The 72,089-nt window shown below is 33.5% G+C and overlaps 2 protein-coding genes across 2 annotated transcripts; both read right to left on the reverse strand.

Annotated features, from left to right (window-relative positions):
• Positions 1–13,539: 13,539 nt before the first annotated feature.
• Positions 13,540–14,604, reverse strand: LOC133031289 (uncharacterized). Its single transcript, XM_061104768.1, has one exon. It carries the CDS (start codon positions 14,602–14,604, stop codon positions 13,540–13,542), a length of 1,065 nt encoding a protein of 354 aa, XP_060960751.1.
• Positions 14,605–31,273: 16,669 nt separating this feature from the next.
• LOC115722058 (protein CURLY FLAG LEAF 1) lies at positions 31,274–32,679 on the reverse strand. The gene is made up of 2 exons (XM_030651174.2): positions 32,063–32,679; positions 31,274–31,967 (listed from the first exon to the last, which is right to left on the reverse strand). Exons 1-2 carry the CDS (start codon positions 32,318–32,320, stop codon positions 31,554–31,556), a joined length of 672 nt encoding a protein of 223 aa, XP_030507034.2. The 5' UTR covers positions 32,321–32,679; the 3' UTR covers positions 31,274–31,553.
• Positions 32,680–72,089: the final 39,410 nt, after the last annotated feature.

Below are 72,089 nucleotides of genomic sequence, written 5' to 3' on the forward strand. Positions count from 1 at the left end.
TTTTCAAATTTAAATTTAATTAAATATCAAAAATTAAGTTGTAACCACTTAATTTTAAAATATTCCATTTTAAGTTAATATTCGAAAAGATATTAACTTAAAAAATATCTAAAGAATCTTAATAACCAATGCCTAAAATTCCTCAACTTAATTTTGAAATTTGAAATTCAAAAGATATTCAGATTTAAGTTGGTTAGTTGTAGATAACTAAATATCAACTTAAATAAGAATATTTAATGAAAAATTTAAATTAAGTTCCAGAAAGAATCTAGATGGTTATAATTCTATGTTTAATTAAATACAAGAAAATACATATAGTTTAGCTTAGAATAAAAAATTCTTTAAACTATAATTTTCTTAAATTAATTTCAAAATAAATGAAATTAATTATGTTGCTAATCAATTTTTATTAGGTTAAACTAGTGTAATTAACCTAGTACAGTTGTTCAAATCGGGCAAATGGGCCTTCACAATTGGGGTGGTTCATGTGAGGGGGTGCTGGGTTCAGTATGTCGTACCCACTTCTATGGCTCGCAACTCTCACACAAGGCCCAAAAGAGAGGAATTTAACCTTAATAAGAACAACTGTTATTAATTGAATAGGCCCAAAAACTAAATGGGCCTAAATAAATTCTATCAATAACTATGATAATTTATTTTAGCAACATTAACCTATATGCATCTATAATAAAATTAAACACATAGGCTCACACAGGCACACTTTGGATGGGTCCTATCATGTTGCTAGGTCATACACAGATGAAAGAAGATTGTAAATTATACCTGTTACAAATTATTATCTTGACCAAGGAAGCCATCAGATCATTAGATCTGGCAAAAAGTAACCATGGCTATTTGCAATCAAGTAATAATAGGTTTTAAAAAACTTACAAACAAGCTAAAACACATACTCCTGCAACAGGGTTAGCTGGATAGTTGGATGTAGGATTTATTTAATTTTAAATTAAATAATTAATTTCGAAATATTATTAAAAAAGATTTTTGAAAAAAAAAATAATAAAAAAATTTAAAAAATTTCGAAAATTAATTAAATATTTAAATTTAAAATTAAACCTACAATTTTGAAAAATTAGGTTTGAACCAACCTAAATATCATTTCAAAATTTGCTAACTACTTTTAAATTTTAAATGTTATTTTATAAATAAAAATTAAATAAAAAATTAGAAAAGATAAATAAATATCTTTTTCAAATTTTAAATGTAATTTAAATAAATAAAATAACAAAATTTAAAAAATTAGCAAAATATCTTACATCTATTTAAAATTACATGATTATAAATATCTTATTTTAAATTTAAATAAGGTCAAAATATCTAAAAAGATTTAAAAAAAATCTTAAAAGATAAGATATTATAAAAAAAATATCTTAAAAGATAAGATATTTTTAAAATATCTTAAAAGATATTATAAATATCTTAAAAGATATTATAAATATCTTATAAAATATGACCTTAAATTTAAAAAAAATATAATCAAATTTAAAAATAAGATAGATTTTTAAGCAAAAAGATAAATACTAATTCTATTCAAATTCAAATTACACTAATATCTTGAATTAAATTAAAAAAAATTAAATTAATTCAAAATGATAATTAGAATTGAATTAGGAATAGTAATAGTATATATACAAAACCATACAAAAAATTGGAAGTTAATTCCATGAAAAAGTATGAAAAATTGAAGAAAAAAGAAAAAATTCGAAACTGTACGGACAGTTCTGCGATCGCAGGAAAATATCAGCAGAGTCCCGATTTTGTGAAATCTTCAAAAAATCATAACTAATTCAAATAAAATCCAAATTGAGTTCTGTAAAAGGCTAACTTGCTTAATTTTTTCCATACTATCCAATAAAAATAATTCCAGAAACGAAATCACAATTATGTTTCACGAAAATTTTACAATCATCAATCAATCATCAAATAACACTCAATACAGCATGATACCATCCAAAGAACATACAAACAATCGTTTTAAAGTCCAAATTTCTTGCAAGTAAATCAATTACCATGGCTCTGAGGCCAGTTGTTGGATATTATTTTACCATGATCTTAGATCTACTCACAAGTATGTTTATTAACATCCTAAATAAGAACTTTCTAAAACGATAAATTAAACACATATAAAGTTTAAGAAACCTTACATTGGGTGCAGCGGAATAATATGACTCCTTCCGTTCAGATATCTAGCCCTTGATTCCTTTCTGTAGCAGAGCATTATCAATATCTGAACCTGGATCTCTTTCTCTGAATCTTTGATGCTGAAACTCCTTCTGTTGAATGTCTTTCTTCACGATCTTCCTCACTATGATTAAGGTATCACTTGATGTGTGTGGGCACTACTCATACACTAAGGATTTCGAAATTCTAAGGAATAAGAGAGAGAGTGGTCAGCTAAAGATAGGGAGAGAGAAGGCTCAGTTTTTTTCTGATTCAGAAAGTCTGAAGAAAAGTGTTATTTTTTCTGAAGCCTTCACTATATATTTATAGCATTCCACTAGGGTTAGATTTGAATTATATGGCATTAAAATAATGAAAAAATCAATTTAAAACAGCTACATAGGTGGCCGGCCATACACTTAGTGGATTGGGCCTTGGGCTTTGCAATTTTGCAATTTTAACACCTTTTGTATCTGATTTTCTCAAAAATGCCAATTTCCTAATTCAATCATTTAAATGCCAATTATAACTATTTAATAACTATAAATAATTATTAAATAATATTGTCATTTATCATATTTATTAATTGAACCATACAAAGTTTCATAATTAACAAATATGCCCCTATAAACTCTTTCTTTACAATTTCGCCCTTACTTAGTGAAAAATTCACAAATAGACATAGTCTAATTCGTGAATTATAATTGATTAATCAAAACCAATTACATGAGTCTTACAAGCAATATTATCTCAACTAGTGGGGGGACCATGGGTCTATATAACCGAGCTTCCAATAAGTAGATCAAGAATTTAGCACTAAAATTCACTAACTTATTAATTCTTCGTTGAATCCACGCATAGAACTTAGAATTGCACTCTCAGTATATAGAATGCTCTATATGTTCCACCATATAGACACATCATTAGTTATCCATTGTTATAATCCTAATGTGATCAATGATCCTCTATATGAATGATCTACACTGTAAAGGGATTAAATTACCGTTACACCCTACAATGTATTTATTCCTTAAAACACTTGACCCCGTATAAATGATATTTCAGCTTATGTGAAATGAGTACTCCACCATTTATGTTCATTTGGTCAAGCTCGAAGGAGATCATCCTTTGCTTACTATTTGCCAGATAGAAGCTATAGATTCCATGTTTATGATAGCGCTCCCACTCAATTGCACTACCGTGTTCCCAAAAAGTACGTATCACCCTGACCAAAAGGTAGGCTTAACTAACAATTCAAGGAACACGAATAGCCTTTCAAGATTGAGCCTAATCATAACAGGATTAAGATCATTTGATCTAGGATCAACTAGGCGATATTGACTTGAATAGATTTTACGGTAAGTTTAATTAAATCTAAGTCAAAGTTCAATATCGGTCCCTTCCGATGCATACTCCATGCATCCAACCTGAGCTTTACTTTAACCAATGTTCTGGAAAGAACATAGCACTTCTCCAAATGCAAGTAAACTCTGTTGTAGATTATCATATCAGTAAAACCCTGTGTCTGATAAATCTAGGAAACTTTATTCACATAGTCATGTTTACTTTCCAATGTGTTGACGGCACAATAAACAGGATCAAGTATGTGAAAAGGGTTTCAGATGAATTTATACATTATTTACATATAATCATGAAATAAATCATGTGAACCATGCAACATTAAATGTTATTTCTGATCTATATTAATAAGTAAATCTGATTATATTGAAATGAGTTTTATTTAGGGCATAAAACCCAACAGTCCTCCCTCACATGAACTACCCCGATTGTGAAGGCTCATTTTCCTTATTTAAATAATTATATTAGTTAATTATATTAGTCTAACCTAATTAAAATTGAATTAGCAACATAATTAGCTTTAAAATATATGAAATTTATTTTTCATTTTAATATTTTAAAGTTAATTTTAAAAAAACACTTAGTTAATGATATATTCTAGATAGTTATTTCTAGTGCTAATTACATTTTCTAATATTTAATTAGGAAAATATTTTAAGTTGTAAATTAATTATTTATTTTAATTAATTTTGGACCAACTTAATTATAGAATATTTTTCATAGTATTGAATTAGAATTAATAATTAAGTTTCTTATATACTTGATTATTTAATTCTTGTATTTAATACATTTAATTAAATTGAAAATTAAATATTTAAGTTGATTTCATTCTTAATACTTAAATATTATTATTTTCATGATATTTAATTAAATATAAAATTATTTTAAGTTTGAAATTTTATTTTTCAGAACAGCTTAAATTTGAATAATTTTCAAAATATATTTCATTTTATTTTATTATTTTTTTTTATATTTTGAAATTGCATTTCTTAAATGCAAAAAATTTCGAATTTTATTTGAAAAATAGATTAAAGTTGAAAATTATTTATTTTAATTTTAGACCAACTTAAATCAATGATTTTTTCATTTAATGATTAATTAAAATAAATGAACTAAAATATATTATAATAAGAAAATAAATTAATTAGTCAATGAAAGTCTAGACAGATATTATCTGTTTTGATTGAAGTATTTTTCTAGTGTATTTAATTAAATAGAAAATTAATATTTAAGTTGATTTTCATCATGATACTTAAATATTTGAATTTTTCTTAATATTTAATTAAATATGAAAATTATATTATTGTTGAAAATTAATTTTGGACCAACATAGAATTAGAATAATTTTTCAAGGTTTATTTTATTTTATTTTAAAGCATTTTTTTGAAAATTGTATTCTTATATACTTTTTTTTTTTCGAAATGCAATCTATATTTATGGAAAATTAAATTTGAGTTGTAAATTAATTTAAATTAATTTTGATACAACTTAAATTGAATAATTTTCTAAATATTTATTGGCAATTATTACTAAGATGGAAAATAATTCATTTTATTTTTTCAATTCCATCTAAGTATAATTTTATAAATATTAAATAAAATTTATACTTAGAATTTTTCATTCTAAATTGAAAATTTTAATTAAATAAATATATATTTAAAGTAAATTGATTAAAATAAATATTAGAAGAAAATTCATTTTAAATAATGAGCTTTATTATTATAAGGACATTCGATCTCCACTGTTGATTCAACATAATTATTATTTTAGTGAGTAATCCTCCCTAATGGAGGAACGTTCATTAGCAATTTAATGTCGTAAAATCTCGAAAGATAAGTACTATTTGTAAGTGTTTATTTTAGTATGGATGAACCTAATGGTGGCGACTTTAATAGGGTTTGCAAAAGTATGAAACGATAGTGGAAGCTCATAAGATAGAATCGCCTTGATTCTCGCCTAAACGGGATAACACTATATTCTTATCTTGATCGAATAAAAGGTTGCTAGAATGTTTATCATTTTAGATGAGCTGACAACTCTATTCAATGGATGGTATCTTTGACTCTCGCCTAAACGGGACACTGATATCAGTTTGTTGAAAACCTTGGAAATTATTTAGGATTGTATGTTTTAGTATTTTCGCTTGTCATTCCTACAACTATATGTTTAATAATTTCTGAATTGTGTGTGAATTTATATTGAACCATGTTATTTTCTGTTATTAGTTGTAGTTTAAATTTTGAATCTTCATTGTTGGTCTAACTTGGCTTGTTGTTTTAATGGGACAAATCCCTAATGGATTGTCATCCATTAGACAAACATAATAGTGTTAGATCTCGATAGATAAATATTGTAAATGAAACATCTAGTTGTTCATCAATTGATGACACCTTAGACAAGTATTTAAAATATGAAACAAGAAGTTTACAAAAAGAAGAATAACTTTGACTCTTGCTAATCAGGACATCGTTGGATTCTTATTTTAAATTCGAAATTATCCTTTATTCCTCTTAGCTTATTCATTGCGAATTAGCTTAAATAATATATCATTGGATGAATGGTTTATAAATCATATAATGTCATTCTATATTTTCTCTTAAGAAATTGAATGACGCATCTGATTATATTTCCGACATTCTATCCCGAAATGATATAAATCCTCAATCTTAGAATCTCCTACTTGTATATGTTTACTTTAGGCAAATCAGACTTAGAGTTAGATTCGTAGTGGTGGTCCAAGAAATAAGAATACTCATGTATATTTGGTACAAATTTAAGTCTTTGACTTTGAACTTTAGATTCCAAATAGAAATTTTATATTTCTATTTCCAGAATACAATACAGTTACACTTTCACAAGTGTTTAATATCCATTTTCTGTCAATGGATTCAAACTATATATTAAAGTATGAAATATGAGTTTAGTATTCTGTGACTAGGATCCACTTGGACTATTCTAAGAACTCTTTGATGTAACTAAACCTAAGTCACCAAAAGATCACAACCACATTTTAGTATATATGGCATTCGTATCTTATTCATAGTGGTTTTGCCAAGATCATTCTCTGTAAAGAGTCAATATGCCTATATCCACTGAAAGTATAATCATCTCATTCGCAGATGGATGTACATTCAGGGGTGGATATGAGTTTTTCGTTATATTCTTAAGATGATCACTCTAGATTTTACCTTAAGCACAGAAATTTGAAATGTATGAAAAATTTCATGAATTTCTAGCAATGGTGAAAAACCATTAAGGTAAGTGGTTAAAGATCTTGCGAACTGATAGGGGTGGAGAAATATTTGGTACATATGCAGTTCAAAGATCATTAAATTAATTTTTGAATCATATCCAAACTTACCTCCCCAGAAATTCGATTTGCATAATGATGATTAGTTACTAGTCGCTGCCTAAGTCCTTCTAGGGATATACCCTAGTGAAAGAAAAATTTTAGAATGATGGAATGGTTGAGTCTTTAGTGTAAACCATTACAAGATTCATGGATAACCTAATCAAAATCATAAGAAAAGCTAGAACTGTTAACCAAGGTTTTCATGTTTGTTAGCTATTTTAAGTGATTAGGGGTGGACCATCCCATAGTCATTAGATATTTTACAAATACTACTTTTCTAATAAAAATTACTAAGTCTGAAAACAAAGTAGCAAAGTAGAGGAGATATTTTTTTCTTGATTTCAAAAGTGTTATATCATCTTATTCGATACAAGATGATCCCACTGCCTCTGTTGTTTTGACACAACAGAAGAGATCAATACCATTTAGTGTTCTTTGACAAAGGTCACGGTATTTTGTCATAGTGGGAGGGTTTCAAGGAACTCACCCTATTATGACTTGGAAGACACCAGTGAATAAAATCCATTGTGAGTTTAAACAAGTAATGGATTGTCAAAATAAGAAACTAAGAAGAAAAGCCAAGAGAACTATGGTTAAAACCATTCATATGGAACAACCAAAAGTTTTCTATTACAAGGACATGAAAGGAAATTTCGTTAATAAGTCTATTCAATGGACTTAACAAAACTTCCTGTTCCTAGTATTAAAGGTTTGAGTTTATCTAAACCTATGGCTTGTGGTATACCTGGTTAATTACTTACTCTAATGCAAGCAACTTACTTTAGTAAGATGCTAAAGCATTTTCTTTTCTAATGGCAATCTATAGAAGCTTCTCGACTTCTAGACATAGATTTTATTTATCTAAGGAAAAGTCTCAACTATTCCAGAATAGATAAAGCCATGAAGAAATTTCTTAAATCAACAGTGAGAGGTCTCAGATATGCTTTAGTATGCCTTAGACCAGACACCTGCTGTTGAGTGGGAGTAATGAGTAGGTATCAGATTAATCCAGGAAAGGAACATTAGAAGACAATCAAGTAAATCTTAAGATTAAGAAGAGGAACTATATGTTAGTCGATAAGGGTGTATTTAATACTCTTAGACTACACCAAGTCAGATTTCTAGACTTGCCTTAGTGCTATAAAGTCTGGTGATGAGATGGTGATTACTCTGGGGGTGGACTAGTAATTTTGGAGAAGTGTAAAAACCTATCTGAAGTCTCTAAGTCTACCAGAGAGAGACTGAATGTTAAAGTTGCAGGAAAGGTACTTATTCAGTCTAAGGAAAGTTCTATACATTTTTGGCATTTGTTCCAACATTTAATTAACTAATAGTGTTACTTCCTGACTAACACAAAAGTAGTTGCCAAAAAGTAAAGAATCCAGTATCCCTAGAGAGTAGACATATAGAGAGGAATTTCACAATATCAAGTATTTTGATTAAGGAAATGTAATGGTGGAGGAAAAGTTGTGTTGAATACAACCTGTCAGATCCTATTACGGAGAGTATACTACATATACACTTGATTTGTATATCAAGGTGTTGAGATTATTTGAAATGCACTTTTTGTTTTATATTAGTGCAAGTGGGAGTTTGCTGGGTTTTGTGCCCTAAATAAAACCCATTTCAATATAATAAAATTTACTAGTTAATAAAGATCAGAAATAACATTTTATGTTGCATGGTTCACATGATTTATTTCATGATTATATATACAATGTATAAATTCTATTAAGTCCAGAACATATGTATTTGTTAATGATTATAGTGTTGTCAGCACAGTGGAATATAATCTTGATTATATGTTCGAAAGTTTATTCCCTGATTTGTCAGTTCACTGGATTTAGACTGGCATGATAATCAGCGATAGGTATACTTACACCTTGGATAAGTGTCATGTTCTTTCCAGGGCATTGGTAAAGTTTACCAGTATCGGATGTATGGAGTATACATTGGAAGAGACCGATATTGAACTTTGATTAGATATGTTAAATTTACTGTAGTATTTATTCAATTCAGTATCACCTAGTTGATCCTAGATCAAATGATCTTAATCCTGATATGGTTAGGTTCGATCTCAAGAGTATTATACATGTTCTTTGATTTGTTAGTTAAGCCTACTTTTAGGTCAGGGTGATACGTACATTTTCGAAACATGATAGTGCAATTGAGTGGGAGCGCTAAACATAGATAATTAATCTATAGCTTCTATAGGTATTTAGAAGTGAAACGATGATTTCCTTCGAGCTGGCTAAATAGAGATAAATGATAGAACGTTCATTTTAGTGACCATATTTTTTTTTTTGAAACAAAGATTGCAACTTTCATTAAAGCAAATCAGCTAACAAAATAGCTTCCAAACCAGAAGGGACAGACCCCCTACTGGAAATACGATCAGGACATGAACCAGAAGAACGAGCTAACCAGTTAGCCACTTGGTTCCCAGATCGTTTAACAAACTGAACTGAAATAACAAAACTAGAAAAGGATCGTATAAGAGAAATAAAATCTGAAACAATAAGCCCAAGAGGAGACAGAATATGGCTATTGCTATTAATAGCATTAACCAACACAAGACAATCCGACTCCAACATTACCGCTGTAGGACAAAAGCCCTCAACAGTCCTGCTATCTTCCCAACAGGATTTAATCCAACTCAAAGCCTCCTTCATGGACAGCGCCTCAGCAACAACAGGGTCAATATCTCCTCGGTGTTTGACAGCTGCCGCAGCAACACACAGCCCAGCATGATCCCTGGCAATCCAACCCAATCCATGACTCCTTTCTCCAGAAAACAGAGCAGCATCACAATTAACCTTCAACTCTCCCAAAGATGGTTTAATCCAGTGCTCAACACTAGCACGAGGCTGACCAGAAGAAGACGAAGCTCCTCCATTGATACTTTGAGCAAATTTCCAAAGCTCAAGGTGAGTAATTGCAGATGAAACAACTCTTTCCACAGAAATAGCCTTATCATTCCAGACTAAGTCATTGCGGGCCCCCCAAACACTCCAAAGAATCATTGCCAACTTCTCAATATTCTCAGTCAAATGAGAATTACAGAAACCTTCAAACCAGGCACCAAAATCCTCCTCCCAATTATTAAAAACCAGCCCCAAACCGCGCTCCACACAAGCTTTGGTAAAAGAGCAGCCGACCATGATATGGAAAGTGGTTTCGGGTTCAAAATTACACAAAGAACAAACACTATAAACATGAACCCGCTTAGTTTGAAGAGAGACTAGAGTTGGAAGACAATCGGTAAGAGCTCTCCAAAGCAAATTCTTAACTTTAGGAGGAAGTTTCAAGTACCAAAACTTTCTCCAAAAGCCAGAATTATCCTGCGCATTCCATCTTCCAGCTCGCACTTGCAAAGCACGATAGGCACTTCTTACTGAATAGCCACCAAATTTCTCAAACGACCAATACCAAGTATCAATTTCTGGCAATGCAGGCAGAGGGATTTTACAAATAAGCTCCACATCTCTGGATTCAAAAATGTCTTCTAAGAGCTCCATATCCCAACACATCCGATCAGGCTGAAGAAGACTAGAAACCGAACAACTCTGAAGAGCCTCATGAGAAGAAATCACATAAGGATTATCCTCAGAAGGGAGCCACGGCTGATGAAGAACAGAAATTGAGGCACCAGATCCCACTCTCCATCTAGCTCCCATTTTGACCACATCCTGAGCTTCAAATAAACTCCGCCACGCATAACTCGGATTAGCTCCCAACTCAGCATCAAGAAAAGAAACATGAGGATAGTATCTAGCTTGAAAAACACGAGCCACCAGTGAAGTCGGATTAGTTAATAGCCGCCAACCTTGTTTACCCAACATGGATAAATTAAAGTCCCTCAGATTCCTAAAGCCCAATCCACCTCTATGTTTATGAAGACACAACTTATCCCAGTTTTTCCAATGAATACCACCTCCTTGAGAAGCCTTAGAGTGCCACCAGAATCTTCCCATGAGGCGATCAATGTCTTTGCAAATTTCAAGGGGAACCAAAAAGACACTCATGGTGTAAGAAGGTAAGGATTGGATCACAGACTTCAATAAAATCTCCTTTCCCGCTCTCGACAGAAGTTTACTATCCCAATTCTGAATACGCTTCCTAACCTTCTCTTTCAAAAAACCAAAAGCCGCATTCTTATTCCGACCTACCATGCTTGGCAGACCCAGATAAAAGCTATTCTCATCAGCAGCATGCATATGAAGGGTGAACAAAATACCAGAGCGAACACTATCAAGCGTGTTGGAGCTAAAAAATACAGAAGACTTATTAAGATTTACTTTCTGACCCGAAGCCTCCTTAAACTTATGCAACAACTCCAAGACACGTTGAGCCTCATCCATAGTAGCCGAGCAATAAAGAAAACTATCATCAGCAAACAACATGTGAGTGACATAAGGGGTTCTACGAGCCACACGACACCCATGGATCCACTTCTTTTCTTCATAAAGCTGAATTAGTGCTGAGAGACCCTCTGCGCAGATGATGAAAAGATATGGTGAAATTGGATCCCCCTGACGAATCCCTCTAGTTGGAACAATCGGCCCAAGAACCTCTCCCCCATGAACAATGTTGTAAGAAATAGTATGCAGACACTCCATTATCATCAAAACCCAGCCAGGGAGAAACCCATGCGAAGCAAGATAGAATGCAAAAAAGACCACTCCATTCTATCGTAAGCCTTGCTCATATCCAACTTAAGAGCTATACAACCGTGTTTACCCTGCTGTTTACGTCTCAAGTAGTGGAGGATCTCAAACGAGACCAAAACATTGTCCGTGATGAGACGACCCGAAATGAAAGCACTCTGAAACTCAGAAATCACCTTAGACAGTAAACCCTTGAGACGGTTAGCCAAAACTTTAGAAATAACTTTGTAAAGCACATTACACAGAGCAATGGGTCTCAAATCTCCCATAACTACAGGCGTTTTCTTCTTCGGAATAAGCACAAGATTGGTAGCATTAAGATCTTTAGGCATCACCTTATTCCGGAAGAAATTCTGAACAAGTCGAACCACATCATGACCCACAATATGCCAACACTTCTGATAAAACGCAGGTGTCATCCCATCAGGACCCGAAGACTTATCAGGGTACATTTGAAACACCGCTGAGCGAACTTCCTCTTCCAAGACCGGTTGAAGCAACTTAGCATTATCGTCATCACTAATCGAAGGTTGAATTTTATCCAACACATCACTACCATGAGACCCCAAAGAATGGAAAATATCAGTGAAATAATTAACCATTACCTGAGGTAAACCAGACTCCCACTTAACCCAATCGCCCGCCTCATTCTGCAGTTGATGAATGAAATTATTTTTGCTACGAGAACTAGCTGCAACATGGAAATATTTTGTGTTTCTGTCCCCTTCCTTCAACCAAAGTTGCTTAGACCGCTGACGCCAAAAAATTTCTTTTTGATGATAAATCTCAGCAAGTTGCTTCTTTGCAGCACGGTACTCAACCAGGGACGACTCATCAGAACAATTCTTCAAAGTACCAATCCTTCTTTTGCAGCTTTGAATCCTCTCTTTAAAATTACCCGTCAAATCATGTCCCCAAGTTGCCAGAGGTTCCTGAACAGCCACAATCTTATCCACAATGTCGTTAGAATTACAACCACCCCATTGTTCCTGAATGATGGAAAAACAATTTTCTTCACGAAGCCAAGCATTCTCAAAACGGAAAGCTTTACTAGCCCGAGAAGGAACCCGAAAAGAAGGATCAAGAAGCAAAGGGCAGTGATCAGACGTGGTGAACAGAAGATTAATCAACCGAGAATTTGGAAATAAATCGATCCACCCCAAACTGGCAAGAGCTCTATCCAACCGGACCTCAATAAAATTATCAGTATCCCTACCCTTCTCCCAAGTAAACGGATGACCAAATAACTCCAAGTCCACTAAATCACAATCGGCAACAGCTTGTTGAAAACCTTCAAGAAGCGAGTTAGGATACGGATTCCCACCACGCTTATCAACTTGACTCAAAACATTATTCAGATCACCAATAATACACCAAGGAAGAGTCGATTCTGCTTTCAAAGTTCGCATAAGATTCCAAGTGTTCCTTCTAAGAGCCCGGTTTGGTTCCCCATAAATACCCGTAAGCCGCCAATCAAACAAATCATTGTGATGAACAATCAAATCAATATGGTTTTGAGAGAAACCACTAACCTCAGCTTCAGATTGCTCTTTCCACAACATAGCTAAACCACCACTCCTACCTTGCGCATCCACCGAGAACATACCTTCATACCCAAGTTGAGAAGAAAGTAATTCCAACCGAGGTTTTAAACTTAAAGTTTCACAAAGAAAAATAAAAGTGGGTTTCTTTTGATAAATCATATCTTTAAGGAATTGAAACGTCCCTGGGTTCCCAAGCCCATGGCAATTCCAGCTCAATATACTCATGATGATTGGCGAACCCGATCGAACGAGCCCGCCAATAAATCGTTTTTTGATTGAGCCCCATTCTCCTGGCCCAAAATCATGTTATTAATCTCCAAAGGCCCATTCGGCCCACTAAGAAGTTCTTGGCCCAACCTTTTCCTTTTAGTTTCAAGGAAAATCATTCCTTCCTCATCAATATCACAATCGGCTGCCACCTCATTAAATCCATTACTTCCTAATATATCTCCCCATCAATTACATCACTATTCACGGCATTAATTCCCATGAATCTTGCATGGCCACCAACCACATCCCTATTCCCATGCATCAATCTTTGACCCTCCATTTGTGGAATTTCTCTTTGCTGTTCACTCCGAAAATCATGGGCATTTAATCTCCTATCTCCTCTCGGCTGGAAAACCTCACCACCTTGCTGGACATGCCCCGACGTACCAGAACTCCCAACACCACCAGAGGCCGACGCACCAAAATTCCCAGCCCCTCCAGACGCCAATCGGAGCCACTTAGATCCCATAGCGTATTGTGTTCTCCGAGGGACCGCCTTCATGAACGAACCATATGGTTTGACAATAGAAGCAATAGGTTGGATAAATAACCTAGAGCAATATTGATCGGTGTGGCCTATAACTCCACAAATAAAACAAAAAGTCGGCACAAATTCATAACAAAAATTTATCCAAAACCACTCACCACCGGTTAGCTGCAACTTCATCCGCCGTTTTAATGGCTTCTCGATATCGATCCGAACCTGCACCCTGAGATATTCCCTCCAAACACCATTGAAGTTATTCTCATCGGTTTTAACAAAGCTTCCGATATAGTTCGCAGCGTCCGAAACCACCCTTTCCGTCTTAAAACCCGCCTGAATATCATGCAATTGAACCCATATTTCGAGGTGATGCAGCCGCAACGCCCTTGGAATGTCCCCAGTTTTCAATCTCTCAGAGATTAACGGAGCATTTTTGAACGTCCATGGACTACGATCAATGACCCGCTGAATATCTATCTCATGATAGAATTGAAAAATAAATCTATTTGCTCCCAAATCTTTCACATACATACCCATACCTGGCTTCCATAGAACCGCCATCAAGTTTTCCATCGCCATGAAGTCGATCGGAGAGTCCGTAAGAAATCGACCAACTATGCTCCACCGAGTATCGACCTCGGCATCATCAACCAACGGCCTATCGTATTGAACTGCTGGCTCCTCCTCCTCCTCGAGTGGGATGATCGACAAGCTACCACCAAGATCCTCAAAGCCATACTCTGCTGCCATCGTAAACGCCATCTCAACCAGTCCTCGCACCACCGTAAAAAACCAGACAAAACTCAACAAAACAAAACAAAATCAAAGAGACAACCTCACCATGTCAAAAGACAAGACTATATGGAATCCTAATTAATTATAGATAGAAAGACTTGATGGTTTATATTTAGAAGTGGTACTCAAATTCAAAGAGAGAAAACCAACTGCTTCAATTCGATTCAGAGTTGATAGGAAAATGTGTTAAAATACATTGAAAGGGTGTAACAGTAATTTTATGCCTATGCAATGTAGATCATCTATAAATGATCATTGATTATTGGGATTATAACAATGGATAATTTATAGTATATCTATATCGTGGAACATAAAGAGTGTTCTATATGACTGAGAGTGCAATTCCAAGTTCTATGCGTGGATGCAACAAGGAATTAATAAGTAAGTGAATTTACTTGGTAAATTCTTAGTCTGCTTATTGAAAGCTCGGTTATATAGGCCCATGGTCCCCATACTAGTTGAGACCATACTTCTTGTAAGACTCAGTTAATTGATTTTAATTAATCAATTATAATTCTAAAATTAGACTATGTCTAGTTTATGAATTTTCACTAAGCAAGGGAAAAATTGTGAAGAAAAGAGATTCTAGATTTTATTCATTAATTAAGAGACTTTATTAGTCTAATTAATAAATATATTAAATGACAATATTATTTAATAATTAATTTTTAGTTATTAAATAATTGGAATTGACATTTAACTAGTTAAATTGGAACATTAGCGTTTTCGAGAAAATGGGATGGGAAAATGACAAAATGGCAAAATTGCAAAGTGGGCCACACTTAGTGTAATTTACCATTTATTTTTTTTTTATTATTTTAATGCTAATTAATTCTAACTTAAACCTAGGTGGTTACCTATAAATAGATAGTGATGGCTTAAGAGAAAAGATTGATGATACATCACATTCGTTCTGTAAAATTTTAAGCCTTCTTTCTCTATAGGATGAAATTACCATTCCTTCTCTTTTCTTCTTCAAACTATTCAGCCTTGAGTGATAGAGTGAGTGCCCACACACATCAAGTGGCATCTCAATCATAGTGTGTAAGACTGTAAAGAATCCAATCAACAAGAAGGAGAATCGGTCTCAAGAACGAGAGAAAGAGATCCAAGTTCAGATCTTGATAATGCTCTGCTACAGAAAGGAAGCAAGGGCTAGAGATCTGAACGGAAGGAGTCATTATATTCCGCTGCACCCAATGTAAGGTTTTCTTAAACCCTTATGTGTTTATGTCATTGTGTTAGAATTCATATTAGGATGTTAATGAAACATACTTGTTAGTAAATCTAGATTCTGGTAAAATATTTCCAATAATTGCTTGCAAGAATAATATCATCAACATACACTAATAGAAATATGCAATTTCCATTGAAGTGTTTGATGAATAATGAGTGATCTGTTATAGAATGATGAAAACCTTCATCAACCAAAGCACTAGAAAACTCGGCAAATCATTGCCTACAAGCTTGCTTTAAACAATAAAGTGACTTCTGCAATTTGCAAACAAGATTGTGTGGTAGCTCCCCTTTTGGCTTATATCCTTGAGGTAAAGACATGTAAACATCTTCTTTTAAGTCTCCATGTAAGAAAGGATTGTTTACATCCAATTGATGTAGGTACCAACCTTTCATAGCAGCCAAAGCAAGAACTAATTTCACAGTAACCAACTTAGTTAATGGTGCAAATGTATCAGTATAGTCTATCCCCTCCTGTTGGTTGTACCCCTTGGCAACCAACCTAGCTTTAAATCATTCAACAATGCCATCAGCATTAAATTTTATCTTGTAAACCCACCTTGAGCCAATAACATGTTGATCTTCAGGTAAAGAAACAACAATCCAAGTGTTGTTTTCCTCAAGTGCATCAATTTCAAAATCCATGACATTATCCCATTCTAGAATGCCATGAGCTTGGCTGAAAAATTCAGGTTCAAAGTGACTTGAAATGGCCAAGGAAACTGCTCGAAAAGCTGGTGACAACCTGCTGTAATTGATAACTTGAGACAAAGGATAAGGAGTAATAAAAGAGCCATGAAAAGATAAAGCAGTAGGGTTAGTGGCCAAAAATCAATGATAATCATTTAGGTATGAAGGTTTTTTTATGTGTCTCCCTCACTTACTTTGATTAGAAGAGGGTACATATATAGAATCAAGGGTAGACATAGGTAAAACCTTATTGGATGGAGCAGATTGTGTTGTATGCAATGGTTCAGAATGCAATTGTGCAGTGCACAAGTGGTCTGTATGCAAGTGATCAGTATGCAATTGCTGGTAAGCAGGATCACCGTGAACATTAGAGAAATTCTTTCATATGGAGTAGCTATTACTCCTGTTTTAACAAAAGGAAAAATCTACTCGTAGAAGTAAACATCTCTTGAATTAAAGACATTGTTTGTGTTTAAGTCAAGAAACCTATATGCCTTCATGCCAGTAGGGTATTCAAGGAAGATTCATGGAGCTGATCTCAGAGTAAACTTAGACCTAGATTGACTTAAGGTTGAGGCATAAGCCAAACAACCAAAACCTTTCAAATGTTCATATGCAGGTGGCTTAGAATAGAGAATATGAAAATGAGACTTGTTCTTTCGATTGGATGTTGGTGTCCTATTAATAAGGTACGCGGCATTTGACACACACTCTCCCCAATAAACTAAAGGAACATAGGATTTAAAAAGAAGTGTTCTAGCCACATTGAGTAAATGTTGTTGTTTTCTCTCAATAATAGAACTTTGTTGATGTCTTTGGACACAGGAGTGATAATGTATAATCCCAAGTTCACTAAACAAGGTTTTGAACTGTAGCTCTTTTGCATTATCAGACCTTACCCCTTTGACAGTTTTGTTATATTGATTTTGAACTTGCCTTATGAATTGGGGAAGGACAATTTGGGCTTCAGACTAGTGTCTAATGAGATGTATCCAAGTGTATCTTGAACAATCATCTACAATAGTAATAAAATTCTTGAAACCCTCAGTATGGTATTAAAAGGCCCCCATATGTCAATATGGATAAGATCAAAGTAATTTTCATCAATATTATGATTAGATGCAAAAGGTAACTTCCTTTATTTAGCGTAGTGACAGATAGAGCAATAAAAAAGAGAATTAGAATTAGAATAAAAATTCAAGGCTTTATTCAAAGGATAACTAAGAATTTTACCAATGCTAGTGAAGTGTGATAACTAAGAATTCTCTCTCTCTCTCTCTCTCTCTCTCTCTCTCTCTCTCTCTCTCTCTCTCTCTCTCTCTCTCTCTCTCTCTCTCTCTCTCTCTCTCTCTCTCTCTCCATGTATCTCCTCCATCTTCGTTGCGTCTGTACGCGATCGATCCTCCGTCCTCCGTCGCGTTGCTTATCTCCTCTATCTTCTCAATGTATATATATTTACTTATTTCTATATTTATATATATTTATTATTTTTTGTTAAATCTAAATATATATAGGGTGACTACTCAATGCTTATATTGTTATTATAACCATCATGGTTATATTTTTCTTATCTGTAATAGCATGTTACCAATAGCTAAACATTCTTTTTTTAGAATTAATTAATTATAATTAACTATTTTCTTAAAATAATTAATTAAGTATTTATCAAAACCTCTTTTAGCAATTAATATTTATAAATAATTTTGTATATAGATTCCTACTATAATTATTTTAACAGTTAAACCATTTAATTATAACATTTACAATTAACTTTATTTTTTCACAAAAAAAATTAGTCTTTTTTTTAAACAAATTAAAATTCTCTTCTTGTACAATAAATTTTTAAATAATTAATTATTTTTAAATGATATTAAATTATTTTCTTACAACTAGAAGAACTAAATATGAGTTTTTCTATTCGAGTTTGAGGTTGTTTCGTTTTCTTGGAGAGCTCAGCTTTGTTTTTTGACTCTAGTTTGGTTTTTTGAGTAAATAACTCCTTATAAAAAAAAGGATGGAGGAGTTCATCCATTTTTTTTTAGAAAATACATTCAACCTATATATTTTACTTTTTACCTTTTAAATATTTAATTAAAAAAAACTAAATAATTAACTGTTGTAATTTTAATTAAAGTTATAGGTATAATAAAATTTTAATTATGAGATTATATATGTATAATTTTAAATTATAAAGAGTTTTGATATAAAAATTTTAATAATTTAAGGGCAAAAAAAGTGCTAAAAGGTCTTTATTTAATAATAAATTACCAAAAATCAATAATTATAATTAATTTAATTTTAAATTCTGATAAGAAAATAAAATATTAAGTAATTATTAGGTTATAAGTTAATTAATATTTATTTTTAAATTAATCATAACTATTCAATAGTAATGTAATGGCTAAAAAAAATGTAACCATGATGGTTACATATTTAATGTAATCATTCAAACCTTCTCCATGTATAAATATATTTAAATAGGATAAATACCATTTTGGACCCTCTGTTTTGTAAAAGTTACCAACTGGACCCTGTGTTTTGTTAAATGACAAAATGGACCCTGTATTTTCTAAAATAGTACAAATAGGACCCTAAATTGATTTTTTCTCAAAATAAAGTTTAATTATAATTCGATCTAAAAGTGCTATGACAAAACTGTTTACATTTTTTGTATCTATTCGTATTAAGCATTGTCTTCAAGTTGGTTGTATTAAAAAAAAAGTTGTCAAAAATTAAGCTCAGGGTCCTATTTTTACTATTTTAGAAAATGCAGGGTCCATTTTGTCATTCAACAAAAAACAGGGTCCAATCTGTAACTTTTGTAAAACACAGAGTCCAAAATGGTATTTACCCTATATATATTTATATACATATATTGTTTAGCTGAATATATATATTTAAATTTAATGTGTTTAATTTAAAATTAGTTGTGAATATATAAATTTAATGTGTAAATATTTGATGTGGTTTAAGAAAATTAATGTATATTAAAGTTAGTTATTATTGTAAAAAATATGACGAGTAAAAAATATTTAGAAAAATATGTTAAAATATAAAAGATTTAAGTTCAGGTAAAACGTTTATTTATTTTATTTGTTATTGTAAAAGTGAATTAGTTGTTTTAATTTAGTTTAGGTAAAATTAAAAATTATTATTAGTAAAATATATTATTGTATAAATTTAGGTAAATAAATATTTTATTATAAGTTTATGATTATTTTTAGGGAAAAAAGTTTATTATAAGTTTAATTTTAATTAATTTGATTTAATTATTTAATTAATTGTGTGTTGTTAATTATTTGTTGGTGTTTATCGGTGTTGATAGCATTTGAAAAATTTTGAGGTGCTATATTAGACTTGGTAATCTATTTATTTTTTCTTTCAATATTTAACAATATTAGAAAAAATTGAAGTGTTTCGCATGGTTAACTTCAATTATTTTTAGCTATTAGTGTGATGTTGTTTGAGTAAGCTTTCAATTTAATATTTTAAATATTTTATAGGTATCGGGTTCTTTATGTTGATTGAAGAGCGCACAAATAACTATCTTTATTGGAGAAAAATATAATCACTAAAACTTAAAAAATCTTTATTTAGTGGAGTTTGAATATCTTAGATATTCATCTGTAGTGAAGTAGGTTGTAATATCCCAGAAAATATAATTATATTTTAATTGGTCATATTTTATTAAATATGTGATTAAGTGGGCATTAGAGTAGGATTATAATCTTACATAAACTAATTATGAGTTGATTAGGTAAATATGAGTAAATAAAGCGTAATTTATTAATTACGGAGATTATGTTAAAATATGTGGGTATCGTAGATACCATAATTCGAATAATATATATATATTCGAGCCTAACAATTGTGGAACTTGACGGGAAGGTCAGCAATGTCATGACAATAAAAGATGAAATTGAATTGGATTTTATATCGGACTAGTTTAGAGTTTTGAGTTATCGGTTTAGTAGATAAGTTAGAAAAAAATACCAAAATACCCCTAGGGTTTGCATAAGGGGCAAAATGGACATTTTGAGGATAAATATGTACTTTTTTTGTCATATGTAGTTTGGTGGCTGATTATTACTAGGTTATTTAGTTAAAAAAATATATACAATAAACATAATAAACAAAATAGGAAAAGGTGGGAATTAGAAGGAAATAAAAGGATTATCACCTTAAGCTTATCCCTCATTTTCTTTTTCTCTTTCGTGGCCATGAATACCAGCAACAACAAGGGAATCTTTCTCATTAATTTGGCTGAATTAACAGGGTTTAGAGGTGGTGTAGTCTTGAGGTAAGATTTGGAGACTTTTATCTTTGAATTTCTTAAGTTTATAGAATGTATGGGTGATTTTCTTTGAGAATTCAAAGCTGTATATTTAACCTGAGTCTAGGGTTGTTTTAAGCTTTGATATTGAAGGATTATTTAGATTCTTTTAGCTTAGATTAATGGTTGTTCAGTTTGGGTTGGATTAGATGAAGTTTGAAAAGGTTTTAATTTACTTGAGAATGTAATTTTGAGCAAATGGATGAGTTGATGTTAATTGATGCTTGGATTATGTTGAGTATATATTTTTGGTTTAATCTAGAGCAATTAGGCAGGTGTGGTTGCATTTGTAGTTGTAGTTTGAGTTGAGTGAGTTAGAGTTTAAGAACTCAAAACTCTTTCAATAATGGTGAAGTTGTGATTGTAAGTTAATTGTTGGTTTTGAGTGTTGAGATATGTTGTATACATGTTATAGAGCTGTTCTGTGAAGTTTGGGAATAATTGTTTAGGTTTGGAGCAAGTTTTGGGACTTTGAAGATCTCAATTTTTTGAGTTTCTGGTGTGGTGAACCAGAATTCCGGATGGTCCAGAGCTGCACCAACCGGAATTTCGGATGGTCAATTTCAAGGAATCGCCAATTTTCGTATTTTAGCCATAACTTTTCACTCGGGTGTCCGTTTTAGACATTCTATATACCGTTTCGAAGCTTATGAAGAGCTATACAATATGAGACATAGAATAGAGCCAAAATATGTATTTTAATTTAGGGTTTTTTCACCATAAGTTTCGGTTAAAAACCCTAGGTTATTTTATGGGGGGTTTTGGACAGTATTTTGGAATAAACCCTTATTGAGTTACCTTTGCCGTGACATAGGACCTAAAATTTTCAAACATCGTTACACTCAGGTCGCCCCACATACTTGACTTTGGACTTGAGGTAAGAAATGTATTAAGCAATATTTATGGTTAATGATATAATTGTTACGGTCTCGATTATGATCGAGATCCCAATATGTATTTGTTGTGACTTGATAGTAATCGAGGTAATGGTGAGAAAAGATTATTGTCGTTTGTGAATTGTTTCTGAATAAGGGAAGAACACGGTTATCACTGTTGTTGTGAATGAATTAAGATACAGTTATTATCCTTATGAGTAATTACTCTTGAAACCGCAGATAGGTTTCTTACTTATCGTTTGCTTTACTGGGCAACAATAGTGACATACGAAGCTCGTGGATAACGAGTGGTGAGGATTGGTAACGGTCATTACCGTCATGAGTAATTATTCTTGAAACCGCGGATAGGTTTCTTACTTATCATTTGTTGTATTGGGCAACGATAGTGACATATGTAGCTCGTGGTTAACGAGTGGTAAGGGTACTTTATAAAGTACCAGGATTGTGTGATTACGATATTTTGAAATGAACTAAGCATGTTATTAGGTGATGAGTTGTAATCAATACATTTTGTTATAGTCTGACTGAATGAATATTTGATTAGTGTAATTATAAAGGTATTCACGGTAAGATGCTATGTTATCTTTATATTGTATAATATACGGTTAGTATAGACGTTAATACTATATATGCAGGCTGAGTAGATAATGAAAAACGAGTATGTATGCTATGATATGATAGGAATATTTGTGTTTTTATTGGTTTTGATTAATAGCTTTTCTTGTTGAGTCATTATGACTCACGGGTGCTTCATGGTGCAGGTAAAAGGTTAAAAGTTGTGTTCAACCATGAGCAAGAGGTCTTCCAACAGTGTACATATCAGCTGTGGTGTCTTGGCTTCCGGGAAGCGGGATCGACTTCTTTTCTTTTATGTTTGGAAACGTAACTTTATTTTTGGTAATAATGATTTTGAAATTTGTTATATAGAAATTTTATTAGCAGGGGATCCCCAAATTACGACAGTATTTTTAAAGAAAGTTTTTATTTTAATTTTAATTATAGATTTTAATTAAACCACACTTTTCCTAAACTAATAGGTTAGTGATAATAAGATTGTAAAAGTACACACGTGGCGTCCCTGAGATTCAGGGCGTCACATAGGTTTCAGCGATTAATTGTATAGCAATCGAATGGGTGGAATATGCATGTTAGATGAGTTTGAATACCTTAAATATTCAACCGTAGGTTTTGCGAATACATATGTATTGCGGTCCAATGGATGGATAATTTTTGTATGTTAATATTTTTTGTTATTTTGTATTATTTTATATGTTTTATCTATTATTTTTTTCATATTTAAAATTTTTGAGAACGTCTAATTACATCCGTTAGACTGCCAAAATTTTGGTAGAATTAGGATAAATTTCACTAAAAATGCATAAATTTCACTAAAAATTATATATGTGTGGTAATTAATTTAACTAACTATTTACTACACATATTCAAACAAACAACTAAATAATTTTTTTTAGAAGTTTTCGAATGGATATAGAAATTGGATGAGTACAAATAGATTATCAACGTAGTATAATCAAGGGGTTGACCATTTCTTGGACATTTGTCAGAAGTAAGCCAAATATGTGAGAACGTGAAGCAAATGGACATTACTAAGATAAAGGAGCCGATCAGACTTTGATGAACAACTTTAAGAACATAAATAATACAATTGAGATCGAACCTAACCATCTCAGAATTAAGATCTATAGACCTAAGATCAACCAATGATATTGACTTAGAAATATATAACAGTAAGTTTATGATAGCTTATCCAAGATCAATATCAGTCTAATCTAATATATACTTCATACATCTGATATTGGTATACTTTGCCAATGCCCTAGAAAGGACATAACACTTATCCAAGGTATAAGTATACTTTATGAACGATTACCATGTCAGTCTAAATCCAGTGTACTGAAAAATCATGGGAGTTAAACTTTTGAGCATATAATCATGATTATATTTCATTGTGTTGACAACAATATAATCATGAATAAGTATATGTTTTAGACTTAATAGAATTTATACATTAAACATATAATCATGAAATAAATCATGTGAACCATGCAACATAAAATAATTTCTGATCTTTTATTAATTATTAAATCTGATTATATCAAAATAGGTTTCATTTAAGGCACAAAATTCAACACCACTCTCCCCATACTTATTTCTCTTGTGCTCAGAAGGCCACTCCTTTCTCATTACTCATAAAGCTCAATAGTCTAACCCTCGTAAACATTCCCTTGGTATTGAAATTGCACGCACTACCCCAATAATTTCACACCTATTCTTCGCTGACGACAACCTACTCTTCAATGCAGCTCCCCAATCGCTACGACTACAATCAAGGATGTCCTACATGATTACAGCCTAGCTTCTGTCCAAATGGTCAATTAAAGAAAGTCTTCTCTCTGTTTCTCACCCAACACCAACGATCGAGGACATACAAAACCACATCACCTCTCTCCTTGGCATTCCAATTCAGGACTCAATTGAGAAATATCTAGGCTTGCCCTAAACCTTTGGTCGATCAAAAAAAGAGGCCTTCAATTACATTAAGGATCGGGTCTAGTCTGATTTGAACAAATGGAATTCAAAACACTTCTCCAAAGGGGGAAAAGAAGTTCTCTTGAAATTAGTAGTCCTAGCCATACCCTCTTATGCCATGGTTTGCTTCAAACTCCTAGCTTTCTTTCATTCCAAGCTTGAGTCTATGATGGATCGCTTTTAGTGGGGAGGAACTGAACATCATTGTAAAACCTATTGGAAAAAATGGTCCTCCCTTAGCTATTCCAAGTTCCATGGCGGTCTTAGTTTATGTTCAATGAAAGTTTTCAACCAGGCGATGTTGGCCAAATAAGCTTAGCGATCACTTCAGGCTCCTCATTCCCTAGTTGCAACCTTATTAAAATCTCGATATTTTCCCCACACAACCTTCCTAGAATTTGCTAAAGGTCATAGGCCTTCTCTTGTTTGGATTAATATCTCTTCGGGGAAGGAACTTCTCATGTCAGGTCTTTGAAAATCAGTGGGTGATTGTTCTACATTCTCAATCTTTAATTAATGACGCTTGAATCCCAGGATATGGCAAGTTGACCTACCTGAAACACATCTGAGATGGCAGTATGGTAGTACCAGACTTTATAACCCGTACTAAAGAATGGAACATTCCAAAAATCCATAATATCTTCCCTACTGACATCAACCAAGCCATTATCTGTTGGAAATATTTTACCAGGATCTAGATTTACTACCATGTATGTTTCATTAACATCCTAATATGAATTCTAAAATAATGAAATAAACACATATAAAATTTAGGAAACCTTGCATTGGGTGCAGCAAAATCTAATGACTCCTTCCGTTCAGATCTCTAGCCCTTGATTCCTTTCTGTAGCAGAGCATCACCAAGATCTGAACCTGGATCTCTTTCTCTCCTTCCTTGATGCTGATTTTCCTTCTTGTTGGTTGGATTCTTCACAATCTTCCACACTATGATTGAGATACAACTTGATGTGTGTGGGCACTCACTCATTCACTCAAGGTTCGAAAAATAGAAGAAGAAAAGAGAGGAAGAGGGTGGCGGCTATGTATAGAATAGGAGGCTCAACTTTCATCTGACAAAGTTCAGTGTGAATGTGAGCCATCACTATCTATTTATCGGTAACCACCTAGGTTTAGGTTAGATTTATTTGGCATTAAAATAATGAAAAAAAATAAATGGTAAATTTCATTAAGTGTGGCCGGCCATAGATAGGATAATGGGTCCCACATGCAATTTTGCCATTTTGTCATTTTTCCATCCTATTTTCTCAAAAATACCAATTTTCCAATTTAACCACTTAAATGCCAATTCTAATTATTTAATAACTAAAAAAATAATTATTAAATAATATTGTCATTTAATGTATTTATTAATTAGACATATAAAGTCTCTTAATTAACAAATAAAACCTAGAATCTGTTTTCTTCACAATTTTGCCCTTGCTTAGTGAAAATTCATAAACTAGACATAGTCTAACTTTAGAATTATAATTGATTAATTAAAATAAATTAACTGAGTCTTACAAGCAGTATGGTCTCAACTAGTATGGGGACCATGGGCCTATATAACCGAGCTTCCAATAAGCCAAACTGAATTTACCAAGTAAATTCCCTAACTTATTAGTTCCTTATTGAATCCACTCCTAGATCTTGTAATTGCACTCTTAGTCATAAAGAACGCTCTATATGTTCCACGATATAGATACGCTATTAGTTATCTATTGTTATAATCCAAATTTGATCAATGATCCTCTAATAGATGATCTGCATGTATAGGGACTAAATTACCGTTACACCCTTCAATGTATTTTTATCCTTAAAACACTTAGCTCCGTATAAATGATATTTCAGCGAAGTGAAATGAGATCTCAACCATTTATCTCTATTTAGCCAAGATCGAAGGATATCATCGTTTCACTTTTAAATTCCTATAGAAGTTATAGATTCCATATCTATGTTAGCGCTCCCACTCAATTATACTATCATGTTCACCCTGACCCAAAAGTAGGCTTAACTAACAAATCAAAGAACATGTATAATACTCTTGAGATCGAACCTAACCATATCAGGATTAAGATCATTTGATCTAGGATCAACAGGTGATATTGAATTGAATAGATATTACGGTAAATTTTAACATATCTAATCAAAGTTCAATATCGGTCCCTTCCGATGTATACTCCATACATCCGATACTGGTTAACTTTGCAAATACCCTAAAAAGGACATAACACTTATCCAAGGTGTAAGAATTAATACCTATCGCTGATTATCATGCCAGTCTAAATCCAGTGAACTGACAAGTCAGGGAATAAATTTTTGAACATATAATCAAGATTATATTCCATTGTGCTGACAACACTATAATCATTAACAAATACATATGTTCTGGACTTAATAGAATTTATACATTATATATATAATCATGAAATAAATCATGTGAACCATGCAACATAAAATGTTATTTCTGATCTTTATTAACTAGTAAATCTAATTATATTGAAATGGGTTTTATTTAGGGCACAAAACCCAACATTATCACCATCCCGCTAACCACCTTCCCTACATCTGACACCCATTACTAGTCCCTTACCCCACACAGAGCTTACACTATTAACTCGGGTATCACAAAGCACACAACTTAATCCACAAACTTGACCCGACACCCTTGAACATGATAGCAACCCAAAAATAGTGGAAGATGATGTGGACTCAACAACTTCTCCTAAAATCTAACACTTTCTTTGGCAATCTTACAATGATATTCTTACAACTAGCCATATAATTTGCACAAAAGGAAGTCTTTGTCTTCACCAAGCTGTTGTCATTACAACCGCTAGTATGAGACCCAAGTACGTGCTCTTTAATTTTCAGTTGTTCAACTATCCAGTAGGTATGCAAATTAACAAAATTTTCTACATTTATACCTAATCATGCCTCTCTAACTTGTGTGGACTTACTTCACTTGGCTTCTAGCACCTTCACAACTAGCCCGTTCTAATTTTTTGCTTGCTTGGTTTGGAAAATATAGCATTATAGGAACAAACATCTACATCACCACTCCATTCTCGTGCCCGTCAAAATAATTCAGTGGACTGAAGACTACTTGGCATTACTAAAATATCAACAACCCTCGTAAAGTTGTGTTTCATACTTCACCACGGGAGCCATCATACCATGAGATAGCGACATCGTCCCTATCAACTAAAGCTTACTATGGACACTGCTCAAGATGAACAAAATTACAAAATAGGTTTCAGTATGGCTTCAAAACAACCACAGCGAAGTACTTTTGACTATGGCAACACCATGGTGGGGTCTCCACTCACCTTTGATAATGGAAGCCCACACACTCCAGCATGCTCTTCCTTGGTGTAGAAACCATTCCATTCAGCCAGATTCTATTGAATCGACTATAAAATCCTTGTTCACTATATTTGTAACAATGCTTCTCATAATCTCCATTTGAAATTGTTTGCAACGGAGATTCAAAGCTTACTATCTTTTCTCTCTAAAGCTACTGTCACCTATATTCCTTGAGGGGCTAATGAAGTCGCTCATCGTATAGCTATAAGTATGCTTTAGACTTAGATCATGAAGCTTTGTGGAAAGGAACTAGATTTCCTCTTTAGTTTTGTATCCTAAACTTTGATTTCTTATTTTAATGGATACAATTTATTAAAAAAAAAATAATTTGGACTCTTTACTTTTCAAAAGAATATTCTGAGTTCTATTTTCATTAAATTAAAATTTAATAATAATTTGGCTTAGAGATACTATGATTAGAATAGTTACAATTTTTGTATCTATTCGAGTTAAAAATTGACTTTAGATTGATTACATTAAAAAAAATTAACAAAAAATGAGTTCAAGGTGTTTTTTGTACTATTTTTAAAAAATAGAGGGTGTAATTTTTCATTTAAATGAAGAATATGAAGGGTAAATTTCTCAAAAATAGAATCTAAAATAATATTAACCCAAAAATAAGAAAAATAAAATAAAAATGATAATAGGTTAAATAATACTCATTGAATACACTCACTACACCAAAATATAGAATTGGTGACATTTGGATTGGTAACATTTGTAAAAAATGTCATAATAATATCATTTAAGTAACATTTGATAGGAAATGTCACTTTAAAGAGAAGACTTGACATTTTAATTAATAACATTTTATTAAAATGTAACTATCTATATACTTTAGTGACATTTGATTAAAAATGCCATTAGTTTTTTCATATTTAACTTTAGTAACATTTAAAAAATATCACTAAAATATATTAATACTAACATTTGTAAAAAGGACACAAAATATTAAATTTAATGACATTTTAAAATGTCACTTAAAATAAAAAAAAAAAATAGTTACTGAAAATATTTAGTAGCAATTTTAATTTGTCAATAATAATTGTAAATAATAAATTAAAATTTAAACTGCTAACAAAAAAGTATATTAAAAAAACCCACGTATGCTCTCATATCCCTTGATTTTCTCTCCTACATCTCACAACTACTCACCACTATACTCATATAGTCATATTACTCACCACACTCATTCAATTATCCTCAAAATATTCATTAAAATATTGTAACCATTTCAGGCCAAGGTCCAAAAAAAAAAAAGCCATTAATTCCAAGCCAGCCACCATTGTTTCCAGAGTTTAAAATATAAAACCAATCCCATTGCTTTCAAATTTCTCTTATTGTCCAAAGGTCTTTTTACTATATCTTCATCTCTTCTTTCATGATCTTCACAAATAAAGTAAGTTATGCAATTTAATTCTTCATATAACTATTATTTATGTAATGCTTTTTCATATGTAATGCCTTTTCATTGTTTTCCGTTTTTTTACCTATAGAAATCATAATTATTCATTTCTTATGAGATTACAAGGAAGGTGTTTTTTTAGTTAGATATTGTGATGAAAGAAAACACAATGTATGTATGTTATTTGTCTTTTAACAAGTTTCATCTTCCTTAATTGTTTATTCACCAATATTTTACTAATTCAATTCGTATTATACTTTGCGTTTTACAGGTAGAAGTATAAGAAGAGTCAGAGAAAATGAACAACAAAGACTAAGACATATAATCATTACAGCAAATTAATTCATAAAAACAAAAATTAAATCTTAACAATTTGAACTTGTGTATGTAAAGCTGTAAATTATATATTTCTTTTTGGTTGGTGTTTGTTTCCATTTCCTTGTAATAAAAGTTTCACCATATGTTGTTTATAAATAATACTGTTGTAATTTTATTGTTGTTTAAGAAATATTTAGACTTTATTTTGAGACATGCTTGTATAATTTATAGTATTTATTATAATTTCTTTTTTGTTATTATAATATATTTATTTATAATAAGTTAAATTGGTATTAATATTAATAAAATCATAACATTTTAAATAGTATACGATTAATAACAAAATTAATAATGTGTATATATTTTTTAAAAATAATAATTTAATGATATTTTTATAAATGCGAGTACTATAATTGTGTCACAATTTTAAAATGACATTAAAATTATTTTTAAAATAAAAAAAATTATAATTTAATAACATTTTTATAAATGTTAGTAATATAATTTAGTAACAATTTTAAAATGTCACTAAAATTATTTTAAATATAACAAATAAATATATTAAATATTTACTAGTGACATTTTCAATTGTCACTAAAGTGAACTATTTAGTGACACTTTACTTTACCTCACATGAGCATATCTTACATTTCTTACAATTGTTACAAAAGCTATAAATGTTACTAAAATTGTATAATTGTGACATTTTTAAGTGTTATTAAATGTTGTTTTTGGTGTAGTGACTATAGGATCCGTTTGGTACGCATGACTAGACTGACACTACCAAAAATTTTACTTTTAGTCACAACAAAACTTGTGACTAAAAGTAAAAAATTGTGATTAATTATAAATTATTATTCTTATGTTGTGACTAAAAGGTCCGTGGCTAAATGTATTAGTGACAAAAATTACAAATTTTTGTGACTAAATGTATTTTTAGTCACAATACTTGTTATAACTAAAATTAAATTAGTGGCAACTTCTAACTAAATAAATACTATATTTTAGTCACAAGTAACATTTTGTTGTGACTAAAAGTCACATTTAGTCACGAAAAATATTATAATGTGACTACAAAGTTGTCACTAAAAGTATTTGTAGTGTGGATTAGACTGGAAATGATTGGGCTGGATTAGACGAGATTGGATTATGTTAAAAGTAATCCTGTGTTTGGGTTAAAAATAGACTGGACTATTTTATTTATTTTCTATAAAAAAAAAAACTTAAATTAAAATAAAAATAAATAATAAATAATTAAAATATATAGTACTTGTACCTATAATTTGAAATAGTACATAAATTATTTAGTATGGTGAGCCTCAATTAAATCAACAAATTTTGTTACTATGACCAAAATGCTGTCATATAAATTTCAAATTCAAATTATAATATTATAATTTATTGTTGATATGCTGATAGTTGTTTAATTGTGTTGCCCAAATTTATTCGGAAATTGGTGATGATTAATAGTCCTACCTACCTACTCAGGCTAGACACAGTGCCGGACGTCGGGTTTTTCACACGAATGGCTGCATAACATGCAATGCATATCACTCTATTATAATTTGAGGTAATTAATATTATTCTGATATCTTTCAACTAATAAAATGTAAAAATTAATCTATTTGGAAACGTATTGATTGTTTTACACAGGGTCGTTGGATGTTAGATGTCACAATTATCATAAATAAATAAAATTAGATACACATATATTTATTATGTACGTACATATATATATAATATTGGAAATCATAATTACTTGTACTATAAGATCCCAACGAAACGAAGATGCATATCTAACAACTAAATTACATCGCCATACATACATATATATTTACTTACTCAATGTAGTTGGATCCATATATAACAACAATAACGTGCATACATATATAATTATTCTCATCAGAAAACCGATCAAACATATAATTGATACACATAGACGTCATAACTTGATTTTTCTGATCTAATTTCTCATGCTTAATTTTGCAGTACTACTACCACCACTTCATTCATGGTAATTAATTTGATCATTATCTTCCTATTTTACACATTAATTCTCTAATGACATACATATAATATAATGACATGATCATAATTAAATATTTATTAATAGTTAATTGAGGAGGCTTAAAGTGTTCAAAGACTTAACGGAAGCGACTTTGGACGGCGCCGGAGAACCGTTGTGGTGGCTGACGGAAGGGAGTGAGTGGACATACTTGCAATTAGGGCATGAAGGAGAAGACTTAGAGAGTATAACAAGAAGATGACAATTGAGACAAGCCAAAGCAACCATGTTGTTGTTGTTGTTGTTGTTAGTGCTCCCACCCACAGAGGAACTTTGTCTCTTCATGAACATCTGATCAGAGAACCCATTTAACGTCCTGTTATGATGATGATGATCCTGATCAGAGAGAGATGACATGTTGAGCTCTAGGTCTAGCGCCGCGGCTGCCGCTTGTTCCATCGGAATCGGCCAGTTCCAGCTCTTTCTCAGCGTTTTTCTGTTCAAGTAATACATTTTTCCCGACTGCCAAACACCCCCACAAAAAAAATATATATTAATTAATTGTATTTTTCTATATAAAGAAAAAAAGAAAATGATAGCGTGAGAGTTTTAATTACTTCGAGATCGAGACACTGCTCCCAATCCAAAGGTAGAGGATCTTTCAGTTGAAGATCAACGCTGAGTGGTTGTTGATGATGATGATGATCAATATTATTATTAGTAGTATTCATGAGAAAATGATGATGATCTTGAAAGAGCTTCCTTTTTCTTGAAGCGCTGCTATGATCTGATTCCAACGACAAACCAATATTGTTGTTGCCGTTTTTATGAACAAAAGCCTGCGTTGGAGCCAACGACAACTCTGGAAATTCCATCCACCTATCTATGTATATAGTTATGTTTACAAACTCGTAAAACTATATAATATAAATATTGATATTAATTGAAATGAATGTAGGACTTGGCTGGGGTTGAGGTTGAGATTGTATTATGTAGTAGAGAAAATCTCGAGCTAGGTAGTGTTGGGAAATGAAATAGAGAGAATTATAGTAGAAGGAGGAGGAGGAGGAGTAATATTAGTTTGAAGGTACTTATGAAGGTTCTTTAATTGGGTTGATCGAAGGCATTTAAATGGAGGAGCAGTAGCTAGGCCAAGCATTTAAGGTGAGAAGTAGATATCACTTTAATGCCTCCCAAATCCTCCTACTTCTCCTTTCTTCATACACGCATTTAAGACCAATCTCTACACATGACCAACCTCAGTATCGATTCCACCCTCCAACTCCATCACAATACAAATTACTAATTATTGTTCTTGTTGTTGTTGTTGCCTTCCTAGCTACTTAATTAATTCAATTCTCCTAAAATTCTGTACTTTAATTAATATTTTCCATTTAATTATCAGTTTCCACAAATAATTGACTAATTAATTTATCAAATATAACATATATATTTTTCTATTTTCAGTAATATTATTTCTTTCGATTTATTGCTAATAACTATGTAAGGTGTGACATTTATGTTATTTGACGGGATTTATTTATATATATTTTTTGAATAATATATATATAATATATATCTGGGTGAACAACAAAAAAAATTACTATATTTAATTAGTAACAACATTTTAGTAAAAATATAAATTTAATCTGACTAAATGTGAGTAACAACAAGTTGCTTGTGACTAGAATATAATATTCAGATATAAGTTTTTATTAATTTAATTTTAGTCATAACAGATATTGTGACTAAAAATATATTTAGTCACAAAAAATTGTAATTTTTTTTACTAATATTTTTAAGCACGGACATTTTAACAACAACATAAGAATAATGATTTATAATTAATTAATCACAACATTTTTAGTTTTAGTCACAAGTTTTCTTATGACTAAAAGTAAGACTTTTGTAGTGAATGGGTATGTTATTTAAAAAATTTGAATTTTTACGCTTAATTTTTAAATAAAATTTAAAAAAATATATATTTTTATATTACATGGGTTGAGTTATTCGATTGGTTGAGCAAAATAAAAAAGAATGTTATTGAGAAAAAAAAAAGATAAAACAAAAAGTTAATTAAGTTTAATTTAGATATTTTTTTATATAAATATATTTTTGATTTAGTGTAAAAAAAATAATTTTTGATATTTTTTAATTAAGTATCTAAATTATACATAAATATATTTTTTAATTTGTTGTTGGATGAAAATCTAATAGCTAGTTTAACATTTTTAATATATAAATTGGTAAAATCCTTTTATTCTGTATATATTAAATGTGCAAAACTTCAAGATGGAGAAATTCTACCATTATTATTTATTAATATATAAATATATATTTCTGTAGTTTTAATAATTATTACAAAAAATTTTACTTTTGTCACAACAAAATTTATGATTAAAAGTGAAAAAGTTGTGGCTAATTATAAATTATTATTCTTATGTTGTGACTAAAAGGTCCGTGACAAAAAGTATTAGTCACAAAAATTACAATTTATTGTGACTAAATGTATTTTTAGTCACAATACATGTTGTGATTAAAACTAAATTAGCGACAACTTGTATCTAAAAACTATGTATAGTCACAAGTAATATTTTGTTGTGACTAAAAGTCACATTTAGTCACAAAAAAATTATATTGTGACTAAAAAATTATCACTAAAGGTAGCAGTTTTTTGTAGTGATTTATAATATAGAACGTTGTTAATTTGTATTAGTAACTTACGATTTACCATATCACAACAAAATATACTATACAATTTTACCTCAAATACATGCATAAAACAGTAGACAATATGTATACATATAAATATTTAGGGCTCCTAGCTAATTAATACTAATTATGTTAATTTAACATGCAGTAACATTTCGATGTCATTATTTATATATATATATGCTCAGCTCTTGAGATCGATCTTGAGAGCTATTTTTATATATATGATGATAATATTATTTATATATAATATGTACGTACTTGTATAGTACCATGCACGCATTATTCAGTTCTCTTACTTCGCTTGAGAAACTTGCACGTATAAATTATACGTATAGAGAGAACCTATATTATATATATGTGTCCCTTTCTCTGGATATACTGAGACAACTCGCATCCGTTTTTTATAAATTATTGACCACCAAACGTACGTGTTATAGCATTGTAACAATTTGAGTGAGCCATAAAATTTATTAATTTTACTAACTAAAAAAAATAGTTCGAGAGCATATTAGTTATATATATGTTTATTTATATTGATATATATATATTTATATGTTTGGTTTCACGTTCATTTGCTTAACTTTCCCCTACGATTTTCATAGTAGAGCAAGCTTCTCAACGGATCGATTATAATTGATTCATACAGTTTCATATAAGTAAGTATGGAAATTTAGATGATATATTAACTTTTGTTATTTTTTTACAAAAATACTGTTAGGTGGTATTTTTTACTTTTTTATTGTGTTTTTTATAAGTTTTATACTGTAGTATACTGTGTTATGTTTTTTACTGGTGTTCTACTAGTATTTTTTAGTTGTTCTATTATTATTTTCAATTGTTCTGTTTTGTGTTTTACTGGTGTTTTATAAAAACACAATATTTTTAAAAACTAAGAGTATCTTTGTAAAAGTTAATTCAAATTTTATACAAAATATATATTTACGTGATATTATTATAATTAGAATTAAGAACAATATGAATTTACTTCATGGGCTAGATATACTTAAAACAAATTTACGGAAATTGCTTGCCTAACAACCAAACATACTGTTATTGTTTGAATATATTGATCTATGATTGTCGTCACATATTGATCATCTTTATTGTTTTTATTCTCATATTCAAATCAACCTATTAAATATTAACTAATTAGCCCTATATATCAATGTCATCAAAAGAATAATGCAAAAATACTAAGTCAATTTTGTCTTCTTCTACTTTTTATTTTATTTAATTTACTTTTGTTTAGCTCAATTTCATTTTTTTATATATCTCTCACATTTTTTCCCTTAAAAATTTTCTTTAAGTAGATTTTGTCCTTTTTATGTATTTGTTTTTTTTTTTTTTTTACATTTATTATTACAATAGTTTAATTTATTTTAAAAAGATAATACTTAAGGTCTAGTCGTATTGAGTCCTTTTAATAAATGAAAAATAATTACACAAAGAGGAAATTACACTTAGTATGAGATTTTAAAAGTTCTTATGATAAATATAGCACATTTAAGTTTGGCAAATTTATATGGTATTTTTTTGCTTTTAGGTTTTTTTAAGTATTTGATATACCATATATATGTAATTAGGTTTCTAAATCCCATATTTAATATTTTTATTTGTTTAGGAAGTTTTATTTGTCATTAATGCCGAAAAAGTCGCTGGAGTTTGCTGCTGGTGCCGGAAAAGTCGCTGGAGTAGCAGTCGGTGCCGGAATAGTCGCCGGAGCAGCGGTCGGTGCCGGAAAAGTCGTCGGAGTTGCTGCCGGTGCCGGAAAATTCGTCGAAATTGGCATTGTCGCCGGAAAAATCACTGAAAAATCACCAAGAAACCGGTTTCTTGAAGTCTAAGAAACTGGTTTCTTGGTGATTTTTCCGTTAACAATGCCGATTCTGACGCAAGCAGTTACTACGACGACTTTTTCGGCACCGACAGTAAACTTCAGAAAATTCATCAGAATTGGCATAGTCGCTGGAAAAATTACCAAGAAACTGGTTTCTGATTTCTTGATGAAGAAACTAGTTTTTTGGTAATTTTTCCGGTAATTTTTCTCACGACAATGGCAATTCTGACGAATTTTCTAGCGTTGGTAGCAACTCTGACGGCTATACACCGGCAGCTACTCCGGTGACTTTTTCAGTACCGATAGTAAACTCTGGGAAATTCATCAGAATTGGCATTGTCGCCAGAAAAATTATCGGAAAAATCACCAAGAAAATAGTTTTTTTTCTTCATCAAGAAACCAATTTCTTGATGAAGAAACCAGTTTCTTGGTAATTTTTTTTGTATTTTTTTCTCTATTTGGTTGATTGATGAAACTAGTTTTAATTATTTTCAGTGTATATCATTTTTATTTTGTTTTCATAATCTTTATTATTGTTGTGTAATAAAATTAGCTCCTTGAAGAAGAAACCACTTTCTTGGTGAAGAAACCACTTTTGTGATGGAAAAACCACTATCTTGGTGATTTTTCTAATAATTTTGTTGGCGACAATGCCAATTCTGACGACTTTTTTTACGCCGGCAATAACTCCGGTGATTTTTCCAACACCAGGAACTACTCCGATAACTTTTTCGGCACCAACATCAAACTCCAGAATAGTCACCGGTAAAATTACCGGAAAAACCACTAAGAAACCGGTTTCTTCATCAAGATGCCAGTTTCTTGGTGATTTTTCCAGCGACAATGCTGATTCTGACGATTTTTTCGGCGCCGGCAACAACTCCGGTGACTTTTCCGGCACCTGCGGCTACTCCGATGACTTTTTCGGTACCGACAGTAAACTCCGGTGACTTTTCCAGCACGAGTGACAACTTCGGCAATCACTATAGTTTTATTTTTTAAAAATATAAATATGAAGGGAATTTTAATATTTTTTATGGTAATTTCATTAAGTTTTTATTTTTTATGAATTTTAAATTCAGATTTCTTTTTAATGTTTTCTATGGTTTTTTTAGGTAAAAAATCATATTTGTAGTTTGATTGGTTAGAAAATGCCATATTTAGTGGCATTTACTTTTTATGCCATATTTATCATAACCTTAATAATTTTTCCCATATTTTTGAAAATAGCCCTTACAGAAAACACAATGTATTGTAAAAATTTTATATTTTTATGTTTGATTTTTTACTTTTTACATAAAGTATTCTATAAAAACAATATGAAAATAAAAAAAAAAAATTAAATAAAAGTAACAGATTAATAACATTTAAACAACAACAAAAAAATAACTTACAAACAATAAAAATCCAATTGCTTTAAAAAAAGAAAAAATCAATAACAAATTAACAAAAGTGCAGCGTAAAAATACATCAAAAGACCGTATTTTTTATAAATAAAATCATAAAAATGTCTAAAATTCGTATAACTGTATCTTTGTGTATTTTTTTTTTTTTTTTGTGTTTGTGGAATAATCACAAAAAATAAAGTTAAGAAAATATTTTCGGGCTATTTGTTTTCTCAAAAAAAAAATATTTTCAATAAAAAAATATGTAGGTCGTTTATTAATTTAGATCATTATTGTATTGATTTTATAAAGATGAAATAACATTTTAGTTTTTGAAATAATAAATATCTTTAAGGCCAATTTATGATTTATATTTAAGAAATTAAATAGTAGACTATTGTAATTTTTGTACCAATGTTGATTACGACTTTCCCTCTTTTGAGCTCTTTTAGCGTTATGATTTCAGATGAGCTCTGAGGCATGGCAGGTCGCGGTTGGCTACACAAAGTGTAATGCCCTAACGATTAGGCACGCTATAAAAACTAATATTAAAACCTTAATCTCGCTAAATTGAGATTACTAGAAAGATAAGAGCGAAAAAATTTAAACTTAATTGTAATGCAATGAAAACTTGTAATAATTTTAAACTTTACAAACAACCAAAAGATAACATGTTTTGGGATCCCACAAAACTTTTCACAAAATATTACAAGTTGGTTCATATGCCTGCCTAAGCGGAAAAATCCGAGATTACATAATACAATCACTGGTAGACCCAACCCGCTTGGTCCAGTGTGGCCCGAACATGTACAAACACCGCCAAGCTCTCGAACTCATGGCTGATTACAGACAGATTTACCCTTTCCTGCACAGTAGAGCACCTGTGAGCTAAGCTCAGTAAAACAGTATAAGTATCAATAAACGCAATAAACATTTTGCATACATAACAATGCCATTATACTTATTGTCTATTTGACATAGACCTGTGTGTTACGCTCACACACCTATTTATGTCTATGTGGCATAGACACACGTGTTACGCTCACACGTCTAATTATAATAAGGCCTTAGAACGGTTCATCTCGATTCTAATCATCGAGTCAAACCAAATTATACCTTGAATGCATAATTCTTTACATCAATATATGTAAAATATGGCATAGCATTTAAAATCATATAATCACTAGGGTAATAACCCTAGGACATATAACCGCTCAGTTTAACGTAATAACCCTAATCCTAGCTCTCAATTAATCACAATTATAATATCCATCATGATCGCTACCGCGCTTAACTCTACGTGCTAACTACTATCTTACCTGATGTCCCGTATACGTGGAGATTCCAAATCCCCAGGTGCTCCTTACCAAGTGTCGGTAATCCTAGTAACAATTTTTGAGATTCACAATTAGGGTTAGTCTTTAAATGCACTTTCACATATTTATAATATTGGCATTCAAATATAGATAAACATACAGAGCTTGGAACGAGCTTTCCAACGATATTTGGAACATCCAAAACGGTGTTCGGATAAAAAAGTAACGCATAAAATAAGATCAACATTCAACCTGCCTAGAAATCACCAGGCGGGCCACGGCACATCCCAAGCGAGCCGCGGCACCTGGGTTGAAAAACCCAAGATTTCCATGGGGGCGGGCTGCAGCACCTGGGTTCCCAACCTAGAAAACCCCATTTCGTCCAACACAAAATAAAGTGTTGTGAAAATTGTGTACGCAAGTATACGCAGTTAAACAAGTAATAAAGTGATAAGTAAGATCGTCTCCATAGGGATTGCAAACAAAGTTTGATGTAAAACCAACTAATTACAACTTAAAGTAAGAGGAAATAACATGAAAATGGTTGAGCAATGATTCAAAATTAAAATGACAGTAATTAAACTTGCTAAATTTAATAATACTGTTACTAGAAAAATTGCTTGCAAGGAAAAAATTATAATTTGGTAAAATTGGGTTGAATAGCTAATTCCTTCTAGTCAGGTTTTTTCTCCAGGTGTTACAGCATTGGTTCAGCATTACTCCAGCATTTTGCACAGAGATAACATGAATTCCTCTAGGCTTGTGGGCATTTTCCAAAATTCACAAATTAAAGTGTAACACTTAGCTCAATATATTCCTATATCAAACCAGCTAGTAGAACACTATTCAAACATCAATTCTTAAGTTATGCAAGGTAAATGAAATATTCCTATTCCACTTACAAAGAAAAACCTAAATCTAGGTTTTCACTTACTCCATTTAAGTTGAACCACTAGATCTAGCCCTTTCGGAACAAGATCTAGGTTAGCAAATTGTTATTAATGGCTAAGAAGCAACAATCAAATAAAATGAAACTCACGTGAATGAACAAAGGCCAAAATGCTAAAGTAAGCTTAAAAATTAATCATACCCAACATAGAAGTTCATAGCCATTCAAGCCTCAAAAGTCTAGATCATATTCAAATCAAAAACTAAAATCCAATCTAAAATTGTATCTTCCATAGCTGCTGCCCTTGTTACAACTTATCAAGTTTTTAATGACTATGTACAATTAACAAGAAAAGAGAAAGAGAAAGCAAACTATTAAGAGAGGGTAAAAAAAAAAAATCAAACACTAAAGCTTGGTCCCCTTTTCTTCCTCCTCTGCTGTACTTTTTCTGCATTTACTTCCCCTTCCAAAAATTGCAGCTCATTACGTGATAGAGAAGAAGATGGTGTACTTAGTTTTTTTTCTTCTTTTAGTTGTTGGGTCCCTAGGGTAAAAAAATCACACGCTAAAATTAGAAGCCCGATTCTTTTTGCCCTTTGGCCCACTAGGTTTAGTCCTCCCTTTACAAAGCTTCCAGCTGGTCTCATTTTAGTGACAAATACACTCCTGCTGATGTGGACAGCTAAATCTCGTGTTCCCACATCAATGCCAGAATGCTGAATTCGTTTCAGCATTACTTCAACATTCTGCCCCAATTTCAGCTTTGATTCCCACTTCTTCCTTGCTTCCTTTTCTTTTTCTATCAATTTAATTCTTCATTTTTCAACAACAAACATGAAAAATTAATTAGAAAAACACACCTAACAATATCAATTTTTACAAGACTTAAAAGTTAGCTACTAAATAGAAAATGAAACTAAGACTAACTAAAATTAAGCAAACAAACACATTTTCACTACTCTTCTCACAATACTTTTAGTTTAAAAGCATAAAAAATAACTCTATACCATAGAGTTATCACCAAGCCAAAATCAAACCCAAAACCAAACAAAACAGGCTTAAAAATTCAGTCCAATTTCTTACAGATTATAATTACCATCAATAAGAAAATAACAACACAAAATCAAACCCTTAAAATCATCAATGTATGCATTCAAGGTCAAATTCACAACCATCAACATAAGTTCAAAAACTTTGAGCAAAATTCAACATAATTTCAAAAAAAAAAGCTTGAACACCAAGTCCGAATCCTAAAGCTTGAAAACAATAATATTCAAAACCTAAAATCACATTTCAACACAAACACAACCCTAAAATCACCTCCAAAACATACCAAGAGCAATTCACTCCAATTTACCAACACCATCATGCAGCAAACAACACACTTAATCCAATTTCCATACACATATATTCATGAGCATAATCCAAAGCAAAACATGCATTTCATGCTTCAACAAATTCAGAATTTATTAATAAAAGAACTTAAGGTGTTACCCAAGTAAGTATGCCTTCAAAATGCACAAATTTACTACAAGATCACCTTCAATCCCAAGCCAAAAATCCAAAACAATAAAATGCTTGAAGATGATGAGAAAGGAGAGGGAGAGAGGGTCGGTTAGGGCTAGGAAACAAATCAGAAAATGAATTTCTATATTGCCGAAAATCCATTTTTGTTGAAAATAAATTAAATGGTCAAATGACAAAAATGCCCCTAGGGCCAATACTTCACATAAGCATGCAATCAAGGGATAAATTTTCATTCATCATATTCCACACCTAAATAAATTTTTAGATTATTCAATTACTAATAAAATGCCAAAATAAAATCCCAAAAATATATTTTGACCCCGAACTTGGTTCGGCCCGAAATACCCAATTGTGACTATATCGTGTCAACTTGTCAGGAAACACCTACAGAAGGACAAAACAAATATACTATATAATAATATATTCCATGAGCACGCTATAATATTAAAATTACAGTATTACCCTTCTCAGGTCAAAATTACTAAAATGCCCCTAGCTCACCAACGAGGTCTTAACATGTCATTTATCAATATAATTCACATATTAAATTATATAATAATATAATTCCACATTATTACACATTTAAATAATTAGGGTTTGCTAATCCGATTCCAAAATCTTAGGTATTATAATTATCCCCCTTATAGAAATTTTGTCCCAAAATTTACTTGAACAACTTCGAATATTTCTGCTGCATATCCATCTCGTGTTCCCAGGTGTTAACGCGGATTTTCGTTAACCAAATTTGAGCCTAACCGTGATAATCTCACACACAAAAAAATAAAAGTTATAAAATAAAAAGTATGAACACAGAAGGTTTTTACATGGTTTTGCAGTTAAAATTCTGCATAGTCCACAAGTCAATCTTATTTAGATTTTTGATTGTTTGCTCAAGGCCTCTTTCATATGAGTTTTTTCGTCCCCCTTTTGATCTTGCTTGCCATTATTTATAATTACATAGTGGGCAGTTAATTACAAAGTTGACTGTAATCTTTTTACAACGATCATCCCCTAGAATCATGAGATTTGATTACAAGTCACGCTAAGTAAATGCGGTTTTATTTAAATTTCACACAGCTGTGAATATTCTGCTTTTGTTGGGCCAAAATGAACGCGTATTGAAGATATATGGTAAGCCTTATCTCATTGGGATGCCTCGTTGGGAATGGAGCTGAGTTAACTTTGATGGTGAGATGGAGCTCGTCATATGTCTTTCGAAGGTTGATATTACTTTTACTTTAATTATGAAAACTATAATTTTTGGTGTTGAGATGATCTTTCTCGTGTGCATGCCATCTTACAGCGAGATAGACACCTCGCTATCTGTCACCTTGATCCACCCCTCTGTTTATACTAAGTTTGTATACTGTGTAATATATGCTAAGTATTTCTATTGTTATTATATCTCCTCCACGCGACGAGGTTAATGCCTCATCATGCACACTTTCATTTACATGGTTTCTCTTCGAGACACAAGTCAACAGTTAGTACATTTTTATTTCGCATAAGACTGTTCAGTCAGTCGAGTTATAAACATACTTTGTTAATTATGTTTTTAACGAGTTATTCCACGTCAAGTGTAATTACGATTGCATGTTTGAGTTCTTCATTCTTCCCAGTTCGACACGTGTCTTCTTCTGATGTGCTTGCCAAATTTCGGGTATAACAATTGCCCCTCAAAAAGTTCTTTTTTTTTTAATAAAGAGAGCTGTTTAATTATTACAAAGGGTATTTTTGTCATGATCCTCTTTCTGAAAAGACGCATGTCCTCTAATTTTGGCAGTTGTGCAATTTCGAGGTACATCAACATTAAATGACCATCTTTACCACTTTTGTTTTGAATTATGTCCGTAGGATCAAACCTTTCTCTTATCTGACAAAGCCAATACCATGAGTGTAAAGTAAGAAAAAAGGAACCACCTTTGCATTACTTCCTCCATTTTAGAAAGTTAGAGAAACCCTTAAGCTTCTTCGCCAAGAATCACTATTGAGTCTATCTGAGGACTTGCATGCCATCTCTGTCCTTGACATTTTTTCAACGAGTTTCCTCTGACTTCATCTTTTCACAGCGATCCTCGCTACGTTTAAAGATTTACGGATAGAGTAACCAGTCATTGCCCCAAGCCCTAACTCCAAACAGTAAGTTGCTTTCTTCCTTAACATGCTTGCTACATTTCCTTAAATTGCTACTTAGTTTGTTTGTATCGTTGTCATCTTATTTGGTTTTGGTAGTTTTTAGGGTGAAACTAGTATTTGGGTTCATACTAGGGTTCAGGCAATATGTAGGTTATTTTAGGACCTCCAACTCATCACCTTTAGGTTTGATAAAATTCTCTCCAGGGATTGGGACTACTTTTTTGCCTGCAGCAATGTCCCACTCTGGTTCAGGAATTTATCGTCCAAAAGTTTTAGAATTTTAGTTTCCTACAAAATCAACCATCCCATATAAACCCAATCCCTCAAAACCCACTTCCAAATTAGAGTTGAACGATGCTAGGGTTAACGAACACGAAGTGAGAACCCACCAGGAAGATATTGCTAGGTGCTACAGGCATTTCTTAAAAGAAATCTCTGAAGGCAAATGCCGATTCTTGCGAGAAGCAGAATGGTCTAAACCTTTCAGCGTGTCCTTTATTCCTGTGGTAAAGCCTTTGTTTTCACCCAATGTCACAATTGCTTTTGAACCAGCTGACTTGGATTTTGAAATAATGTGTAACGCCCTAACTATTAGGCACGTTACCCAAGATACTTAAGAAACCCCAATCCCCTAAATGTAATAAGATTAGCGCAGAAATTAAACTTTAAATATAAATGGAATGAAAAATAAACTTGTAATAATTTAAACTTTACAAATAAAAGTTCCATGTATCGGGATTCGAAAAAAATATTTTACAAAATACTATTACAAGTCCGTTTCCACTAGCCGACCTAAGCGGCAAAATAGAGTCAAAAAATTCATCACTGGTAGACCCCAACCCGCTTGGTCTAATGTGGCCCGATCATGTACATACACCGTCCAGCTCCCATACTCATGGCTGATCAGTAACAGATTTACCCTTTCCTACACAGTAGAGCACCCGTGAGCCAAGCCCAGCAAGACAATATAACATATCAATAAACATATTTATCATACTATATAAACATTAATGCCATTCTCATATGTCTGTATGTTACGCTCACATGCCTATTTATGTCTATGTAACATAGACCTACGTATTGCGCTCACACGTCTAAATATAATAAGGCCTTAGAACGGTTTATGTCGGTTCTAGTTACTAATTCTAACCCAATTATGACTTGAACACATTGTTGGGTTTTATGCCCTAAATAAAACTCATTTCAATATAATCAGATTTACTTATTAATATAGATCAGAAATAACATTTAATGTTGCATGGTTCACATGATTTATTTCATGATTATATGTACATAATGTATGAATTTGTCTGAAACCCTTTTCACATACTTGATCATGTTTATTGTGCTGTCAACACATTGGAAAGTAAACATGACTATGTGAATAAAGTTTCCTAGACTTATCAGACACAGGGTTTTACTGATATGATAATCTACAACAGAGTTTACTTGTATTTGGAGAAGTGCTATGTTCTTTCCAGAGCATTGGTTAAAGTAAAGCTCAGGTTGGATCCATGGAGTATGCATCGGAAGGGGCCGATATTGAACTTTGACTTAGATTTATTAAACTTACCGTAATATCTATTCAAGTCAATATCGCCTAGTTGATCCTAGATCAAATGATCTTAATCCTGATATGATTAGGCTCAATCTTGAAAGGCTATTCGTGTTCTTTGATTTGTTAGTTAAGCCTACTTTTAGGTCAGGGTGATACGTACATTTTGGGAACACGGTAGTGCAATTGAGTGGGAGCGCTAACATAAACATGGAATCTATAGCTTCTATCTGGCGAATAGTAAGCAACGGATGATCTCCTTCAAGCTTGACCAAACGAACATAAATGGTGGAGTACTCATTTCACATAAGCTCAAATATCATTTATACGGGGTCAAGTGTTTTAAGGATAAAATACATAGTAGGGTGTTACGGTAATCTAATCCCTTTACAGTGTAGATCATTCATATAGAGGATCATTGATCAAATTAGGATTATAACAATGGATAACTAATGATGTGTCTATATTGTTGACCAAAAGTCAATCACTCACTTATTTTGATGATAAACAAATATTTGATTATTATTTGTTACTAATCTTTTCTTGACCATTTTGCAAGCAAATTCACAAAGTATCAATATTTGCTCGGTAAAGTCAAACATAATCAAAGAAGTGGATTCAACAAGTATATCAACTACTTCATACTTCATAAGATCAAAATTTTTATCAAGAGATCAAGAATTCAAGACCCTATCCAAAAGAGGACTTCAAAAACTAAAAGTCAAAAGTCAACCCGAAAGTCAAAGTCAAAGTCAACTCTCGGGAAACAGTCAACTTTGGATCAAAACATGCAAATCAAGTTAGGAAGCTCATCTACATCAAGACTACAAACAATCAAATGGTATAAATTTATTTTAGTCTTGTTAAAGTGATTTGCATAGTATACTAGGGTTTATAAGTACAAGTTTTGGCCCACTCACTAACTTGTGCAACAAGTTTTCTCACACGATAGTCCAAATTTTTTTTTGATTGAATTTCTAAATCACATTTTGTTTAACTAAGAGAACAAAATTGGAATTTTTGAAATCGGATAATCGAGTAAAGAGTTATGCGCGTTTTAGTGCCGAAAAATGCAAGTTTTGAACCTGCCTGATTTTCGGCCTACCTATTGAAAATAGGTAGTCCGTTTTTTGCAGATAGGTAGTCCGTTTTAAAATAGGTAGTCTGTTTTTCCCAGGATTCTTTTTGAAAAATGTGCTAACGACTATAAAGGGCTAGTTTTTGTTCCTACACTATATAAACTTGTTTTTCACTCAAAAATTAAGGTTGGTTGAGCTTCTATTCATCATATAACATCATTCTAAGTGTTCTAAACTAAAGAGTTATCATCTTTTCATAAACACACCAACCACACACACTTGAGCCAAACTTGTTCTTTTCTTCTCTAGTGTGCTTGCAATTCTCTCTAGGATTTTACATTTTTTTCCATCTTATTATAGAGAGTTTGCTTTGTATTTCAAAATTACATATTCATTGTATTGAGAGGTGAGGTTGGCACCGGTAGAAAAACAACTCGGTTGTAGGTGAGGTTGACACTGGTTTTGTAAACAACTCGAGAAAAGTGAAATTGGCACTTCAACAATCCGGCGAGGTTGATAGTCCTTGGAAGAAAACTATTGTGAGAGGTTTGGGAAAAACCTTGGTGAAAAATTCTCCGGTTGTAAGGGTTAGTCAAGCCCGTTAACTTGGCTCGATATTGGAACTCAAAGCTAGGTCCATAGCTTTGAAGACCAAGGACGTAGGTGGCATAGTTCTACCGAACCTTGTAAAAATCGAGAGTTTGCATTTTCTAATCCTTAAACTCTTTACTTTACAAATTTGATTATTTGTCATAATATATTTCTTGCCATATTACTTGCTTTTATTTGATTAAGTGGCTAATTGCTTAATTTTGTGTTAAAAGTTTTAATTTACCGAAATTAGTATAAATTTCCAATTCACCCCCCCCCCCCCTCTTGGAAACATATCTTGGGCTAACATATATGGTGGAACATATAGAGCATTCTATATACTGAGAGTGCAATTCTAAGTTCTATGCGTGGATTCAACGAAGAATTAATAAGTTAGTAAATTTTAGTAATAAATTCTTGATCTACTTATTGGAAGCTCGGTTACATAGACCCATGGTTCCCGCACTAGTTGAGATAATATTGCTGGTAAGACTCATGTAATTGGTTTTGATTAATCAATTATAATTCTCAAATTAGACTATGTCTATTTATGAATTTTTCACTAAGTAAGGGTGAAATTGTAAAGAAAGAGTTTATATGGGCATATTTGTTAATTATGATACTTTGTATGGTTCAATTAATAAATATGATAAATGACAATATTATTTAATAATTATTTATAGTTATTAAATAGTTAGAATTGGCATTTAAATGGTTGAATTTGAAAATTGGCGTTTTTGAGAAAATCAGATGCAGAAAAGATAAAACTGCAAAATTGCAAAAAGTGAGGCCCAAATCCACTATGTAGGGCCGGCCACTTTTGTAGGGTTTTTCCCTCTGATATTTTCATTATTTTAATGCCAAATAATTCAAACCTAACCCTAGTGGAATGCTATAAATAGATAGTGAAGGCTTCAGGAAATTTACACTTAAATTTTCTATTTTTCCTTCAGAAAAAAACTGAGCCTCTCTCTCTCCCTATCTCTGGCCGAACCCACTCTCTTTCTTCTTCCTTCAATTTCAAAATACTTAGTGTATGAGTAGTGCCCACACACATCAAGTGATACCTCAATCATAGTGAGGAAGATCGTGAAGAAAGACTTTTAGCAAGAAGGAGTTTCAGCATCAAAGATTCAGAGAAAGAGATCCAGGTTCAGATATTGATAATGCTCTGCTACAGAAAGGAACCAAGGGCTAGATATCTGAACGGAAGGAGTCATTATATTCCGCTGCACCCAATGTAAGGTTTCCTAAACTTTATATGTGTTTATTTCATCGTTTTAGAAGTTCATATTTAGGGTGTTAATAAACATACTTGTGAGTAGATCTAAGATCCTGGTAAAATAAATTTCCAACACACATAACTCTGAATCTCTATATACTCATCTATTTAACATGGCATAACATTTACACAACATATATTGCTAGGGTAATAACCCTAGGCTGTTAAACCGCTCATGTTAGGGTAATAACCTTAGTCTCGGTTACTAATTACTCACATATATCATTTCCATTATAAGCACCACCGCACATAACTCTACGTGCTAACTAATGTCTTACCTGATGTCTCGCAATAATAGAGATTCCAAATCCCTGGGTGCTCCTGACCAAGTGCCAGTAATCCTAGTCACAATTCCGAGATTTATACAAATAGGGTTAACCCCTGATTTCACATTCATAAAGTATATACATGGCATTAAAAAATATAGATAATCATATAGAGCTCAGAACGAGCTTTCCAATGATATATAGAACTCCTACAACGGACTTCGAATCACAAAGTTATGAATTTTCAAAGTTAACACTTTAATCTGCCCAGAAACACGATGGTTGACCGCAGCATGCAAAAGTCGTGCTGCAACACCTAGGAACAATTCCCAGGTTTCACCAACAGGGTCGGGCCGTGACATGCAAAAGCCATGCCGCGGCATCAGGGTTCCAAACCCAGAAAACCAGCAACATGAACTTCAAAAAACAGCCCTCAAACACACCCAATTCAACCCAAAACTTAATCAAAACCTCCAAACCAACAAATAGATTTTAATCATCATATAGGGAGCTTAAAAACACCCTTTCAAGCATTAGAATCCAACAAATATAACCCTAAAATTCAGATTAAGCAATAATGAATTCAAAGCTCCACACTTGAGCATGATTCACCAAGAATCTAACATCAAAAGCTTCAACATCTTCTCAATAAATCACAACTTCAATAATAGCAAAAAACACAATTATGAATTAACTAAAAATACAATAAAAAATTCACAAATTACATCAAGAACGCTAGATAAACATCCTTCACCAAATTTTCCTACTCAAACAAGCATGAAGTATCAAGATCACACCAATATCAAATTCATGCATACAAAGATATCTAAAGCTTTAAAATCACAATTTCATTTTCAGTTTCAACAAGAATTCTAAATTAAAAACAGTAGGAACAATACCTCAAGTCCCTTGCACACACAAGCACCAAGAATCAACCAAAAATTAAAGCTTCCCAAAGCAATTTCTTCAATTTAGGAATAGGTTGAAGAGAGAGAGAGGTTCGGGTTTGGAGAAAAAGAAACCAGAAAATTCCTTTTCAATTACTCAAAATTCCATTCTTTAATCAAATATAATTTAAAGGTCAAAATGACCAATTTACCCCTAGGCTATAAAGCACACGCATACACATACAAGGCCATTTAAACCATTTCATGCATAACACATACTCAAATAACTTTCAGATTATCCACACATAAATATAATGCCAATAATTAATCTCATGGAGGGCTAATTACTGGAATTGATTGTATCAATAGACACCGCAGTAAAACTCAGTAAATATAATTCTATAATTGTTAAGAGTTCAATTCTATATTATTAGTGGAGTAATAATGGAATTAATAAACAATGATTATTTGGTTGATGAGACTCAATAAATAATTTAGTTTATTGGAGCTTAGAATTATTAGTCCATGATCCCCAAATTACCACCTTAAAACACTATCAAGGGATAAAGAGTAGTATAATATCGTTCGAAAAAATCTATTTTAAATTAGTTAAATAGTAATTATTTATTTTTTGTAATAAATAAATAATTTTTCAAATTAATTAAATAGGAAAAAGACAAAAAAATAGTACAAACTTTGTCAAGATAAGATTTGTTAAGACAAAAATTGTGATGACAAAAGACAACATCTTTGTCCTAAACAAGACAAGGTAGATGCCTAGCATAAAGCCTGTCCCTATGGAGTTTGTCTTTTTGAGTTAATTAATTCAATTAGGTATATATTTGAATTTAAAAAGTTGTTAAGATATTCTCTCTCAAGTAGTTGAGAAATTCTCTCATAAATATCACTAACAAAATTTGGTTATAGATATTTATTTATTTAAATAATTAAATATGATTTAATTAAAGGATTTTTAACTACTATAAATAAAAGTCTGATTTGAGAATTCAAAACACTTCTTTGACATTATAATTTTTGAAATTAAGAGAGAAAAAGAAAAGAATTTTTTCTCTCATTTGTTCTTACTCATGTGCTGAGAACTCAAGATCAACTCTATACACTTTATCCTAATAGCTCACAGTATTTCTTGTGTGTGGTGGATCAATTTAGAAGACACTAGTGTGAGTTCAAATTGCATCATCGGGATTAAGAGATATAATATGCGAGAAGTTTTAAGGATACCCGAATAGTCTTCAAGAGGTATATTCTAAACTTATTATTTTTATATTTTGATTTAATGTACACACATCTAGAGATCTATTAAGATATGGTACAATGGTAATTAGTAGCACAAAACCCTTCTGTTGCGTATATAATTTCGTACCATAAAAACCAATAAATCTAAGATTCCACGGGCATGGAACGCGGACCACCTATGTTGATACTATCACTAAACAGGGGGTGTTCGAATCCTTTTTATTTTTTTGCATTTTATTTTTATTATTTTTTCCACGTGTGCCTCAGGACAGGAAATAAGTAAATAAAAACAGAAGAAGCTTTCACATAAATAGTAAGTCTTTTTGTAATTCTTTCGTTGTATTTTAAAAAGTGACCAAGAGTCCAGACTCTCAAATCACTTGGGGGTAGCATGTATTAAGTATCTCTTCAAAATTACAAAATATGAATTATTAATAAGTATGGGAGTAGAAAGCATCGCCTGAAACTGAAGCCTCAAGGAATCAGAAGTAAGTTGCTATCTTACAATATTTAAATTTAATAAATTCATTAAGTCAATCCATTTAGATTGAACAATCACAAGGAAGTTCAAGCTTCAAAAATAGTTAAGCCAAGGTTAATTAATTACAAAAAAGTTCAAGCTTCAAGAAAAAAATTGAAAACCAAGAAGACCAAACTTTTGGAACCAGAACCTCAGGGATCCAGAAGTAATTGATGTTTGTTAAATTTTGAGAAACATAAGTTGTCAAAATTATAAGGTCCAGGCCATTGGAACAAGGATCCCAAGAAATTCAAAAGTAAACAATTTATTAAAGAATTAAAAGTCTAAGTACAAAAGTTGAAATCCTATGGCCCGTGCCGTTAAAATTAAAACCTCAAGGAATTCAGAAGTAGACTGACTTAGCAAAAGGAAATTCATTTAAGCTATGATATACTAAATGAGATAAAAAGTAGAATGATAAAATCAGTCTAAGCCTCCAGAAGGTTGAATATTTACATACGAAAAAAGGCCCCCGCTGTAAGAGCACAATAAATTATTTTTGCGAAGGTAAAAAAGAGGAACCTAGTCCACCAAAAATAAAGTTCAAAATAAACAAGAGAATGATTCTACTATTTTTTCTTTGGAGAGTTGATCTGACCTTGCAATTTCCAAGATTTTCTTGAGGAATTCATCTTTCTCTTCCCTAATAATATCCTAACTTTATCAACCAATTGCAAAGTTGACGGAGAGTGACTATTAGGGAATGTGAAAGTTCTTCTCAATCTCTGCCTTGGTTTCGAATAGCTTCTCCTCCACCTGTTTCTTCTCCCCTTCTAGTTTCTTTAGCTCTGCCTTTGCATTTTCCTCATAGTTTTGAAGATCGAGCTTTGCCTGAATAAGCTTGGTAGAGAAGTCGGCCTCCACTACCGCCAGTATGTTCTTAACTTTAGTCTTGGCACCCTCTGCTTGAGATTGAAGAGTGGTCTGATGCAAAACACTCTTTTCTGGGTTATGAATTTTGATGATGTTCTCATTAGTTACTCCAACTCTTAATGTTTATCCTTGACATCTTTCACTTGAGACTCTAGCGTGTTAAACCTAGACTGAGATGTTGTATATTTCTCCTTGTAATCATCTCCATGTTTTTGCTCCTTCCTAGCCTCTTCCTTTTAACTTGCCACAACATTATTGAGGGACGCCTTGACCTTTTCTTGGACTAGAGGTTTTACCAAATCATTAGCCTGAGATTTGTCTTCGTAGCCAAGGTTGTCCTTCTTCTGGTCAGACATGGCTCGCTCCCTCCTAAGATTCTCCAGCTCAAGAGACATCTTGGATACCACCATGGAGCACCTCTTCGTCAACAAGTTCACCTAGAAGAATGAACAATGATTAAAATACAAACACAAGTTTTAAAAAAAAAACGGACTATCAAGTGAGGTTAAAGAAACTTATTCCGACTCGTTGATGTTTAAGACAATCAACGATAAAGGTCAGATCCTCATTAGTCACAGTAGCCCATTTCTCTGTGCCAAGTATGCAATATGTAGAAGCGGTTTGATCTAGAAGGTCAGATGAAGAGGGCATTAGTTCACTGCCAACCTTAGTGTAACACCAAACTATTATAGGCGTGTTAGCGTGATTCTTAACATACTTTGCAGTTGGTAGCTAATCAACGAGGTAATTGGAAATTGTGAATAATTAAAATTTCTCTTATTTAATTAAAACATGGCATATTATACTTATAAAATTCCAGGATCCCGTTTACAAAATACAGTTACAAAAGTAATTTACTATTCATTTACAAAATATTTGTCGCCTAGCGACTAAACAGCAAAAAAAACCCTGATGTCCCGAGGATCGTACGCTCCAGGTCTAACCGCCCCAACATGTACAATCTTCACCCGCTCGATCTCACGACTTCTCAACTTTAGCTTTGCCCTTACCTACACATAGCAATAGCAATGTGAGTCAACAGACTCAGTAAGAAAAGCATAACATATAACATACAAATAACTTGGGTTATAACCTGGCACCCATACACCCGATCATAACCCTAATCCCTGTGTCCCACACGGTACTGAGTCTAGAACATTCGTACGACGATACTATTGAACATAATATCAGTCTATACTCGATACGCTAGTCATACTCTAGGCGTACCGATGTGATACTGTCAAGTAGTACGGTACTATCGACCATAATATCAGCCTATACTCGGTACGCTAGCCATACTCTAGGCGTACTGATGTGATACCGTCAGATAGTACAAAAGCCAACATACATATCTAATGGAATCTAATAGGCTTACTAACATGCACACTAAACATGTAAATACATATACATACTGTTATACTAATCTTACCTCGATTCTGAATGCATGTGTGTCGGCCAACCTGAGTGGAACAATAGCTCAGCGAATTACAGGCTCCTAAATAAAATCAATCACAACATAGGTAAGTGACACGCTAAATCACTTTTCGGGGACTTAAACTTGAAACTAAAATTTTCCCTATCGATGAATAATATGGCAATACCTTACACATCTCAAAAATGGGAAAAATTAGTGTAACACCCTAAATAATTAGGCACGCTACCCAAGATACTTATGAAACCCTAATCCCCTAAATGGAATTACTAATGAAACTAGCGCAGAATTTAAACTTTAATCATAAACAAAATAAAAAAAATTGTAATAATTTAAACTTTATGATCTAAAAGTTACATAAATTGGGATCCCAAAAACATTTACAAAATATTATTACAAGTCCTTTTTCTTTCAGCCGGCCTAAGCGGCAAAACAGAGTCTCAAAATGGTAGACCCCAACCCGCTTGGTCTAGTGTGGCCCAAACATATACATTCCTCGTCCAGCTCCTACACTCATGGCTGATCAAACACAGCTTTACCCTTTCCTGCATAGTAGAGCACCCGTGAGCCAAGCCCAGCAAGTTAGTATAAAATATCAATATCATGCTTATCATACTATATAAATAGTAATGCCATTCATATATGCCTGTGTGACACAGACCTGCATGTTGCGCTCACATACCTATTTATGTCTACGTGGCGTAGACCTACGTGTTGCGCTCACACGTCTATTTATGTCTACGTGGCGTAGACCTACGTGTTGCTCTCACACGTCTATTTATAATAAGGCCTTGGAATAGTTCATCTCGGTTCTGGTTACCGAGTTCAACTTGATTATGCCTTGAATGCATAACCCTTAATCTCAATATGTATAACACATAACTAATGGTGCCACTACACTATTTGTCTATTTTCTATAGACCTGCATGTTACGCTCACATGCCTATTTATGTCTACGTGGCATAGACCTACGCGTTGCTCTCACACGTCTATATACAACAAGGCCTTAGTAGGGTTTACCTCAGTTCTAGTTACCGAGCCTAACCTAGTTATGCCTTTCTCGCATAACCCTACTCATATATATACGTCATCCATACATTTCGTTCTTTTGGTGGTTTATCCTTGTGATATATACCAGGTCTAACCCAGTTATGTTGTATACACATAACGCTTAACATACCCACATGTATTCAATATTTATCACATCAAATAAAATCTTAGGGTAATAACCCTAACTCATATTTTCATTGGATTAATAACATTACCATATATTAACGCTTTCTTACTTTCATAATATTCTAGGGTAATAACCCAAGACCGCATAATTATGCCTTGAACGCATAATCCATAATCTCATTATACATAGCATGGCATAGCATTTACACAATACATTTCACTAGGGTAATAACCCAAAACTATTAACCGCTCATATTATGGTAATAACCCTAATCTCGGTTACAATTACTCACATATATCATATTCAACATAAGTGCCACAGCGCATACTCTATGTGCAAACTACTGTCTTACATGTTGTCCCGCAATAACTGAGATTCCAAACCCCTAGGTGATCCTGATCAGGTGCCGGTAATCCTAGTCACACAATCTGGGATTTCACAAATAGGGTTAATCCCTAATTCCACTTTCACATAACATAAATTTGGCATTCAAAATACAGATAATCATATAGAGCTCGGAACAAGTTTTCCAACGATATCAAGAACATCCAAAACGGAGTCCCGAGTCAAAAGTTATGGACAAAACAAAATCGAAAAAAGGGATGGCTCTCTGCTAGGTTTATGACCGCGACGACGACAAATCTGGCCGCGGCCACTGCGTTCGAAAAAACCCAGAAAATAAGATTTTAAGGTCTAAAAATGCTCACATTTTCATATATTCGAACCTTAATCAAACCATACCCAAAATTAACTTCTTACAAATAAAAATCATCACAATAGAGAGCTAACAACATCAATTCCAACATTAATCAACAACATCCAACCAAAGTTCCAAAGCTTGAGCTACATCTCAAATAAATTTCCATTAACAAGAACTTGAACTCCAACTTCAAACAATAAATTTCAGAGCTCAACAACAGAAAATTACACTAATCAAATCCTCTAATTTCTGTCCAAACCTAACCCATACAAACTTATGAATTTAAAGCTTTAAGCATGCTCAAGACAACCCCAACAACCAAGAACATGCATCACAAATTCAATACCACAACCACATCATATTTTCATGCTCTTCAACAATTAATTTCAGCAATAAAACTCAGATTAAAACCATAGAAAGTTACCTCAAACTCAATCCAAGAACAAGCTCAAAAATCTACAAACTCAAAGCTTCAATTCAAGGCCAATTCCAAGCAATTTCTTCAAAAATCAAAATTGAAAAAGAAAAGGGTTTGAGAGAGAGAGAGGGGTCGGGCAAGAGAGAAAGACAACCAGAATTTCCTTTTCATTAATCCAAAAATTCAATCTTTTATCATATGTAATTTAAAGGTCAAAAGACCAAATTGCCCCTAGGGCCAAATAAAGCCTAAGCATAAACCAAGGGCGAAAATGTCCTTTCACACCCATTAAAACTCAAATAACTTTCATATTGTACATCAATAAATACAATGCCAATAATTCAATTCCAATTACATTTCGGGCTCGAAATACCCGATTATGACTATACCGCGCCAACCTATCAGAACACACCTGAAAAAGACAACACAGGCATACTATATAATAATATAGTCCCTAAAGCACGTAATTAAATTAATTTCATCATTTTACCCTTCTCGGGTCATAATTACTAAAATGCCCCTGGCTCACCAACGGGGTCTTAACATAGTATAAATCAAATAAATTCTCATATATTGAACTATATAATAATATAATTCCTCAATTATTCATAATTATCTAATTAGGGTTTTCCTAATCCACTTCCCGATTCTAGGGTATTACAATTACCCCCTCCTTATAGAAATTTCATCCCGAAATTTACCTGAACAACTCTAGATATTTCTGCTGCATATCTGTCTCGAGTTCCCAGGTTGCTTCTTCCACTTTACTGTTTCTCCACAATACTTTCACCAGTGCAACTGTCTTGCTTCTCAAGAATTTTTCTCTTCTATCAAGTATTTGCACCGGTTGTTCCGCATATGACAAGTCTAGCTAAAGTTCCAATTCTTCATAACTCAGAATTATGGGACGAGCCTGAGACATACTTCCGAAGCATTGAAACATGGAATAAATCATGTACAACTGCCAACGCTAGGGGCATAGCCAACCTGTAAGCTACTTGCCCTATCCTCTCAAGGATTTCAAAAGGTCCAATGAACCTTGGGCTAAGCTTTCCTTTCTTACCAAAGCGTTTAATGCCTTTCATCGGTGATATTCGGAGAAACACCTTGTCCCCGATATGAAGATCAATATCCCGACGCTTTGGATCAGCATAACTTTTCTGTCTACTCTGAGCCGCGAGCATTCTCGCTCTAATCTTGTCAAGTGCCTCACTCGTTCTTTGAACAGCCTCGGGACCCAAGAACTTTCTTTCACCTACTTCATCCCAGTGAATAGGTGATCTACATTGTCTTCCATATAAAAGCTCATAAGGGGCCATTCTGATTGTTGCCTGATAGCTATTATTGTAAGAGAACTCGATCAGGGGAAGGTACTTTACCCTTGATCCTTCAAAGTCAAGCACACATGCCCGTAGCATGTCTTCTAAAATCTGAATAGTCCTCTCGGATTGCCCATCCGTCTGAGGATGAAATGCTATGCTGAACTTTAACTAAGTACCATAGCTCGATGGAGACTCTACCAGAATCTCGATGTAAACTTCGAATCTCTATCCAAAACAATGGACTTTCGGACACCATGAAGACGAACAATTTCTCTGGCATATAACTCAGCATAATGGTCAATGGAGAAATTCATCTGAACAGGTAAAAAGTGCACTGACATTGTAAACCTGTCCATTATGACCCACACAGAATTAAATTGTCCCGTTGTTCTAGGCAAACCTACCACGAAGTCCATAGCAATATCTTCCCATTTCCACTGTGGTACGTTCAATGGCTACAGTAACCCTGCAGGACTATGATGTTCAGCCTTTACTTGCTGACAGGTAAAGACACTTAGCAACATACTCAGTAATGTCATTTTTCATGCCTGCCCACTAGAACATGGCTTTCAGGTCTTGGTACATCTTCGTTGACCCTGGATGAACTGAATAAGGAGTTGTATGAGACTCATCCATGATCTCCATTTTAATACAATCATCCATAGGCACACAAACACGATCTCTAAATCGTAACATTCCCGTTACATCCACTGAGAAATCACTAGCCTTCCCAGCCGAAACCCTATCTCAGGTTTTTACCAACTCTAGATCTTGCATTTGTACTTCTTTGATTCGCTCTAAAAGAGTAGATTGCAGGGTAACATTAGCCAACTGCCCCACAACCAACTCAATCTTAGCTCGGGTCATCTCATTTGCTAGCTTCTGGGAGATTAGTTTCACAGTATTTATCTGACTCTGCCCCTTTTTATTCAAGGCATTAGCAACTACATTGACTTTACCAGGGTGATAAAGGTTTTCACAATCATAATCCTTCACCAACTCTAGCTAGCGTCTTTGTCTCATATTCAAATCTCTGGGTAAAGAAGTATTTCAGACTCTTGTGATCAGTGTATATCTCACATTTCTCGCCATATAGGTAATGTCGCCAAATCTTTAGCACAAAAACCACTGCCGCGAGTTCTAAATCATGAGTAGGGTACCTCTGCTCGTACTCCTTTAACTGCCGAGAAGCATAGGCTATTACCTTTCTAGCTTGCATAAGCACACAACTGAGACCTTGTCTCGAGCCATCACAATAAACTACAAACTTTTCCTTATCTGAAGGAAGAGTTAGTACTGGAGTTGTAATCAAGCACTGCTTTAACTCTAGAAAACTTTTCTCACACTGATCAGTGCTAACAAACTTCAGGTTCTTTCGGGTCAGTTCCGTGAAGGGTACAACAATCTTTGAAAGCTTCTAACTTCAGTAGCTGACTTTGGTGTTGGCCAATCCCGAACAACTTCAATTTTGGCCGGATCCACCATGATCCCATCTTTATCCACTATGTGCCCCAGGAAAGTACTTTTGGGTCAGGGTGATACGTACATTTTGGGAACATGGTAGTATAATTGAATGGGAGCGCTAAACATAGATATGGAATGTATAGCTTTTATCTAGCAAATAGAAGTGAAATGATGATTTCCTTCGAGCTTGGCAAAACAGAGATAAATGGTTGAGTACTCATTTCAGTTCGTTGCAATATCATTTATACGGGGCTAAGTGTTTTAAGGATAAAATACATTGAAGGGTGTAACGGTAATTTAATCCCTACACAATGTAAATCATCTACAGAGGAACATTGATTATTGGGATTATAACAATGGATAATTGATAGCGTATCTATATGGTGGAACATATAGAGCGTTCTATATAACTGAGAGTGCAATTCCAAGTTCTATGCGTGGATGCAACAAGGAATTAATAAGTCAGTGAATTTACCTGGTAAGTTCTTGGTCTGCTTATTGGAAGCTCGGATATATAGGCCCATGGTCCCCATACTAGTTGAGATAATACTACTTGTAAGACTCAGTTAATTGATTTTGATTAATCAATTATAATTCTAAAATTAGACTATGTCTAGTTTATGAATTTTTCACTAAGCAAGGGCTAAATTGTGAAGAAAGAGTTTCTAGGGTTCATTTGTTAATTAAGAGACTTTGGTTAGTCTAATTAATAAATATATTAAATGACAATATTATTTAATAATTAATTTTAGTTATTAAATAATTGCAATTGGCATTTAAATGGTTAAATTGGAAAATTGGCGTTTTTGAAAAAATGAGATGTAGAAATGATAAAACAGCAAAATTGCAAAAGTGGGGCCCATTATCCTATACCTTGGCCGACCACTTATGTAAGTATTTATCATTTATTTTTTCATTATTTTAATGCCAAATAAATCTAACCTAACCCTAGGTGGTTGACTATAAATAGGTAGTGATGGCTTCAGGAAAAAGATGATGCATCTTATTCCTTCAGAGAAAAACTAAGTGCCTTCTTCCTAAACCTAGCTGCCACTCTCTCTCCCTCTTCTTCACTTCTGAAAACCAAACCCTATAGTGAGTGAGTGAGTGCCCACACACATAAAGTGGTACCTCAATCATAGTGTGGAACATTGTGAAGAATCCAGATTCAAGAGAAGAACATTCGGACTTAGATCTTGGTGATACTCTGCGACAAAAAGGATACAAGGGTTAGAGATCTGAGTGGAAGGAGACATTAAATTCCGTTGCAACCACTGTAAGGTTTCTCATACTTTATATGTGTTTATTTAATATTGTTATAGAAGTTCATATTTAGGATGTTAAATAACATACTTGTTAGTAAATCTATGATCCTGGTAAAATATTTCCAACAACAGTCTGGTTTTCTGGGTTTTTTCGAACCCAGTGGCCGCGGCCAGATTTATGGTCGCCGCGGCCATAAACCTAGCAGAGAGCCATCCCTTTTCCCGATTTTGTTTTGGCCATAACTTTTGACTCGGGACTCCGTTTTGGACGTTCTTTATATCGTTGGAAAGCTCGTTTCGAGCTCTATATGATTATCTGTATTTTGAATGCCAACTTTATGTTATGTGAAAGTGGAATTAGGGATTAATCCTATTTGTGAAATCTCTTTACCATTAAAACTTGTGTTTCAGTTCTTATCGTCAACATTTTCTTATTATTTTTTTTTTCTATTTTCATACTATTTATATATATAATTTGAAACTTTAAAGTAATATTTTTAAAAATATTGAGTTAGTAAAATTGAAAAAATATAGGGTCACCGAGTGTGTCAATCGACCTTCGGCTTAAACTATTCGGGTTAGAGTTTTAATTTAATAATGACTAAGAGAATCTCTAAATAATGATTAAATGCAAAATATAACTTATTTTGTTAAAAGTTTACCCTAATAGTGTGCTAAATTATGATGTAAATATATTCGAACCTTAATCAAACCATACCCAAAATTAACTTCTTACAGATAAAAATCATCACAATAGAGACCTAACAACATCAATTCCAACATTAATAACAACATCCAACCAAATATCCAAAGCTTAAGCTATATCTCAAACAAACTTCCATTAACAAGAACTTGAACTCCAACTTCAAATAATAAATTTCAGAGCTCAACAACAGAAAATTACACTAATCAAATCCTCTAATTTCTGTCCAAACCTAACCCATACAAACTTATGAATTTAATGCTTTAAGCATGCTCAAGACAAATGCCAACAACCAAGAACATGCATTACAAATTCAATACCACAACCACAACATATTTCCATGCTCTTCAACATTTAATTTCAACAATAAAACTCAGATTAAAACCATAGAAAGTTACCTCAAACTCAATCCAAGAACAAGCTCAAAAATCTACAAACTCAAAGCTTCAATTCAAGGCCAATTCCTAGCAATTTCTTCAAAAATCAAAATTGAAAAAGAAAAGGGTTTGAGAGAGAGAGAGAGAGAGGGGTCAGCCAAGAGAAAAAGACAACCAGAATTTCCTTTTCATTTATCCAAAAATTCAATCTTTTATCATATGTAATTTAAAGGTCAAAAGACCAAATTGCCCCTAAGGCCAAATAAAGCCTAAGCATAAACTAAGGGCAAAAATGTCCTTTGAAACCCATTAAAACTCAAATAATTTTTAGATTGTACATTAATAAATACAATGCCAATAATTTAATTCCAATTACATTTCGGGCCCGAACCCAGTTTTGCCCGAAATACCCAGTTGTGACTATACCGCGCCAACATGTCAGGACACACCTTAAAAAGACAACACAGACATACTATATAATAATATAGTCCCTAAAGCACATAATTAAATTAATTTCATCATTTTACCCTTCTCGGGTCATAATTACAAAAATGCCCCTGGCTCACCAACGGGGTCTTAACATAGTAGAAATCAAATAAATTACTCATATATCGAACTATATAATAATATAATTCCTCAATTATTCATAATTATCTAATTAGGGTTTTGCTAATCCACTTCCCAATTCTAGGGTATTACAACTAGGGTTCCCAAAACTGCCCCAACCGGTAGACCTGTAGGAACCGGAATTCCGGTTCTGTGGGGTTTCCTGGGCATCAACCGGAATTCCGGTTCCTACAGGTACCCCTGAACCGAAATTCCGGTTCAAAGCAAGAAAGATTCAAAATTTCATATTTCTTTCAAATCAACCCCAAACTCTACCAAACTCTCCAGACCTGCTATTTATACCCCAAAGAACATATCTAAAGTAATAAAACCTCACAACATGCTCAGAAACAAAAACCACCATTAAAGCTCCAAGTTTGAGTTCCAAACCTCAAAGCTTGGTTAAATCTTCTATCAGCCACTAACACAAGCTCAAATCAACAAATAACCACATATTTAACTTCCAGAAAATAACATTTAACCCTACAGCAGCTACAGCAACATAAACCACAAAGCATGCATAATTCCATAACTTAAAACCCAAGAAATCAAAGAGGAGGTTGTTAGAGACTATACCTTAACTTGGATTCACTAGAAACTTACTGAAAATCACCTTGAATTGCTGAAGAAAAATCGAAACCTAGTTGGGTTCTAAGAGGGTTCGAAAGAGAGAGAGAACTTTGAGAGAAAAAGTGATTTTTGATTAACTTTTCTAATTTTTGTAAAATGAAGAAATAGCCTAGATTTTATTAAATCAACCTCAGCCAAAAACATTTAAAAATCTGATTGCATTTATTTAATTAGCTTCAAATAAAGACAAAATAGAAAATGGGCAAATAGACCAAAATGCCCTTGCCCACACTAACTATCTTAAAATCACTTAGGGGTATTTTGGAAAATTCTAAAATCCCGACCATCCCTGACATTCCCAATGTCTAAACTATATCGCCTTGCTATTCTAAAAATACTAAGATGTGATCCTAATAGCCAAACACCACATTCCAATGTTGTCGGGCACTGAATATGCAAAATTATGAAATTTCTATATGTGACATAAAAATGCATTCGGAATTCAAATAAATCATCATAAAATAATAATTTAGAATTAATAAATAATTTCCATAATTAAACCCTAATTATCTGCTAATTTCCAAATTAAAACTAAGCGGTCTTTACAATTATCCCCCCCTTAAAAGGATTTTGTCCTCGAAATCTAACCTGCATAATTATGGATATTGAGCTTTCATGTCTGATTCTAACTCCCAGGTGCCTTCCTCCACCTTGCTATTTCTCCAGAGTACTTTGACCAAAGCTATGGTCTTATTCCGAAGGACTTACTGGTTGTTCCTCATATGACATGTCTGGCTGTAGCTCAAGATTTTCATAACTAAGCACATGAGCAGGGTCCGAAACGTATTTTCTCAACATAGAGACATGAAATACGTTGTGAACTTCTGAAAGAGCTGGAGGAAAAGCTAATCGATATGCCACTTGTCCAACCTTCTTGAGAATCTCGAAAGGTCCTGTAAATCTAGGGCATAACTTGCCTCTTTTCCCGAAACGCTTGATCCCCTTCATTGGAGATACTCGTAACAACACGTGATCCCCTACTTGGAACTCAACATTTCTGCGTTTCAGATCTGCATAACTCTTTTGTCTACTCTGGGAGGCAAGCATTCTAGCTTTAATCTTCTCAATTGCCCCATTGGTCCGCTGTACTGATTCTGGACCTAGATATTTCTTCTCCCCTGTCTCATCCCAATGAATGGGAGATCTACACTTTCGGCCATATAACAATTGATAGGGAGCCATCCCTATCGTACATTGATAACTGTTATTGTAAGAGAACTTTATCAACGGTAGGTACTTACTCCAGGAGCCCTCAAAATCCATAACACAAGCTCATAACATATCTTCCAGTATCTGAATTGTCCTTTCGGACTGTCCATCAGTCTGAGGATGGAAAGTTGTACTGAATTTCAATTTAGTACCCATAGCCCGTTGTAAACTCTGCCAAAATTTAGAAGTAAATTTCGGATCTCTATCCGACACTATGGATTTTGATACACCATGCAGTCTTACTATTTCTTTGACGTACAAATCTGTGTACTGATCCACTGAAAAATTTGTTTTAACTGGTAGAAAATGTGCAGACTTCGTGAACCGATCTACCACAACCCAAATAGAATCAAACAGACCCGTGGTTCTAGGTAATCCAACCACAAAGTCCATCGTAATATCCTCCCATTTCCACTCAGGTAGGGTTAAAGGCTGTAACAACCCTGGCGGTCTCTGATGTTCAGCCTTGATCTGCTGACAGGTTAAGCATCTCGATACGAATTCTACCACATTCTTCTTCATTTCACTCCACCAGAAGTAAGGCTTAAGATCTTGATACATCTTGGTGGTGTTGGGATGTAGGGAATATGGAGTAGAATGAGCTTCTTCAAAAATTTCATTTATGAGTTCCACATTATTAGGAACAAAAACCCTGGTCTTGAACAACAACATTCCACTGTCTGACACCGTAAAGTCTCTGGCTTGACCAGCTGATATCTCTTCCCAGATCTTTACTAGCTCAGGATCACTTAACTGTGCAACTTTAATTCGTTTTAACAGATCAGATTGCAGCGTCAAGTTATGAAGCTTGCCTACAACAAACTCGATGCTATATCTGACCATGTCTTCTGCTAACTGAGGTGATATCTGAACCACACTAGCTATCTGCCCGGGACCCTCCCTGCTTAGGGCATTGGCCACTACATTGGCCTTCCCAAGGTGGTAAAGGATCTCACAGTCGTAATCCTTAACTAACTCCAACCAATGCCTCTGTCTCATATTCAAATCTTTCTGGGTAAAGAAATATTTGAGACTTTTATGGTCAGTATAAATTTCACATCTCTCTCCGTAGAGATAATGCCGCCAAATTTTCAAAGCAAATACCATCGCGGCAAGTTCCAGGTCATGAGTTGGGTACCGCTGCTCATAATCTTTCAACTGAGAAGAGGCACAGGCAATAACCTGATCAGCGTGCGTCAGCACACACCCCAGGCCCTATCTGGATGCATCACAATAAACCACGAACTTTTCTTTGTCAGAAGGCAGAGCTAACACTGGAGCTGTAATTAACATCTGCTTCAGTTCCTGAGAACTTGATTCACACTTATCCGTCCATACAAAACGCTAATTCTTTTTAGTGAGCTTGGTTAAGGGTGTTGAAATTTTAGAAAACCCTTCTACGAACTGACGATAATTACTAGCCAGACCCAAGAAACTTCTAACTTCTGTCACTATTTTTGGTCTTGGCAAATCCCTGACAGATTCTATCTTCCCTGGATCCACCTTGATCCCATCTTTGTTAACAATGTGCCCAAGGAAGGACACCTGAGATAGCCAAAATTCACGCTTCTTGAATTTGGCGTAGAACTTATGTTCTCGAAGCCGTTGTAGAACCATTCGAAGATGTTTCTAATGCTCCTCTTTTGATTGTGAATACACAAGGATGTCGTCGATAAACACAATAACACAGATATCGAGGAAATCCTTGAATACCCTATTCATCAGATCCATGAAAGTTGCGCGAGCATTGGTTAGTCCAAACGACATAACCAAAAATTCATAATGTCCATACCTAGTACGGAAAACCGTCTTTGGGATGTCCTCCTCTCGGATTCTTAACTGATGATAGCCCGATCGGAGACCAATTTTTGAAAAGACCATCTTCCACTGAAGTTTATCAAAAAGATCATCGATCCTAGGTAAAGGATATTTATTCTTGATTGTTAACTTGTTCAATTCCTGGCAGTCAATGCACATTCGCAGAGACCCATCTTTCTTCTTGACAAACAGTACCGGTGCTCCCCAGGGTGACACACTAGGCCGAGAAAACCCTATGTCAAGCAACCCCTGGAGTTTAATTTTGAATTCTTTAAGTTCTGCTGGAGCCATTCTATAAGGGGCCTTAGAAACTCGTTCTGCTCCAGGTGCCAAATCAATAAGGAAATCAATTTCTCTCTGAGGTGGTAAACCCAAAAGTTCATCAGGAAAAACATTTAGAAATTCACAAACCACCTTGATGTCTTCTGGCCGAACAGAGTCAAGCCGAGTGGTATCCAATACCACGGCCAGAATCCCTAGACATTCATCACGTAACAGTTCTTTAGCTATTAGTACCGAAATTACTGGGATCTGAGATCCCTAAACTGAACCGACAAAATCAAACGGTTCTTCACCTTCTGGTTGGAAGATTACCATCTTCCTCTCACAGTCAGTACTAACTGCATACTTGGACAGGAAATCCATTCCCAGTATAATGTTAAAATCTTCTAAACTCATTTCTATTAAGTCAGCACTCAACTCCCTATCCTCAATTCTGATCGGCATAGACCTAATCCACCTTTTGGAGATAACTAACTCTCCGACAAGTAATAGGGTTCCAAACCCGGATTCATAACTATCATGCGGTCTATCCAATTTACTAAAAATTTTGGCTACCACATAAGAATGAGTGGCCTTAGAGTCAAACAGCACAGAGAAATAAGAGTTGTTGACCGAGAGCTAACCTGTTACCACTGAAGGGCTAGCTTCTACATCAGCCTGAGTTATTGCGAACACCCTGGCTGGAGTGGGTTTCGCTGTAATCTTCGGTGCTTCGGTTCTGAATTGGGGACAATCCCTTTTGTAATGCCCTCTCATGCCACACTAAAAGCACCCCTGCCCTTTACACTCCCCCAGATGGTGCCTTTTACAACTGGGGCACTCTGGGTAAGTGTAGCGGGTCTCAGAATTACCCTGCCTATTGCCTCGACCTTGGTTCCCTTAGAACCTCTTGTTCTAACTTAAGCCACTGGATGCAGTAGATGCCTTTCTTTTTTAATCTGTGGCCGAACCACTACCTCCCCTGCTAAAACCTAATGTAGGAGGGGTAAGAGCCTTGCCAACAACCGAAGTCTCACGAGACTCAACTATGCATCCCACTGCGCCCTCAGCTCGTAGTGTCCTATCCACCATTTCATCATAGGTGGTTCTGTCGTCAGTAGTGATCATCAAGTCGTGCCTGATCTTCGCATTTAACCCATCTAGATACTTCTATTTCTTACTGAAATCAGTTGGCACAATTCCCAAAGCCAACCTTGCCAAGCGATCAAACTACGTCGTGTATTCAGTAACACTCATGTTCTCTTTCTGAGTCAACTGGGTGAATTCTTTTCTTTTAGCACTTCTAACTGCCTCATTATAGTACTTGGCATTAAATATCTCCTGTAATTTCTCCCAGGTCATTGTGGTAACGTCATGAATCATGGACACCATGTCCCACCAAACCAGAGCGTCCTCTTGAAATTGGAAAGTGGCACAGACCACTCTATCATTGCCAGTGACGCCCATAAAGTTCAAGATCCTAGTGATCACAGTTAGCCATTGCTCGGCTTTCATAACATCGGGACCTCCCAGGTCAACTGGAGGTGCCTGCTTACGGAACCTTTCATACAGGGGTTCCATCTGGTTCATTGTGACAACGGGTTTGGCCTACACAGCAGGGGCAGGTGCCATTGGCATTTCTGGAACAGGCACTGCAGGAGCACCCTAATGTCTTAACCGCCGAATCACTTCATCTTGTTCATTAATTCTAGTTTGCATTTCTACAAACCTACTTTCCCATTCTTGGGCAGCTTGGGCAACTTGGGCAGCCTGTGGTGGGTTAATATGACCCCGGCCACATGCCCTGCCCCTTAGACCTCTACCTCAGCCACGACCATTTGGGGGAATCTGAGCTCCCTGACCTTCATTTGATCCAACTGAATTGCCCTGGCTCCTGGTGTTTCGCCTGGCATCCATACTAATCTGAACAACCTGCGTAACCAAGAGCTAGTCTGGTCAGATCGTGATCAAAGAAAAACTTACTAATGCCGCTTATTTGGAAATTAAAAACATGCGCCTATTCTACATCAGGCTACTAACATGCTTCCTAACAAGCTTTTCTTAAATCATACTACTAAATAAACTACTAAGCAATAAAAGCTTACTTAACCGTGGAACGAGCTGACTGTTGATGATGATTGTACATGTCGTACGATCTTCGGAAGATAACCTGGGGGCTCTGATACCAAATTGTAACACCCTAACTATTATAGTCGTGTTAGCGTGATTTTTAACATACTGTGCAGTTCGTTGCGAATCAACGAGGTTATTGGAAATCGTGAATAATTAAAATTTAGCTTATTTAATTAAAAATATCATATTATACTTATAAAATTTTGGGATCCCATTTACAAAATACAGTTACAATACTTTACTATTCATTTACAAAATATTTGTTGCCTGGCGACTAAACAGCCAAAAAAAAACCCTCATGTCCCGAGGATCGTACGCTCCAGGTCTAACTGCCCCGACATGTATAATCTTCACCCGCTCGATCTCGCGGCTCCTCAACTTTAGCTTTGCCCTTACCTACACATAGCAATAGCACTGTGAGTCGGCAGACTCAGTAAGAAAAGCATAACATATAACATACAAATAACCCGGGTTATAACCTGGCGCCCATACACACAATCATAACCCTAATCCCCGTGTCCCACACGGTACTGAGTCTAGAACGTTCGTACGACGGTACTATTGATCATAATATCAGCCTATACTCGATACGCTAGTCATACTCTAGGCGTACCGATGTGATACTGTCAAGTAGTACGGTACTTTTGACCATAATATCAGCCTATACTCGGTAAGCTAGTCATACTCTAGGCGTAACGATGTGATACTGTCAGATAGTACAAAAGCCAACAAACATATCTATTGTAATCTAACAGGCTTACTAACATGCACACTAAACATGTAAATACATATGCATACTGTTATACTAATATTACCTCGGTTCTGAATTCAGGTGTGCCGGCCAACCTGAGTGGAATAATAGCTCGGTGAATTACAGGCTCCTAAATAAAATCAATCACAACATAGATAAGTGACACGCTAAATCACTTTCTGGGGACTTAAACTTAAAACTAAAAGTTTCCCTATCGATGAATAACATGGCAATACCCTAAACATCTCAAAAATGGGAAAAACTAGGGTTCCCAAAACTGCCCCAACCGGTAGACTGGTTCCCAACCAGAATTCTGGTTCTGTGAGGTTTCTTGGGGACCAACCGGAATTCTAGTTCCTACAGGTCCCCCTGAACTGGAATTCCGGTTCAGAGCATGAAAAATTCAAAATTTCATATTTCTTTCAAATCAACCCCAAGCTCTACCAAACTCTCCAGACCTGCTATTTATACCCCCAAAGAACATATCTAAAGCAATAAAACCTCACTACGTGCTCAGAAACAAAAACCACCATTAAAGCTCCAAGTTTGAGTTCCAAACCTCAAAGCTTGGTTAAATCTTCTATCAGCCACTAACACAAGCTCAAATAAACAAATAACAACATATTTAACTTCCAGAAAACAACATCAAACCCTAACAACAGCTATAGCAACATAAACCACAAAGCATGCATAATTCCATAACTTAAAATCCAAGAAATCAAAGAAGAGATTGTTAGAGACTATACCTTAACTTGGATTCACTAGAAACTTACTTAAAATCACTTTGAATTGCTGAAGAAAAATCAAAACTTAGCTGGGTTCTAAGAGAGTTCGAAAGAGAGAGAACTTTGAGAGAAAAAGTGATTTTTGATTAACTTTTCTAATTTTTGTAAAATGAAGAAATAGCCGAGATTTTATTAAATCAACCTCAGCCAAAAACATTTAAAAATCTGATTGCATTTATTTAATTAGCTTCACATAAAGACAAAATAGAAAATGGGCAAAAAGACCAAAATGCCCTTGCCCACACTAACTATCTTAAAATCACTTAGGGGTATTTTAGGAAATTCTAAAATTCGGACCATCCCTGACATTCCCAATGTCTAAACTATATTGTCCCGCTATACTAAAAAAACTAAGATGTGATTCTAATAGCCAAATATCGCGTTCCAATATTACCGGACACTGAATATGCAAAATTATGAAATTTCAATATGTGACATAAAATGCATTCAGAATTGAAATAAATCATCATAAATTAATAATTTAGAATTAATAAATAATTTCAATAATTAAAACTAAGCGGTCTTTACACTTAGGCTAGAACCTCTCAATAATAACTTGACGGTCCCAGATTGGAAGAGATGCTTCAGGCCTAACAGCTAAATCATCTCGCTCAGTGTTTTACCTAGTTGTGATGACAGTGGTACACAACCTGACCTCGACTACCTCAGCATTAAACTTCTTCTTGAAGAATTGGTTTGATTTTTTAATTGGACACGCTCCACTTTAGACAACTCTAGCAAAAGAAGAGGAAAGTACAAAGTAGAAGTGTTGGGTTTTGTGCCCTAAATAAAACCCATTTCAATACAATCAGATTTACTAATTCATAAACATCAGAAATCACATTTTATATTGCATGGTTCACATGATTTATTTCATGATTATCTTTAATGTATAAATTCTATTAAGTCCAGAACATATGTATTTGTTCGTGATAATAGTGTTCTCAGTACAGTGGAATATAATCATGATTATATGTTCAAAAGTTTATTCCCTGATTTTTCAGTTCACTGGATTTAGACTGGCATGATAATCAGCGATAGGTATACTTACACCTTGGATAAGTGTTATGTCATTTCCAGGGCATTGGCAAAGTTTACCAGTATCGGATGTATGGAGTACACATTGGAAGGGAGCGATATTGAACTTGGATTAGATATGATAAACTTACCGTAATATCTATTCAATTCAATATCACCTAGTTGATCCTAGATCAAATGATCTTAATCTTGACATGTTTAGGTTCGATCTCAAGAGTGTTATTCGTGTTCTTTGATTTGTTAGTTAAGCCTACTTTTTGGTCAGAGTGATACGTACATTTTGGGAACATGGTAGTACAATTCAGTAAGAGCGCTAATCATAGATATGGAATCTATAGCCGCTATTCGACATAGAAGTGAAACGATAATTTCCTTCGAGCTTGCTAAATAGAGATAAATGATAGAGCGCTCATTTTAGTGACTATATTAGTTCACTATAATATCACTTATAGGTGGCCAAGTGTTTAAAGGATAAACTACATTGAAAGGGTGTACAGTAATTTTATTCCTATGCAATGTAGATCATCTATAGAAGATCATTGATTATTAGGATTATAACAATAGATAATTAATAGCGTATCTATATCGTGGAACATATAGAGCGTTTTATATGACTGAGAGTGCGATTCCGAGTTCTATGAGTGGATGCAATGAGGAATTAATAAGTTAGTGGATTTACTTGGTAAATTCTAGATCAGCTTATTGGAAGCTCGGTTATATAGGTCCATGGTCCCCATACTAGTTGAGACCAACTGCTTGTAAGACTCAGTTAATTGATTTTAGTTACTCAATTATAATTCTAAAATTAGACTATGTCTAGTTTATGAATTTTTCACTATGTTATGGCTTGATTGTGAAGAAATAGTGTTTCGGGGTTTATTTGTTAATTAAGAGACTTGATGGAGTCTAATTAATAAATATTATAAGTGACAATTTTATTTGATAGTTATTTTAATTATTAAATAAATAATTTTGGCATTTATAGGGTTGAAGTTGCAAAAAGTGGTATATGTGAAAATAGGTAAAATAGTTGAGAAAAATGATAAAGCCCAAACCAATATGGGGCCCATTAAGTGGCCGGCCATAGGGTCTTATTTTACTCTATTTTTATCAATTTTTTATTCCTAATAATTCAACCCTAACCCTATTGAAGATAGTATAAAAGGAAGGCTATGGTCTCATTGACCAACTAATGTCTTCAAAGCTAATAACCTAGCTTTCCATGAGACCTCTTCCTTCTTCTTTCTTCTTCAATTTGAAATATTATGCCTTTCTTTAACAAATAATATTCAGCCATTAGTGATTGAGTAAGTGCCACACACATCAAGTTGGTTCTCAATCATAGTATGTAACACTGTGAAGAATCCAATCAACAAGAAGGAGAATCGGGCTCAGATCTTGGTGATACTCTGCTATAGAAAGGATACTAGGGTTAGAGATCTGAGCGGGAGGAGTTATTTAATTCCGCTGCAGCCAATGTAAGGTTTTCTGAAACTTTATATGTGTTTATTTCATTCTTTTAGAAATTCATATTAGGATGTTAAATAACATACATGGTAGTAAATCTAGATCCTGATAAAATATTTCCAACAACAAGCATCAGAGCCATGGTAATGATTTACTTTTATGAAATATGAATTAAAACGATCTTTGTGTTGATTTGGATGGTTTCATGATTGTTTATGTTGCTAATTAATCACTTTTATTAGGTTAAACTAATTTAATTAACCTAGTATAGTTATCCAAATCAGGCAAATGGACCTTCACAGTTGGGGTAGTTCATGTGAGGGGGAGCTAGGTTCAGTATGTTGTACCCACTTCTATTGGCCCCCTACTCTCACACAAGGCTCAAAAGAGAGGAATTTAACCTTAAAATGAACAACTGTTATTAATTGAATAGGCCCAAAAACTAGATGGACCTAAATAAAATCTATCATGGTGTGACATTTTATTTAGCAACAACCTATATGCATCTAAACAAAAAGTAAACATATAGGCTCACACAGGCACACAGATTTGGATGGATCCTATCATGTTGCTAGGTCATACACAGATGAAAGAAGAATGTAAAATTTTACCTGTTACAAATTATTTACTTGACCTATTGATAATTGAACCATGGGTTAAAATCAGATCATTGGATCTGCCAACAAGTTAACCGTGGCAATTTAGATCAAGCAATAATAGGTTTTATAAAACTTACACATAAGCCAAAATACAAACTCCTGCAATTTTTCCATGATATGAATTAAATTAGTTTACGAAATTTTTCCATGAAAATATTTTTTTTTTCTTTTTGAAAATATTTTATTTGAATTCCTTGTGAAAAATTAAGCAATTTTTGTTTTTACAGAACTCAATTCCGATGAAAAACGAAGAAGTTATGAAGGTTTGAAAAATCGGGTGCATATGGTGTCGAGGTTGCCCCATTCGCACGCAC

This window comes from Cannabis sativa, chromosome 9, assembly GCF_029168945.1.
Source record: "Cannabis sativa cultivar Pink pepper isolate KNU-18-1 chromosome 9, ASM2916894v1, whole genome shotgun sequence".
In the NCBI taxonomy this organism is placed as follows: domain Eukaryota; kingdom Viridiplantae; phylum Streptophyta; class Magnoliopsida; order Rosales; family Cannabaceae; genus Cannabis; species Cannabis sativa.

Coding starts and splice junctions, on each gene's coding strand:
- LOC133031289 (XM_061104768.1), bottom strand. CDS start 14,604: ATGGCAGCAGAGTATGGCTTTGAGGATCTTGGTGGTAGCTTGTCGATC.
- LOC115722058 (XM_030651174.2), bottom strand. CDS start 32,320: ATGGAATTTCCAGAGTTGTCGTTGGCTCCAACGCAGGCTTTTGTTCAT. Junction 31,968..32,062: donor AGCAGTGTCTCGATCTCGAA/GTAATTAAAACT, acceptor GGTGTTTGGCAG/TCGGGAAAAATGTATTACTT.